The 72,089-nt window shown below is 49.3% G+C and overlaps 1 protein-coding gene and 1 pseudogene across 2 annotated transcripts; both read right to left on the bottom strand.

Annotated features, from left to right (window-relative positions):
• Nucleotides 1-1,094: 1,094 nt before the first annotated feature.
• On the bottom strand, nucleotides 1,095-3,790 carry LOC147689554 (zinc finger BED domain-containing protein 6-like; annotated as a pseudogene).
• Nucleotides 3,791-27,872: 24,082 nt separating this feature from the next.
• On the bottom strand, nucleotides 27,873-47,944 carry EGLN3 (egl-9 family hypoxia inducible factor 3). Of its 2 annotated transcripts, none has more exons than XM_086936950.1 (6): nucleotides 47,786-47,944; nucleotides 45,716-47,689; nucleotides 33,410-33,529; nucleotides 31,887-32,023; nucleotides 31,079-31,152; nucleotides 27,873-29,538 (listed from the first exon to the last, which is right to left on the bottom strand). In XM_086936950.1, the coding sequence occupies exons 2-6, from the start codon at nucleotides 46,199-46,201 to the stop codon at nucleotides 29,492-29,494; spliced, it is 864 nt and encodes a 287-aa protein (XP_086793076.1). In that variant the 5' UTR covers nucleotides 46,202-47,689; nucleotides 47,786-47,944; the 3' UTR covers nucleotides 27,873-29,491. The 2 variants fall into 2 exon arrangements, with proteins under 2 accessions (XP_086793076.1, XP_086793075.1); XM_086936949.1 differs by having other exon boundaries at nucleotides 45,716-47,442; nucleotides 47,738-47,895.
• Nucleotides 47,945-72,089: the final 24,145 nt, after the last annotated feature.

Raw genomic sequence — 72,089 nt, 5'->3', positions numbered from 1 at the left:
GATAGAGCGCTACATTTTATTGACAATACATAGCTTATATACTTAATTCACATCATAAGCAACAGTGCAGGAGGCGTAACAGTTGAGAGAAGATAAGATAACAGTATACACGTGGTACTAGTACGTAATCAAGAGGCGTGAACTGGAGGTGTGTGCTAGAAACGTCACTGATCGGAAGCTTGAATGCGCGCGCAGCTGCATGACGTGTGATTGACGTGAAACTGGAGGGTGCAGGGGACTTGACATTTACACTGACGGAAAGAGACAGAAGTCTGGCATGTCAGATCAACTTGTACTTCTATCATATCTGATATCTGATGTTTAGGAACCATCTTATCTGGGCGGAAAGGTCTCTAGGGCAGAAGCTATTCTATGCTAGCTGTGGATACGCGTATAAGCGCCTAAGTGTCTGCATGAGAAGCGTAGGGGGCACGGGGCCTTCCATGGAAGCATGGTAACAGAAGCTATGAATTACTTGTACTGAGACGGGTCGGCCCTTTGGCTCTGCAGCTGGGGAGGATGTTTACTGAAGCTGGTAGGCAGGAATGCCTGAGAGAGACTGTGGGAGTAGTAGAAAAGTACAGTACAGAAGAAGACTGCCAAACAAACAATATTGCAACTGCTAAAGTAAAAGAAAACATAATACTGGCGGGAACAGCCTAGTACAAGAAGTTAAGAAGTTAAACTGTAGTTGTGTCGAAGGAGTGACTTAACACAAACGTAATTTGTAAACTTTACTGTTGTAAATCCAATCAATGCTGACAATTAATTATGATGTATTAGGTGGGTCCCTTTGGAAAACAAATTGGCTTGTACATAGACTGAGCATGGGTAGGCAAGCAGAAGAATATCCTCGCCCTGCCTTGAAATTGAATTAGTGTTGCTTTCACCACATCTGCCCCAGCAAGCGTGTGATCAATTGTTAGTGTACATTTAATGTAGTCACATCATACCTCAATATAAAATCACACAGCACGGGCGAAGCGGGTTAGGGTTTGATGAATGGATGGGAAGGGGGGTTTGGGGAAAGGTTTGACAAAGAAAAATAGTACGCATGGACGCAACAAAAGTAAAGCAATCTTTGAAGATGATGATCATCCACTATCCAATAAATCTATAAAGGGAGAAAAAGGAAATGCATGCATGATGAAGATAACTTGATGGTTAAGGAGTAGTACTTAACTACTACTACACAATTAGACAGTACAGGGAAGTAGTATTATATGAAATTTGCCTTGCCTGTATGCCCTCAGAGAAACCCTAATTACCTGCTTTACCGGGCTGAAAGCTAGCAAAGAAAATTAAAAAATAGTTGCAGGGGATCAATTAGCAAACAAACAACAATACAACAACACACAGTCGTAAAATGATTAAAGAGAAAAAAGGAAACAAATTATTTAAAAGACGAATGATGAATATGATACTAAAGTTACTGTATTTTCCAGGTCCAATTGTGGAGTTGTATCTCGTCATTCATCTTGGTCATTCCTTCCATTAACACTCTGCACATCATTCTTGGGTGCCACTGGCTGGCTGATGCTTATTGGTAAGGTAAGTGTGAGTTGTTGCTCCAAGTATAATAGCACTGGGTAAAGGCCGGCCTGCAAGTGTAGATGGAAAAACAAAAGGGGTATTGAAAAATAAATTGATTTAAAAAAGCATCAATTACCTTGTAGTGCAAGAAGACAAGACTCTTGAGCGAGAACACTTTCAGACTGAGGCAGCTTGGATACAATGTTTGTACTCTAGTATTGACACAGCATTAATCGAAAAAGAACAACTGGGCAGGAGCCAGCACAGAACAGGCCCACGGCACAGGGCCGTGACCAAAACTCAATTTTCCTTCAATTTTGACGGAGCCAGACAAAAGGCATATGCAGCAACCTAGCATTTTCCAAATCAAGTGACTAAATCAATGCGCCACTGTCAGTCATCATACCACTATTCGACTCCACCACTGTACGGACATGTAGCCTAGGTCTGCTGTGGTTCTTGTTGAATTGTTGTGTTTAACTTTTATGCCAGTTCATGAAACGCAGGTATTCCATCAATCATCTCAGATCCAACTCACTGACTGCGTGCAAAGATAGTATGGTCATCATCATGGTGTGGTACGTGTACGTGTTGTCCAACACCAACTGAGTCTGTAGTGGGTGACTCCGATTAAGTAAGTCCAGACTGCACCTGCTGTAGTAGGAGTACAATGTGGTTATTAAACAACAAGGAAAAATTGACTGTTACTTGAGTCACTTTTACTTTGAATATTAACTACTAGTATAGTTCGACTTCATGCACATTCACTCAGAGTCAGCCAGCATCCAATGCACTGCATCGCATCATTCATTAATCAAATACCTGTCTTGCTCTTCTCTTTGGCTGTCAGATCAGAGATGCCAAGCCTTCTGAAGTGATGACAAGTTTTTCTTTACTTTTGGATGCCTGCGCAAGTTCTGACAGTGAAGAGTTGTGGATGCCTGCAGACAGAGGCGGTAGCCTTAAGACAGTGATGAGTTTCGGCTTGGAAACAAAACAGAAGATGGCTATAGTCACGTACGTTTAACTTGTTATGGAAGGACTGTTAGAGGCTACATTCTTGTACTATTCTCCATCTCCATCCAATGTCTGGCTTGATCGAAATGTATTTAGGGCAAGTCAGGAAGATGGAGCAGGACTCTGATGAGTGGAGTGGACAGTTAAATGCACAGACGTACAACTCCAATAGGTAAAAAAAAAAATAGGAGATGATGGTGAAGGATTTGTTGTGGTTTGATTTGAACCAGAAAGACAGATACACACACAAATAAAGGAAGGAAGAAAGTAACAATTTGAAAGCATAGTTGTCAGGGAAGAGGAGCTCATCCTCAAACTCTGGTGGTTCGGACAGAAGTAGGTCATGTAACCCACTACTTATGTCTTCGGAGTCGCTCTCCTCTTCCTGCTGTGATTCACGTATTTTGTAGTTCGGTGTTATGAAGTGCTGATTCATTTTGATCATGTTTAACCTCTCCACGCTTTTGGGTGAGAGACTGGTCCTTGTCACAGTAACAATGGCACCAGCAGCACTGAAAAAACGCTCAGAAGAGACACTTGTGACAGGGCAAGCCAGATACTTTATCGCCAGCCTGCTGAGCACTGGCCATTGGCTTCTTTTCCCATACCAATACACCAATGGGCTTTGCTAGATGAAGACCTCTGTTGTGCCATCCAGATAGGCCTGGACCATCCGCTCAATGTTCAGGGGTGCTCTGATTTGCTTTGCCTCTTTTGACTTTGCATCAGCAACGGACTTACCTATCCCGTTCCGTAGAAACCAATCAGTTATCATTTGGTTTGCTGTGTCTGATGAATCTGATCCTGTTGGTGCTGTTGTTGATGTTATTATTGGTAGTGTTGGTGACTGCTGGGAAGCAAACGCACTGCTCTCATGCTCTGAAGTAGAACTTGACTCTGGATGCCCAGGAGTACTTGCTCTGACCTGGGGTGGCACTGGCTGGCCTCTAATTAAGAGCCGTTCACTTTCTAAATCAGTGGCTTCCTCAGCTAATAAAGTTTTGTACTTGGCAACATCCACTTCTGAAAAAGGAATTACTGCATTACTGTTCAGAAATAATTTGTACCGTGGATCCAAAATTGTGGCAGTAATGTAATGTCGATGTGACACAATCTTATTTTGAATCCTTGTATTTTCAGATAAGCGAACGGCTAAGGTGTTCGCCAAATAACATGCGTCTACTTTGCCTTCCATACTTTCATACGTTTCAGACACTTCCTTCAGCTGTTGCTCTAGCATGTACAACAATGGGATAGCTTGGCACATAGTACAGCCTCCCTGCTGACTGCACGTGTGAAGACCTCAAAAGGAAGTAGCATCTCTGTCAGGCATTTAACAAGGTCCCATTGCCCCATCTCAACGGTCATGGCTTTCACAGAAGGATCCCCTAATCTTCTTGTCATGACATAAGCATTAAGTGGTATGTACTGCTCAAACAGACGATAAAGCATGTAATAAGATGAGTTCCAACGTGTTGGCACCTCCTGGATGAGTGTTTTGACTGGCATTTTATGCTCACGTTGAATGACTCTTAGCTGCTTCTGGGCTTTAAAAGAATGGTTGAAATTTGTGCATATTCTTCTGCAGGTGGTCAGTAAGTAGCTGATTTTGCTTTCATTTTTCAGAAAGTCTTGAACAACAATGTTAATGCAGTGTGCCAAACACAGGACCCTGAAATAGCCACCATCTTTCATGGCCTTAACTACATTACTGCCATTGTCTGTGGCAACAAAACCAATGTTAAGCCCTCTTGGTCGCAGCCACTCATCCAAAATGTTTCCAGCAGTATGAGATTTCTCCATAGCAAACATGGCTACAGTTGCATATTTGCGAGTGTCATGAAAAATCTCAGCAGTGTCAACGCCTGCAGATAGCTTTTCTCTAACATCCGAAAAAGAGATCCAGTGTGCAGTGATGTACATGTAATCAGTGGCTTGGCAACTGATCCACATGTCTGTTGTCAGGTGGATACTCTGAACAGCACTCTGTTTTAAGGTTTTTCCAAGCAATTCCAGCACGTTGTGAAGATGTAGTGCTAGAACAGCGACTCTGGCGAAATAGTAGCAGCTGGGAACCTTCCATTTTGGGAAGATGGTTGTCACAAACTCCAGAAAATCCACCCCTTCAACAAAAGAAAAAGGGAGAAGGTCCAGTGCTAACATTTTAGCCAGCTTCCCATTATACAAACGTGCTATTGGGTGGTTGCATTCGTACTGTCCCTCCTGCCTAGTAAACATGCTATGAATGGTATGCTGCATGGTATTCCTTTCTGTCCGGCTCAACGCAGCACTTTTTTTGCATCGCTGTACTCCTTGGTGTCTCAAGCTGACTCTTGTGCCACTGAAATGTTGCTGATGCTGAGGATGTGGGGGGTACCACTGCAGTGCTGGGGACAGAGCTACTCTGTGTACAACTACCAGAGAGAATGTATCCCTCTTCTTCTTCTTCCTGTTCCTGTTCCACCGTGAGCGGACCTTCTACTCCTTTATCCACACCAACAGCAATGGTTCCAGTTTTTATGCAACGAAGGTGGTCCTCCCAGGTGATTGAGTGGTGTTTTTTCAGATGGGTCATTTGGCCTCCGGTACCATAGTTTATACCAAGCTTACCGTGACTAACAGAGGTATGACAAATGGAGCATATAGCACTGTTCTCTTCCTTTACGCTAACCGTAAAGAAGTCCCACACTGAGGAGCTTAACTTTTGTCTCCTGCTACAGGTGCCACTTCCAATGCCGGATGAGCTGGAGGGTGTGTGTTGAATGTGACTCTGTGGCTGTGTAGTACCACTACCTACTTCTGCTGAAGTGGTGCTTGTGCTGGATATTGGACACTGCCGGCCTTTTTCTAATGTAAATATGGAAGCTGGAGGTCGTGTTGGTGTTGCCTGTGTTGGAGGTATGTGTGCTACATCCCTAGTCGCAGCCATTCTGGATAGGGTAATGATATTGGTCTCCATGTCTTTGGGGCCGGGAGTGTTCTTCATGATAACTAGCTCTTCATCAGCATTATCCTGCTGTTCTACATCGTCCTCCATAAGTCTAAGGCTTTCTGGAACCGTCCTTTTCCCTAGCCTGGTCTTGGGATGAATCTCCCTCTCATGCTCAGGTTGTTGTGGCTCCCAAGTGAGATCTAGATCATCAGAAGGGCTGCTTGGCGGAGAACTCAATGGACTAACCCTCCTTTTTCTTGCTGGGGATTTGGGAGACAATAGATCCTCAGAATGAGTGGCTTCCTCTTCTTCTTCCTCTGCATGAGGCTCAATTTCCTGAACTGCCCCTACTTCGGGAGGAACAACAACTACTATTGTGGGCGGTGGTTGCAGTTGTTGTTGTTCACCACTTATCTGCTGTGTTCCCTCATGCGTTGATTGTGTTCTACTTTCAGATAGGTCAGGCTCAGCATCACTGCTTTCCACCATTAGGTTGGCTACCTCTTCCACACTGATCTGCGTGGACCTGGTTTGGTGGGTTGGGCCCACTGATGTGGAGGTGCTGCCCCCAGCTTGCCCCCCAGACACCGCTGCTGCAGGCGTACTTTTTGGTTTCCCAAAAAAGGTTTTGGGGTCAACACCAGACTTAAGTGGCACTTCCTTCTTCTGTTCTTCCTTCTTCTTCTCAGCAACTTTCTTGGTCTTGGAGGACCTGGTACCTGCTTTCTTTGGGCCCATCTTCTGCAGATGTCAGCAGCACTCAGTTGCACAAGTTGCAGAGATGTCTGGTCAGGTCACACCACACGTCACGTACAACAGCAGAATGTCTGTCTGGCAGTACAACTGGCAATGATGACAGAAACCTCCTCCTCAGTCTTTTGTGCACCTACAAGCAAAGAAGGCAGAAGAACATCAGTCAAATGTGGAATTTGTTGTGCTTTAATTTTAATTACTACTAGTGTACACTCAGTAAGAGTAAGAACAGCAAAGAACTAAAATACAAATGTAGTGGAAGTAGAACATGTTTGTCCATAATTTGTGCATCATGTGGGATGGATTCAGCATCAGGGACCTGCAGCTAGCAATGGGGATGGAAGCAGTAGGCCAAGAGGAACAATGGAAAGACCCACAGGCCTATGTGACAAAAACAAAACAGCACACTGCTACTACCACCACAAAATGGCCCCTAGCCACATGGTCACTCATCACAGGCACAAGGGTAAGGCCGGGAAAACAATGAACTCAAGCAGGCCTATATCCCTATACGGCCAGACAAAGGAGGATTCCTGTTACACATCACAGCTTTAATGCAAAAAAGAAAATCCGCATGGCTAAAAAGGTTGGACAGTTACACAACAACAACACATACATATGCAACAAAAGCATTTATTAACACACATCCAAACAGTTAACTGCACCCCAAAAACTACATTTTGGAATTCAATTCAGTGCCATCCATGCCCTAAATGATGTTTAAATTCAACAGACAACATAGAAACAGTTACATCAAGCACCCCCGATGAGTACCTCTGGGAGTCTAGGCCTACTGGCAGAATAGGCCACGAGTTTGGAAGCCTATGGCAAAAGCACAATGGAAGGTCGAACAAAATGGCCGCCACCACATGGCCTGGCCACCCACAACAACATGAAAAGAAAGAGAAGACAGACAATGCAGGCCTATGGGAAAAGCACAATGCTTGGCTTCACAAAATGGCCGCCACCCACATGGTCAGCCCACCCAAAACAAGAAAGTACATACAAAGGCAGGAATAGGAAGTTGGAGTCTCTGGGGAACTTCCTTCCTCTTTAAAAAAAAATTAAAAAAAACAGAAGAATGACTCCATGCTCCAAAAACTACAAGCAAATGACAACCTGAGGAGTTTTTTTAGCAAAATGAATAAAATCATCCTTTTCGAGAAGGTTTTATGGAGCTCGAGACATATTGCTCGCCAGATTGCAAATTTGGCGTGTTCAGCATTGCGAACTGTACAAAAATTTGTTATCGCGTGCGTGAACACGCAGATTGAGCGTGCGAAGAAGACAAAAACTGTAAGTTTGCGTTGTCGCGCTGTGCAAAGTTACCAAAACTACGTGAGCTGAACTCCTAGGGCTACCTACTGGCAGAAAAGCCCTATTTATTATACCACATTCAAAAATTGAAATTCCACCCCAAAAAACACATTTTGCAAATCAATCCAAAGCCATCCATGCCATACATGATGTTAAAATTCAACAGACAACACAAAAATAGTTGTTTAACTTTCATGCACCCATGATGACTGATGATGAGTAGTACCTCTCGGCCTACTGGCAGAGTAGGCCACAAGCTTGGAGGCCTATGGCAAAAGCACAGTGGCTGGTCCCACAAAATGGCCGCCACCACAAGGCAAGGCCACCCACAGAAAGTGCATACAATGAGCTCAAGCAGGCCTACACAAACTATATAAACTCCTAGGGTTACATATTGGCTGAAAAGCCCCTATTTAATTACCAAACACCCAAAAACTGAAATTCCACTCCAAAAAACACAGTTTGCAATTCAATCCAATGCCATCCATGATGTTTAAAAACTTGAAATTCAACAGACACCACAGAAACATGGTTGGTCCCATGGGTACCTCTGGGCCTACTGGCTGAAATTTCAAAGAAATACAACTCAGCCCCTCATGAAGGTACAGGCCTCCCACAACAATAATTTTTAAAAAGGATGAAAAGCCCAGAAAACTAGGTTAAAAAACATCCAATCAAACAAACATGTACACGAATTCTCCAACTTACTTGTAAAATAAAATTTCAAATCCCAAAGTTCTTAATAAATCCAATCCAATGATATGATGCAGCTGACATACACAAAAAGTGATTCTTCCAGCTCCAAATCCAAATGAAAGTGAACAGCACATGGACAAAGCACTGGGAGGAGCCTGCTGGACAGGAACAGGAAGTTGGAGACTCAGGTGCACTTCCTTCCTCTTGAAAAGAAGAGTAGAAAAAAAGAGGACTCCTTGCACAAAAGACTACAGACAAATCATAATCTGAAGGGTTTTTCTGAGCAAAATGATCATTTTCGAGAAGGTTTATCGTGCTCGAGAGATATTCTGTGCCAGATTGTAGTTTCTGTGTGTTCGGGAACGCAATCTTACCAACACTGCGCCGGAAAGAAGATAGCGCGTCTGAATGATGTGTTTGCACGTCCGAATGATGTGTTTGCGTTCCCACAGTCTCGCGGGATTGTGCAGACGGATTCCAAACCTCTTGGCGCAGGCGACCGGGAGAGAAAAACGAGTTGGCGAGCGCAGAATCACGGTAAGTTGTTACCGCGCACGCAAGAACGCATATTGAGAGCGCGAGGAAGAAAAACAACGACGCTACGCTACAGATTGCGAAGTATTTGACAACTTCGCGCTCTACGCATAGCACAAACTTACCGAAACTTCGCAAACTCCGCGAGCCGAGCGTAGTTCACCACCCAGGGTTAATAATGAGCATCGCCGAACGGATGAATACCACCTGCTGAAGCTCAACAAAGACAAGATGGAAGTGCTGATCTCCGGAAACACCTCTCCATAGAACAACACCTGGTGGCCCTCCGAGCTCGGGTCCACACTGACAGACCACGCCTGCAATCTTGGCATCATCCTGGACTACAAACTCACCATGAAAATCTAGATCAACTCAGTCACCGCTACTTGCTTTCACATCCTTCACAACACCTTGAGATGGCTCTCCGTCGACACCAGGAAAACCACCACCCAAGCCCTAGTCACCAGCCGACTTGACTACAGCAACGTGCTCAACACAGAAATCTCCAACCAACTCTTGAAGAGACTCTAGATGATACAGAAATCGGCTGCCAGACTAATCCTCAACCTCTCTAAACGGACCCTTCATCACCAACCACCACAGGCATCTCCACTAGCTCCCCATCCAGAAAAGATGCCAGTTCAACATACTGATATACACCTATAAGGCCCTACACGGCCAAGGAGCAGCATGCATCAACCACCATCGGAACTACCACTAACCCTCCAGACACCTGCGCTCTGCCTCCCTCGCTCACACTGCCCGGATTCGTCGAACCTACAGTGGGGGACGCTCCTTCTCTTTACTTTGCCACCAAATCCTGAAATTACTTTCTACCTCCAAATAGCAACCTCTTTCCTGTAATTCAGAAAAGGACTCAAGACGCAGCTCTTCGACTGAACGCAGGATCCTAGTGCCTGGATATCCTCACGGGTGATTAGCCTCGCTCTACAAATCCTGAATGACCTCCGTAGGCCCAGTATTGGCCCAAGTATCTCGTCTGGTTTTGGTACCGGAAAGTAAATGGTCTCAACCCTTAAATGTTTTTCTGCTGGTGGTACTGTATCAATGGCCCTTTTCTGAAGCATGTCTGCGCTTGTTGCAGGTGGATGTTTACCTGCTTGCTGCAGGTCTTTGCCTTTGGCCTGATCATTGCAGGTTTAATTAATAGGTTTCTTCAATAGACATGTTGGATGATGTTCAAGATCCGGTTGTCGGAGGTGATGGCTCTCCAGTCCTGGAGGAACCCAACCGGGAGGTCAGAGGAACCAGACTATCCTCACCTCCACTGCTGTATGTGTTAGGGGGGCGGGAGGAGTCACTTGCTTGTTGAGCCCGATCTCAGGCCCTCCCTTGAAAGGGATGCTTTGGTATGCTGGGGTACTGGCCTGTGCTGTGAATGTGGTGTGAGAGGTCGTAGTATGTGCTCTCTTTGCTCGAATCCTGGTCCACAGAATAGTTACACCTTTGGACAGCAGTGCACACATGGACTTAGCTGTGTCACTGTCCACCTTCATTCTCAGTAGAGAACTGTCCACTGTGTTCCCAAAAAGTTTCCCCTCTCAAAGGCATATTGACTACTGTAGCCTGTACTTCCTGCTTGAAACCAGACGCCCTTAGCCAAATGTGTCTTCTTAAGGTGGCGCTTGACCATAGCTGCCTGTTGACCATGTTTGCTGCATCCAGTGCTGATTTGAGGCATGTGTTTTTACAAACGGTAAACCCCACAGATAAAATCTGAAGTGATTCATCACCCAGAAGCAATCTAAAGCTTCTCTTTCAGTAAAGGAGCATGACCTCTCAGCATCTTGTAATCTTCTGGATGCGAACCCCACAATCCGCTCTTCACCATTTGATATTTGCGATAGCATGGCTCCAATACCCACCCCGCTAGCATCAGTGGTAAGGTAGGTTTTCCCATTAATCTCAAATCGCCCTAAAGTGGGTGCATCAGAAATAGCATTCTTGATGCATTCAAACGCTCCTTTCCATCCATCGTCCCACACAAACCGGACATCTTTTTTCATTATAACTCTCAGAGGTTCAACAATCTCTGAAAAACTTCTCACATACTTAGCACAATATTCGGCCAAACTTAAAAAAGACCGAAGTTCATCTTTGTTGGGTGGTTCAGGTGCCATAGTCACAGCTTTCACAATGTCCTTCTTAGGCCTTATACCTTCTGAGCTTATTTCATGCCCCAAATAATTCACTAGTTTTTTCTTTAACTGACACTTTTCCTTTTTTATGGTTAAATTGTACTTTTTTAATTTCTTCATTACTTCCTCAAACAGACTATCATGATCATGTGTGTTCTTTCTGGCAATCAGAATATCGTCTTGGAAACACCAGACTTGCTTCATATCACCAAAGATATTCTCCATGGCTCTCTGAAAAACGGCAGAGGCCGAGGCCAACCCGAAAACCATCCTTTTATATCTGAATGCCCCCAGCGCTGTGGCAAACGAAGTAAGATGTTTAGATGAATAATGGAGTTTAAATTGGTGATACTCAGCAGACATATCTAATACTGTAAAAATACATGCTTCACTCATGGTAGATAACATTTCCCCTTTATTTGGTAGGGGTTGTCTATCTATCCAAATATTTGTGCTCAAATCATGTAAGTCTATGCAGAGACGGATCTTCCTACCCTCCTTGGGGGCTATAACAATAGGTTCAATAATATCTTGCCACCGGTATTAGCATTCGGCCAACTTTTTAAAAATGATTCATGAAAGATAAGAGTACATAAGCGGAATCTGCTAAAACTTCTATCTTCTTTTCATTGAAAGATATACTACAACGTGGTTTCTCTAACTTATCAGTACTTTCTAATTTTACATTTGGTCACCCCCTGAATTATTCACATTGACCGCATCCAAATCTTTTTGATCATCGTCACAAACACCTTCCATTTCATGTACTTAGTTTTTTTCAAAAATGTTAGTTCAACACATCTTGGCAAAATGCCCTCTCCTCCCACAGCTCCTGCACAGAACACCACTAGCCATACATCTCAGACTGGAAGCAATATGCCCAGGAGAACCACAGCAAAAACATTTAACATCTCTAGCAGAAAAATCTTTTGTTTCAAATTGCGGTTTTGTAAACGACAGCGGAGACAGCCGCTGACTGTGTAGGTACACGGAGGGGAGCCGCGGTCGTTGAAAGAAACGCCGCGTGAAGATACCCCACGCTGTCGTTTCCGTAGGGGCGTAACCATGTCCCTCAGGAAGTCATTTTATACATCCCTACCAATTGTGTAGTGGGGAATTGACGGAAATTATCCGTTCATTTTCACTGTAAATATTTATTTTTCACACTTTGAGCCTCTCGGGAGGGTGCGCCTTAGCGCGCGCACACCACCGGAGGACTTTTGATATAGGTCCTGAAGAAAGCTGAGCTAAACGCAATCAAACAGCTGAAATATGTCGACCAACTTCTGTCTTTAATTTAGGATTCCGGTTCCTTAATTAAGAACCTGGGGAGTCCGCTCACTTTGTTTTCAACTAATGCAGGCTGGCCATTATTAAAAAAATTCTAAAGGCACAACCTTTGCATTTTTTAACATTTAACACATTTGCACAATCACATTTAGTCACCTCCTAATTTGGGCACTGTTGCACTCACCACATCCTGCTCCGCTGTAACCAGGCGTCGTAGCACGCTGGGGAGACATTCGGTCACCCCAGCGGGGACCCGATGATGAAGCATGTCACCAACTAGTGGTGAGAGAGGGTCCTTCAAAGAAGTAAGGTATATGTTATTAGGTCAGTGTTAGAAATGGGGGTCTCTAGTTGGCAGTGGCTGGCCACAGTCCAAGTAGGGACCCTTCTTCCTAAGTCAGAGTAAGGGGACTACACCCTTTGATAACCCCTGCTCAACCCTGTGGTAACGTTGCACGAGCAGCTAGGCTTATCTCAGAGGCAGTGTGTAAAGCATTTATGATCATACACAGTAACACAGTGAAGGACGCTACAATCGCAGTCGACTTTCTTTAGTAGACATACAGTTAATTTGTGTTTATCAGTGTGTGTATGTACTACTCTGGGAATCTCTGTCAATTCTGATGTAAAACAGTACCCAGTTTGCTCACTTCTCCTTGCCTGAAGTAAACTTTTCTTTCTATTATACCTTTCCTTTAATCTTTTCTCACGTTCAAGTACGGCACAGGATTGTGCTCTACTGCAGACAAAAATGTTTGTTGTGAAAATGCATTTCAAGTTCTCAACACTTGTTACATTTTATAAATAAATCCCTTGCCCGGCTGGGCAAAGGAAAAGTATATAGCAGCCTATTGTGGTCTATATAACATTGGTATGAAATATTGTTCTAGTCTTAGGACCTTTGTTCTCATAAAGGACACTACAAAGGGACACCACACAAGTAGTTATAAAAAATAAGCATCTTTATATATAGACTTAACACAAGACCAATAACGGTAAAAAGCCACAATACTGGGAAAGGGGGGTACTCTTGAAAAGCTGGAAAAAGAGTTCAAAGTGTTCAAAAAGGGGTTCAGTTCAAAGCAGGGGTCTCTGCGACCCTTTTACTTACAAAGTATCTAGATTTCGGAACAAAACCAACAAAATGTCGCAAAGGAGCTGTAGCAATTATCTTCCCCACACTAGGCTGGTGATGCGTTGAATCCTTGCCGCAAGGGACGATGATGCGCCGGACTGCGGGTGCGTACGGGACAAAGCAAGAGATTTCTTCATGCTAGGCCAGCGATGCATTGAATCCTTGCCGCGAGGGAGGATTATGCTCTGATCCTGTTGCGTGTGCGATCTTGTTCCGATGAAAGAAAATGGTGCTCAGCGAGGGAGCGACGATCCGGGTGCGATGCGAAGAAAATGGCGGACGCTCGGCGTCCGCACTGCGATGATCTCGATGCAATGATCCGGAGTCAGCGAGCCTTTGAAAAGCCTGCAAACGTGTGATGCGATGATCTCTGGGGTAAGCAAGCACTTTGGGGCCCGCAAGCGTGCAATGATCTTTGGTTTGCGAGTACTCTGCGGCAGCAGCGCGTGGATTTTTCTTACGCTCTTCAGCTGCCGCGGCTCGCAAACGGTGTTAGCAACCATTTCCATCTTTCTCTTCTCTGTAGTAGAACTAGATCCCCCGGAACTCACAGGGGCCTCACCTGCAGTTAGAAATCCTCGCTGGTAGGAATCAGGAGGCTGGTGGGGGGAGTCAGATATGCCTGTGACTACAGCAGGAGGCTAGCTCTCTTCTAGCCCTTGGGTGATTGCTTAGTAAAAATAAAAGTCTCTCAAGAGTCCCTTTCACTCTTCTTCCAAGTCCAAGGGGAAGTACTGTAGGCCAATCCAAGAAACAGCACACAAGCACAAGGACAGTCCTCCCTGCAGATTCCTTCAGTAACACGGACAGAGGTTCCTCTTGGCATCCAGGAGCAATGCAAAAATCAGGGGTTTGGGAACAGATATTTATACCCCAAAAGTCTTTGTTCTCAGAAGTCTCTAGTCACTGAACCCAGCCAGAACCATTTCTGTTCAGGCCTGGAGCACTTTGTTTACCAGGCTGCATCCTTCCTTTCAGAAAAAGGGGGTCTGCCATCAGACACACAGTAGGAGGTGGAGCCAGCATTCACCTTGCCAGGCACTGCCCTATTCAGGACAAGGAGCTACCCCTCCCCAGTACTCAATGCAGATTCCTCAATTCAACCCAGGTTTTACTAAGCCTGCCTTGCCCCTCTAAACCCAGACAGCCAATAAACATAACAGCAGAGCACACTGGAGGCTTAGGCAAGAACATACCTACTTCCTAAAAGTGGCATTTTCAAACACAGAATATTAAAACCAACTTCACTAAAAGATGTATTTTATTATTCTGAGCTCAGGCGTACTAAACTCTAATTTCTACCATGTTCCCTGAGTCAGATAGGACTATAAGATGTAATAGCCAGTCTGCCTATTCTAGCCTATGGAGAACAGGTAGCCTTGCAACAGTGAAAAACAAAATGGAGGGTGATTCACTACCAGGACATGCTACACATATCAAGCCATGTCCTACCTTACACACAGAATGCACCTACCATAGGGGTGACTGACATGATGCTAAGGGAAGGGTCAGGGGCTGGAAAGTGTGGGCACTTCCCAGCCAAGATGGCAGTCCTGGACTGCACGCAGATACTGCACTGGCAGGTCTGAGGTACACTTTACAAGCTACTTCTTTGGGTGGCGCAAACCAGCGCTGCAGGCCCACCAGCAGCATTTGGGTTACCAGCCCTAAACACACAGGCCACACTACTAGGGACTAACAGGTAAACCAAATAAGCCAATCAGGGATATACCAATTCACAGTCATATTTACACAGGGCGCATCTAATACCAGCAAAAACAGAGGCGACAACAGTGAAAAATGGAAGGGTGACACACGCCAATGGTGCCAGGTCTAACACGTGTCCCCCCGAGCTGAAATGTGGGGAGAACTACCCATCTCCTTGGGGGTTCTCTTCACTAAGGCAGAAAAATCTGGACAGACAATCAGCATTGGCGTGTTCTGTGCCAGGGCGGTGTTCCACCGTGAAATACATACCCTTTAGGGAAATGGACCATCTCAACAACTTGGGATTCTCACCCCTCATCTGCATCAGCCATCTGAGGGGCCTCTGGTCTGTCTGACCCGGAAGTGAGTCCCAAACAGGTATGGTCTTAGCTTCTTCCGTGCTCAGACCACAGCAAATGCCTCATGCTCAATTGCACTCCACCTCTGTTCCCGGGGAAGTAACCTCCTACCGATGAAGGCTACAGGTTGGTCTTGTCCCTCCTCATTAATCTGTGGCAGAACAGCCCCCACCCCATGCTCTGAAGCGTCTGTCTGGACAAGAAATTCCTTAGCAAAATTGGGTGCCTGGAGGACAGGTGCTGTACATATGGCAGTCTTGAGGGCATCAAAAGCTTTCTGGCAGGTGTCAGTCCAAATCACAATCTTTGGCTGATTCTTGGAAGTCAGCCCAGTCAAAGGGGCAACAATGTTGCCATACCCCTTGACACACCTAGTGTAATAACCCGTGAGACTTAGGAAGGCTCTCACCTGGGTTTGGGTCCTGGGGGGCTCCCTTGCCAGGATGGTTTCAATCTTAGGCTGTAGGGGTGCCACCTGGCCACTCCCTACCTGGTGTCCCAAATACACCACAGAACCCTACCCAATCTGGCACTTACTGGCCTTGATTGTGAGGCCTGCTCTGCGCAGCGCCATCAACACTTCCCAGAGGTGGCGCAAGTGGTCCTCCCAGGAGGAACTAAACACTGCAATGTCATACAGGTAGGCGGCACTGAAATCCTCCAGCCCAGCCAACACCTGGTTGACCAACCTCTGGAAGGTGGCAGGGGCATTCTTTATTGCAAAGGGCATCACATGGAACTGGTAGTGCCCATCTGGTGTGGAGAATGCTGACGTCTCCTTGGCCCCATCAGTTAAGGCGATCTGCCAGTACCCAGACGTTAAATCAAACGTGCTGAGGTACCGGACAGCCCCCAACCGATCTATGAGCTCATCAGCTCTGGGGTTGAGCTGCGCGTCGGTATTCGTGACCGAATTGAGACCTCGGTAGTCCACACAGAGTCAGTGTGGTGGAGAGGACCACACCCTCCATTGACCCATCCTTCTCTCCTGCACACAGGAGGTCAGGAAGAGATTCCCTCTCCTCCTCCATTCCAGCATCTGTGGCAAGAAGCATGCCCACTTCAGACTTCGCAAAGTGGGGCTTCAGGCGGTTCACATGCAGGACCCCCAAGGGGTTTCTGGGAGACTGAAAGTCCACCAAGTAGGTAACTGGACGTTTGCGCTTCACCACCTCAAAGGGACCGGTCCACTTATCTTGGAGTGCACCAGGCTCCACTGCGGCCAGTACCCAAACCTTCTGACCAGGTTAAAACTCAACCAGAGTGGTGTTCTGGTCGTGCCAGCATTTCATTTCCTCCTGGCTGGCTTCCAGATTTGCTTCAGCAATTTTTCTGAAACGCCGAGTCTGATTCCTGAAGGCCAAGATGCAGTTGAATACACCTTGGGGAGGTTTCCTGGGAGATTGCTCACAGCCTTCCTTGACCAGACTCAGAGGCCCTCCTACCGGATGGCCATAGAGCAATTCAAAGGGACTGAATCCTAAGGACTTCTGTGGCACTTCGCGGTAGACAAACAACAAGCATGGCAAGAGGACGTCCCACTTACGCCTCAGGGGCTCCTCTAGGCCCATAATCATGCCCTTCAAGGTCCGGTTGAACCTTTCAACCAGACCATTTCCTTGGGGGTGGTAAGGAGTAGTGAACTTATAAGTTACCCCACACTCCCTCCACAGAGACTTCATGTACTGGGAGATCAAGTTGGCCCCTCTGTCAGACACCACCTCTCTGGGGAACCCCACGCGGGAGAAAATCCCCACCAGTGCACGTCCCACCATGGGGGCCGTCACTGTCCTGAGTGGGATGGCTTCAGGGTACCGGATGGCATGGTCCACCAGGACCAGGGTAAACCTGTTGCCCATGCTGTCCTGGAAGGAATCCAGAGGCCCCACAATGTCAATGCCCACTCGCTCGAATGGGGTACTAACAACTGGAAAGGGCTGGAGTGGGGCCTTGATCTTACCCCCACTCTTCCCACTTGCCTGGAATGTCTCACATGTCCTGCAATGAGTGTCTGAACTCTTGTGCATCTGGGTCCAATAAAAGTGGGTGACCAGCCTCTCAAAGGTCTTAGTCTGCCCCAGATGTCCTGCCAATGGAATGTCATGAGCCAATCCCAGTAGGAAGGCTCTGAAGCATGTGGGCACCACTGGGCTGACCCCAGCTCAGCAGCCTTAGGCTCGCTATACAGGAGACCGTTCTCCCAATAAATCAGATGTGAACCAGACAGGTCACCTGCTGCCTGGGCTGCAGCCTGTTGCCGCATACCCTCAAGAGAAGGGCACACTCTTTGCTGCTCACAAAACTCCACCCTGGTAGACCCTCCTTCCTGCTGCCAATGGGTCAGCTCAGATAGGTCCCCCAGGTTGGCACTCTGTTCCCCGGTAGGCTCTAGGGCATCCCCCTCAGGGTCTGCTCCCTCTTGGGCCGTGGGAACCAACGGGGCCGGCTTCCCGTGCCCCCTGCCCCTTCTCTCTAAGGCATGGGTCTGGGCCATACTCTCAGGTCCCAGATCCTTCTCAACGCCCCCATTGGCTGCCATGGACCTAGTGGTAGCACACACCCACTCAGGCAGACCCAACATTTGTAAGTGAGCTCTCCTCTCCACCGTAGCCCACGGGAAGTTCTCTAAATCATTGCCCAGCAGACAGTCTACAGGCATGGCGGGCCTCACTGCTACCTGAAGAGTTCCTGAGACACCCCCCCACTCAAAGGTAACATGAGCCACCTCACATTGGCTCTCTGAGTTGTCTGCTGACACTGTAGGATAGAATGCATGAGGGACAACCTGCTCTTTGGACACCAACCGGGAGCTGACAGCAGTTACACTGGCTCCTGTGTCTCTCAGAGCCTCCACTCTATGGCCATTGATGGTCACCCACTGCCTGTACTTCTTAGTGTTTTCACAGGCAGTGCAGGTTTAGAGACCAGCTCAAAGTCTCCTAATAAAACAAGGGTCAATTCTATGGGGTCCCACCCTTCTGGGGCGCCCATCTCTTCCTCTCCCAGGGCTACACTAGCAAGCTGGTGGGGTGGTGCACGGGTTGGTGCAGGGTGGTCCCTCTGGGGACACTGGGGATCAAAATACTAGTGGCCCTCTTGGCCACACTTATAACAAGAAAGGGGCCCCCTCTGAACAGACCTGCATGTCGGGGGCACTGACCTCTGTTCTTGGGAGGCTAGGATACCACTGCTTGGTTCTCTTGGGAATTACTTTGTGGCCCTCTTGGAAACTCCTTGGTTTACCCCTGTCCCCCCCACTTCTCTGCTGGGGACCCTGCCCACCTTTGGCGAAGTCTCCCATTGGACCCTTGCGAACCCGGGTGCTCCCCAGCGGTCCACCTCCTTAGTTAGCTTACAATCAATCAGGTGCTGGCGTAGCTCAGGAAAACAGTTACTAGATAAACGCCCCCATGCAATCAAATCATGCAGTTGCTCAAAAGTTTCTACTTTGCTACCTTTAACCCAGCGCTCCATTGCTCTGCAAAAAAAAGACACATATTCAACCCACGTGGTACCCTCTAACTTCTTGCAGGTCCTAAAACTCTGCCTATACATCTCAGGGGTTAAACCATAGTGGGTCATCAAAGCTTCCTTCATGTGGGCATAAACCATTCTACTTTCCTGGGGCAGGTCCAACAAGGTATCCCTCCCCTCACTAACAAAGCGCCCCCACAACCCAGCTCCCCAATTCTTCTCAGGGACCCGGTGGGACACCATGGCTAATTCGTATGCTGCAAACCACTGTTCATTATCTTCACTTTTGTGGAAATCCTTAATAACTTCTTTGGGTATATACACTCTACTCTCAGTATGCACTACGGGTATTCTGCCACCAGAGGGGGAGATCTCTACACTCTTTGCCTTAATCTCCAACTCCCTCAATACTCTCTCATGTTCAAATTTCATCTTCATTATCTCAAACTCTAACTTCTTGTTCTCCAGGTCCCTCTGACCCTCCATCTTGAGCCTAGCCCTCTCCGTGGTATGCCGCCTATCTCTCTCCCTGTCCCCCATCTCTTCTGGAGACAGGCCCCTTGAGGACACACTAGTGCCTGGCTGGAAAGCACTTTACTACCTACCAAATCTACTACTTCCACCTGCTGCTCGCCTGTATGCTCTCCCTCCTCCCCAGGCTCTCCCCCATTCTTAGGGGCATCCCTGGCTTCTAGCCAGGCCTTCGGTGCTTTGTAAAACTCCTCCCTCTTAGTGAGGCCTGTGAACTTTTTGCAAGAGAACTTGAGCTGCTTGGCATTGTAGGTATCTATTCTCTCTTCTTCCCAGGAGAGATCCTCCAAGGCATTGGATCTGGGCTTGCCCATCGTAGAAATAACTAGCGATATCAATCAAAAATAGAATCAAAAATCTCAAAAATGTATGTGGTTGCATTATGGTCTGCACTCACTAGTAGTGTACTCTAGAATTACTGTATGTGGTCACACATGCAAGTCCAGATCCTCACTGCTGACCACCAATGTTAGCAATGGGGGTCTCTAGTTGGCAGTGGCTGGCCACAGTTCAAGTAGAGACCCTTCTTCCTAAGTCAGAGTAAGGGGGCTACACCCTTTGATAACCCCTGCTCAACCCTGTGGTAACGAAGCACGAGCAGTTAGGCTTATCTCAGAGGCAGTGTGTAAAGCATTTATGATCATACACAGTAACACAGTAAAGGACACTACAAAGGGACACCACACAAGTAGTTATAAAAAATAAGCATCTTTATATATAGACTTAACACAAGGCCAATAACGGTAAAAAGCCACAATACTGGAAATGCGGGGTACTCTTGAAAAGCTGGAAAAAGAGTTCAAAGTGGTCAAATAGGGGTTCAGTTCAAAGCAGTGGTCTCTGCGACCTTTTTACTTACAAAGTATCTGGATTTCGTAGCAAAACCAACAAAATGTTGCAAAGGAGCTGTAGTAATGATTTTCCCCACGCTAGGCCGGCGATGCGTTGAATCCTTGCCGCAAGGGAGGATGATGCGCCGGGCTGTGGGTGCGTGCGGGACAAAGCGACAGATTTCTTCACACTAGGCCAGCGATGCGTTGAATCCTTGCCACGAGGGAGGATGATGCGCTTCTCCTGTTGCGTGTGCTATCTTGTTGCAATGAAAGAAAATGGCGCTCCGTGAGGGAGCGAAGATCCGGGTGCGATGCGAGGAAAATGGCGGATGCTCACCGTCCACCCTGCAATGATCTCAATGCAATGATCCAGGGTCAGCGAGCCTTCGAAAAGCCCGCAAACATTCGATGCGATGATCTCTGGGGTTAGCGAGCACTTTGGGGCCTGCAAGCGTGCGATGCGATGATCTTTGGTCTGCGAGCGCTCGGCGGAAGCAGCGCGTGGATTTTTCTTACATTCTTCAGCTGCGGCGGCTCGCAAACGGCGTTAGTGATGATTTTCAGCTCTCTCTTCTCTGTAGTAGAACTAGAGGCCCTGGAACTCACAGGGGCCTCACCTGCGTATAGAAATCCCGGCTGGAAGGAATCAGGAGGCTGGTGGGGGTAGTCAGAGGGGGTAGTCAGATGTGCCTGTGACTCCAGCAGGAGGCTTGCTCTCTTCTAGCCCTTGGATGATTGCTTAGCAAAAATAAAAGTCTCTCAAGAGTCCCTTTCGCTCTTCTTCCAAGTCCAAGGGGAAGTACTGTAGGCCAATCCAAGAAACAGATCACAAGCACAAGGACAGTCCTCTCCTGTAGATTCCTTCAGTAACCCGGACAGAGGTTCCTCTTGAAATCCAGGAGCAATGCAAAAATCAGGGGTTTGGGCATAGCTATTTATACCCCAAAAGTCTTTGTTCTAAGAAGTCTCTAGTCACTGAACCCAGCCAGGACCAGTTCTGCTCAGGCCTGGAGCACTTTGTTTACCAAGCTGCATCCTTCCTTTCAGAAAGAGGGGGTCTGCCATCAGACACACAGTAGGAGGTGGAGCCAACATTCACCTTGCCATGCACAGCCCTATTCAAGACAAGGAGCTACCCCTCCCCAGTACTCATTGCAGATTCCTCTATTCAACCCAGGTCTGACTTAGCCTGCCTTGCCCCTCTAAACCCAGACAGCCAATACACATAACAGCAAAGCACACTGGAGGCTTAGGCAAGAAAATACCTACTTCTTGAAAGTGGTATTTTCAAACACAGAATATTAAAACCAACTTCACTAAAAGGTGTACTTTATTTATTCTGATCTCATGCATACTAAACTCTAATTTCTACCATGTGCCTCGAGTCAGATAAGACTATAAGATGTAATAGCCAATCTGCCCATTCTAGCCTATGGAGAACAGGTAGCCTTGCAGCAGTGAAAAAGAAAATGGAGGGCGATTCCCTACCAGGACATGCTATACATATCAACCAATGTCCTACCTTAGACACACAATGCACCTACCATAGGGGTGACTGACATAAGGCTAAGGGAAGGGTCAGGGGCTGGGAAGTGTGGGCACTTCACAGCCAAGATGGCAGTTCTGGACTGCACGCAGACACTGCAGTGGCAGGTCTGAGGTACACTTTACAAGCTGCTTCTGTGGGTGGCGCAAACCAACACTGCAGGCCCACCAGCAACATTTGGGTTACCAGCCCTGGGCACACACACGCCACACTACTAGGGACTAACAGGTAAACCAAATAAGCCAATCAGGGATATACCAATTCACAGTCATATTTACACAGGGAGCATTTGCGCTGTGGCACTGAATGGCAGTGGCACAGCGCCCAGAGTATCTGATACCAGCAAAAACAGAGGAGACAACAGCGAAAAATGGAAGGGAGACCCACGCCAATGGTGCCAGGTCTAACAGTCATCCGTCACCCATTCCTAAGGATATCTCAGGTATTTCCTCATAAATCCTTCTATCCTCAACTCCCAAATGATGTAAAAGTATAGCCTGGCGTTTAATAGGCCCATATTTATCACCCCCAATAGCTAATAAATAAGTTATAAACATGTTTTTCCATTGTTTCCAGGGAATGATTGGTTCCCCAGGTGTAGACAGGGAAGGAGGTGAGGAAGACATTGCTTGATCAGACATGGTACCTGAAATTAAAATTTAGAATAACAATGTAATATAATAAATTAAAATAAAGAACTAAAATAACTAATAATCATCAAGTTTGAAATTCAGATCCCTTCCTTTTATCTCGCAGTCTTTCTTCTCCTTGGTTGGCTTGACATCGTAGTCCATCCTTTAGCTTTAGTGTTGCCTGTAGGATGTAGTCCCTTGTTTCTTTCAAAATATTAAAATGAGTCTGTAGGCACTGAAAAAAGGATTCAAACGTCCACGAAGGTAACGATCATATAGCTTTCCAACTTCGGTATAATGCCTTAATATTTTTTCAGTCTGTGTAAAACCCTTGCAATGTTCATTTAAAATGGTGCAGTGAGTACTTCCCGATGAAATTCACCATATAATTTTCTTTATCAGAGCGCTTCCGACAATATGTGGTCAAAGCGTATTATTGCCGGCTTATCATCGAGACAAATGTCATAGGGAAAGCGGCACAAGTGCGTGATTATAAAAATCAATTTCAAACATGGTAGACACAGCCAGACAGTCACAAGATGGGGACGAGGCACACAGAGTAGCCTTTTTTAAATGAAACAATTCATGAGGTCACTCACGAGATAAGCACAAGGCCTGTGTCTCAGCAGTTTGCAATCCAACGTTGAACTCGTTGCTAGGCAACACAACGAGTACGGAGATCTCAAAGAATTTCTCCCTTCAATAGCACACTCAATTTGAAACAAAATCAATAGATTAAATAACATGCCGCATCAAAATGTCACCAAGTACTCACTGGCTGTAGATTATTTTCTTGTCTAATCACCAATTTTCTTTTACTTTTTTGTCTTGATATTCCTTAATATCACTAGAATATTATTCCAGGGGTGGAATGCTCGTACCTGTCCCCGCACAGGTCCCCAACTCATTGCCATGAAAAGATGAGTCCTGAAGGTTATGAAAGGAAAATGCTACTTACCAGTATGTATCTGTTCTTGGCATGTAGAGGTGCGGATTCACACACTTCATAGATCGCCATCTGGTGTTGGGCCCGGAGGTTTGCACTTGTTTTTGTCTTGGAAAAGTCTTTGGAGGTCACGGCATAGGTAACTCATCCTTTGGATCACAGTGCGCATGGGCATCAGCTCCATCTTCAGGTTGTTTTTCCTCCGCAGGGAAATGATAGAGTTTTGTGAGAAACAGAAAAGATGTCAATGTAAGCTGTATCTAAATAAGATAGTACTGGAACAGATAAAGGTAGCCGGGGAGGTGGGTGGGCGTGTGTGTATCTGCAGCTCTACATGCCAAGAACAAATGCATACTGGTAAGTAGCATTTTCCGTTCGAGGCATATGAGCTGCAGATCACACACTGTGCATAGATTGCATAGCAGTGCCCCTCCTTAGCGGCGACCACCAGTATCTGTTGCAGTCGTTTGAAATAGTGTTTTGAGAACAGCCTGGCCCACATTAGCTTGTTTTGTTTGCACATCTACACAATAGTGTTTTGTGACTGTGTGCGGTGTAGACCATGTAGCTGCTCTGCAGATGTCATCTAGGGGAATTTTCCATCGAAAAGCCATTGAGGCCCCTATCTTTCGAGTATAGTGGGCTTTAGGAGGAATGGATAATGTACGCTTTGCCTTGTGATAGCAAATTTGTTTGCATTTGACAATCCACCTTGCAATTCCAGATTTTGATATGGGGTTGCCTTTATGTGGTGGTGAAAAAGACACAAAAAGTTGTTTTGTTTTGTGAAAAAGTTTTGTTCTTTCGATGTAATAATGGAGTGCTCGTTTTACGTCGAGAGTATGAAGAGCTCTTTCTACGACTGTGGTTGCAAGAAGAACACTGGGAACTTCCCAGACTGATTGAGGTGAAAGGGAGAAATAACCTTAGGGAGCAATTTTGGATTGGTTTTGAGAACCACTTGGTTATGATGGAGCTATAAAAATGGTTCTTGAATAGGGACTGCTTGAAGCTCACTGACTCTTCTAAGGGAATGAATGGCCACAAGGAAAGAGACTTTCCATGTAAGAAAGTGTAACTTATTTATGCAGAGGTTCGAATGGAGGGTCCATTAGTCTTGTAAGAACAATGTTCAAATTCCACACAGGTGAGGGTGGTACCCTGGGAGGAATTATTCTTTTGAGACCTTCCATGAATGCTTTGATGGCAGGTACTCTGGATTGCGATAAATGTGCACCACCAGTAGAGTGAGTGGGAGAGGCGGAAAAGCGTACGCAAATCTGCCTGCCCAATTCATTCTTATCGCATTGCCTTTGGACAGTGGGTGTGGATATCTGGCGTTGAAGCTTGGGCATTTGGCGTTTTCGTGTGTGGCAAAGAGATCTATATGTGGTTGTCCCCACCTGTGAAAAAAAGGTTGAAGAACTTGCAGAGAAAGTTCCCACTCATGAATCTGTTGCGTCTGATGACTTGCTATGTTGTTCTGGACTCCTGGAACGTGTTGGGCTAGAAGAAAAATGTTCTGGGGAATGGCCCATCTCCATATGCTGTGTGCTAGTTGAGAGAGCTGTAGGGAGTACGTCCCGCCTTGTTTCTGTATGTAGTACATTGCTGTCATGTTGTAGGTGCAGACTAGGACAGCTTTGCCTGATATTGGTCTCTGGAATTACTTTAACGCCAGAAATATGGCTAGTAACTCCAGGTGATTGATGTGGAGTAACGTTTGTTGAGGCATCCACCTGCCCTGCATGGTGTGATGTAATAGATGAGCTCCCCAGCCGGGGAGCGATGCGTCCGCTGTTATCACAATCTGTGGAACGGGATCGATGAACGGTCGCCCCTTGGAAAGGTTTTGGGTGTTCCACCATTGCAGAGAATGATGTGTGCGGCCATCCACCAACACCAGATCTGTAAGCTGACATTGACCCTGGGTCTACTGACGTGCTAAGCATTCCTGTAGAGGACGCATGTAGAGTCTTGCGTAAGGTGTATAAATATGCAAGAGGCCATCATCCCTATTAACTGCATGAATACTTGAACTGAAAGAGAGTATTGCGGTTGAAATTTTGTTATGAGGCTTTGTATGCTTGCTATCCTGGGAGGACTGGGATATGCAAGTGCTTTTGAAGTGTTTATGACGGTTGTAGGTGGGACTTTGCAAGGTTTATGGCAAACCCTAAGTCGTGTAGTAGTTGGATTGCATCGCAAGTGTGATATACACAATGGCTGTATGAGTTGGCTTTTATGAGGCAGTCGTCTAGGTATGGGAAGACATGAATTTGCTGTCTTCTTAGGTGAGCTGCAACCACCGCCAGACATTTGGTGAACACTCTGGGCGCTGTGGTGACTCCGAATGGGAGAACCTTGAATTGATAATGCTGACCGTCCACTACAAACCGGACATATTTCCTGTGAGAGGTGTGAATGGGAATATGGAAGTAGGCGTCCTTGAGATCTAGAGTGGTAAGGAAGTTGCCTTGTGGGAGAAGAGGAAGGACTTGTTGAACATGGTCTGAGTGTATGTACAGATTTAAGGGTCTGAGGTCTAGGATAGGTCTCAGAGATCCGTCCTTTTTTGGGGGAAAAAAAATTCTGAAGATGCCCATGCACACTATAATCCAAAGGAGGAGTCACCTCTCGTGACTTCCAAAGACTTTTCCAAGACAAAAACAGGTGCAAACATACTGACCCAACACCAGGTGGCGAACTATGCATAGTGTGTGATCTGCAGCTCATATGCCTCGAACATGACTATTTTCCATAGCATCCCAGCATGGAGCAGCATCTACAACCTTCAGCTCTCCTTCAACTGTCCATAGAAAGAATTCTCACACTAAGAATTCTAATAATAACTAAGCAACATGACATCACTAGATCTGTACACAGAGGTTGCAGACTTCATGGCTATGTTTTTGAATGAACTCGTGGTAGTACTTCAGACAGAATTTAAAGTGGATGCGCTGAATCCCTGTTTTTCTTTCCACATCCCACAGGGTTGATATTTTTTCTGAAAAGAAAAGTTTTGAATTTGGCGTTTTTCAGTGGAAACATGTTTCCCTCGACATTGGTAGACGCCTGTACCGGCCTTTTCTGTTATCAAGTGGCTTTTCAGCTTTTTTCTAAAATAATACCTTTGCTGCCTTCTTCTTCTTCTGCTCAGAGCTCTCTGTTGCGTTTCCAGACCCAACAGCAGAAGAAAGAATCTGAAGATGGTGCACTTGCTCAGGAGCTTCCGGGGCCTATGTCGGACATCATCCAAGGGGGGACACATCGAAAAATGGTCTCGAAGACACCCACCAAGAAAAGACTACAAGAAGCAATTCTGGACCAAATCACTGGATGATGTAATAGTGCACAGCATGTGAATCCAAAAAGAATCATGCGGTAAAATTGTATTTAAAGCCCCTAATTCTTGATGGGTTGCCTTTTTTAATGGCCCTTTCCCCTCATCCCAAATGTCAAAGTTTGAGAAGGTTTGACTTGTCATGATCTATCAGGCAGAAAACTGTGATGGCGTGATGATTATCACACAACTCAGAATTCAGATTCCTCTGCCAAGTGGGGAGAACAATCAAGGCGAAGGATTAGGCTTTGCGAAGGAACAACAAGAGAATGGCCTCCTTTGATGCCCGTAGCCACTAAGCATTCAGCATCACTTCCCATACCTACACTGCTGAAAGCCCACCCTCCCTGTGTGTTGAGTGAGCTGTATCCCATGCTGATCTGGCCTATGAAGGGACTACTGCAAACTGAACTGCTTGTGAAGCACCTGCCATATTTCTCCTCCTCCTCCAAACCTCCAATCCCCCACACCCTCTCAGATTCATGGGCTTGACTATAAGCTCTTTATTTCAGCCAGCACTTATGTTGCCTTTGCCGGACAATGGAAAAATTGATTTTGGCCACAATGATGATTCATGAGTTTTGAAACCAACTTTTTATGTTCTACATTTTTCCATATAAATATATTTCATTTTGTTGAAATATAAAAATACAAAGTGTTACTTTGCCACTGTTGTTTAACAGTTGGATGAATATATTTCTCTATCTTGAAAAAGTCCTCTGGGATCCTTTTCACACTTAGAAGTGTTAGAATCTTGATGAATATTAATGAAACGCTTTCGACAACCCGCGTGAAGTCTCTACACAGTACTCCCATTCGAAACACGGACAAGCTTTATGCTATGGAAATACTGGTAATAAGATGACGCAAAACTAAAAGTCACTAATAATTTGAAGAAAATTAAATATTCCCATATGACCCTGTCGTGCAATTAGACAGCACAAAAAGGCCCATAGGATAGATGAATGTCTGCTCTGTGTCGAGACTCACCTGTGTCTTGCATCCTACTATCGAACTCCATGGCAAACAAAGGCCAAAGCCCTCGCGGATATGACGTGGTGCAACATGCAAGATCCTTCAATATTTGAAGGAGTTTAGTTACAGACATGGGCAGTCAGAGGCGAAAGACATCAAATACAAATCAAGGCATTGTGTGTTTATTTTACAACATTCATTTCACAAAAAATAATAGAAACATTTGCAAATAGTATAAAAATATTCAAGTAAAAAACAATTATTATCATAGAAGGTATTGGCTGGAAGGAAAATTGGCACGAGAGGCAGTGATGCAAACCGAAACCCCAGAGGAAGATTTAGGAAATGCTGAGGTGCACTGCCACGGCAGGGCGCGTAAACTGTGGGCGAGGCAGATGCTGTCGCACTGAGATGACGAGTGAGGTGCCCTGAAGATGGGGTCTGCTGAGATGATGAGTGAGGTACCCTGAAGATGGGCTCTCACTGAGATGACAAGTGTGGTACCCTGAAGATGGGGGGTCTGCTGAGATCGGTGCTCTCCCTTACTGCACTGGCAGCCTTTGGTGGGGGGGGCTAGGAGGTTTGCCAATGCTGTCTTCCATAAGGAAGGAATATCCCAGTCTATGCCAGTGGGAGGAACCCCTTGCATACTGTCTCCAGGGGTATGTAAGGGTGGCAGTGTGCAAGAAGCTGAAAGTGAGTTTCGTGGGGTGCTGAATACAGCTATCTGCCTGCCCAAGTGTACGCGGAGACCCTGCTGTGTGTCCGTCCCCCCCCCCAGTCAAAGATCTAGGGTAAATTCATTGTTTTTTTCCCCTCACCGTACCACCCCAGTTTGGACCCAGCCATATGCAAATCAATCCAGAACCTGCTCTCCATGGAAACAGTCCGGACTGAATTAAGAGGACAGGTCGTCTCTGGACTGGAAAACAAGCATCCAGGGACCGGGTATGCACCTAAATGGCCAGGAGGTTCCTCCCACTGACAGTCTGTACCTTGGATTATGTCAAGTCTGGGGCTACAGGGTTCTTGCAAACCTTCCGATAGCTTCTGCATCAACTCATGGAGTTGTTACAGGCGGTGCCTCCTTTGAGGTTGTACCGATCAGTGCCACCTACTGCTGATCCCCTGTGGTTGGCTCAAACTGCTCAGGTTTTTACATCCTGTACCTGTGAGTGTTTGCAGTACTTCTGGGTGAAGCAGCTCAGGTTTTGGCAACCCTTGTATTATACAACAGACTCTGCCCGGGAAATGATGAGGTCTTCTGTGGACAGCAAGCTTGGACCAGGCAAGAGAACTGCTGTAGTGTACCGACGCCAACTCCCTCTGCCAAGGCAGCGGTGTACATCATCTTGAAATCACACTTTAAAACCCAAACCGCTTGTAGGGACTGCCTTGTACTTTGGACATCTATTTCCCGTTAAGGCACCAGTCCTGCAAACGACCAAAGCTCCTTTTCCACGATATGTCAATGCTTGGCTCTAGAATGTGCCATTTTTCTCCACAGCTGTAAAGTGCTCAGTGAACTGTCTCTTGGAGAAGGCGCTCACATCTTACCGAAAGACTGTGTCAAGCTCTTGAAAAAGAGCTCTTCTCCAGACTCATTATTAGAAAGAAACGTGCAAGGTGCAGATGGGCCTTCAGTCATGGTCAGTGTCGTTACTCCAAGCCAGTCCTCATACAGGAAAGTCCCAAACTTGCTCATGAGCGAGTTGACACCAGGCAACTCCAGTGCGTTGCAAGACTGGCCCTCTGGAAGCAAGACCGATTGCAGAGTGGTCAACTTGAGCCATCTTCTCCTAGAGGCTTGGCCTTCGTCCCAGATGCTGCGGTAAAGGAAAAAGAAACAGGTGGTTATACAAGAGTACTGAAGTCCTGAGTGCCAGCTGTGGACATGAAGGGGTGAAATAAATCAGACAGAGAATAAATACAACACAATCACTAACGGACCAGCTAGTGAGGACAAATGAAGTGTTTTTCAACTGCCACTACACTGCTTTCTGGGAAAGCGGGTCAGACAATCCTCCTTAAAGTGAAGGTAAAGCCTGCCAAATTGTGATGCAATCTACTCACTTTTTTCCCTTGTATTTTTTGGCAAAGGGAATTGATATCGATTAATTTTCTAAGATATGAAATAAAGAAAACATGCCTTAATATACCGTGAAAAGTTCTCTTTAGGGTGTGTTCCATGAAGGAGGAGGCATTAACCGCTAGTGCATACAATTAACGCATCCATGAAGAAGAGCTGTGATTAAGAGTGGTTCCACAAGGGGCTTGTACGTTTTGCAACAGGGGCTGTTCCACAAGAGTCACTAGAGAGTTGTTACCTTACCTTGTGACTCGAAAGACTTCTTCGAAGAAAAGCAACTTGCAAACATCCGGACCCAACACAAGATGGCAGGAGTATGCAAAGCATGAGTATCTACAACAAACATGCCTTGAACAGGGGTGTTACAACTCTGGCTATACCAGAGACACACAGGTCCTGAGGTTCAGCTCCGGACATTCAGGGTTGCGTAACAAGTGTGACCACGCCTCCAAAAGCACTGAATCCCAGGGTCATTGTGCAGTTACATCCTGCGTAGCAGAGGTGGTTGTACAAAGGTAAGAGGATGAACCACCCATGGTGCTGGGCCACGTGGACTATCAGTAGGTCATTCTTTTATAGGTCAGTGGCTCTCTGGAACCGCGGCACACCACACTCAAGTGGTCAAAGACCCACGAAATAAGGGCCTACTCTCAAAGGTCGACTTCACAACCTTTCCCGGTGATGGCTCCTGGTAAGACCTGAGGGCCCGATTCACAAAACTAACTTAAAACAAAATCCTAAACGTACTACCATTTTGGTATTCACAGAAGGCATTTACTCATTTCGGTATTCACAGAAGTTAGGACTTCTAACTTTCCTACTCCTAAACTGAGAAAAATCCTAACTTTAAGACTTTCGGTATTCAAGGAAGGCATTTAGGAGACCTAAAGTTAGGACTCCTAACTTCTGTGAATACCAAAATGAGTAAGTGCCTTCTGTGAATACCAAAATGGTAGTAAGTTTAGGATTTTGCGTTAAGTTAGTTCTGTGAATCAAGCCCTGAGAGTTGGTCCACCTTCTTTATTTTTATTACTGCATCATCAAGATGCCGGAATGAGAAGCCGCCATGGACTCTTGGACACCAGATCATCTAGGATTCTTCGAAACGACTCCTTTGGAGTCGATTCTTATTTCTGTGCTTTTCCTTTCTCTTCATCCTCATTAGTGCCACGATGCTTCTGGGCACTTGGTGCGCTTAGGATCATTTCATTGATTTGCGTATATGGGACGAACGGGGGCATGCAGTCACTTCGAGGGATGGGATGAAAGATTCTCACCATTTAAGTTCTTGAACTTCTCTTTCGCTTCAGCTCGCTCTTCAGCATCGAAGTACCAGACCGTCATGGCGTATCTGGGGGCAGAAAGAAGACCAGGAGATTACAGAAAGATCTACTGCAGAGAAGGCAGGGAAGCAGTGTGGTGTTGAAAGCAACCAATCAGAGAGCACTCTACTCAAAGTCCAACATTCATCAAATCCATTGAGTCCAATTTACAGAAGATATAGTGAAGCAATCCTTTTTTAGTTAGAATTAGAAACCCATAGAGCCAAATTGTGTTGTTCAAAGGTATTTCTTCAGGGCAATAAATGAACAGCCTAATTCATGTATTACAAACAATTTGCCAAGTCAGATTGAATAAGTAATCGTATGAATGGTTGCTTGTACCCGTTGTGTCCGTAACAAACACAGCATTGTTAGTGTTCAAAACATGGGTGCAACTAAAACGTGAGGGGGTGAGTGTGTGCACTGGCAGACCTGTCAGTCAACCTAGTACTCGAAGGGGATAATGCCTGTGAGGGAGAGATGGACTGTGAGAACAGTCTGTGAACCCAATGTTGGAATATCAGGGGGGACTGTGGGTGGGACGTTAGGGCACTGCAAAAGCTGTACATCAATCTATACTAAAAACTTAGGGGGTGCTGTGGGTGGGACAGAGCTGCTCCAGAGCAGGTTCTGATGGGTCCCAGTACTGGAAGAGCAGGGGGTGCAGCTGACAGAGGCGCACTAGCTGAGCTGCGATCCTGGTACTGGAGAAGCAGACAGTGCTGCGAGCCGGACAGAGGGGAACTGGCTGAGCTGCACTCACCTGGTGGAGTAGGAAGGCTGCACCTCATGCGGATTCCGTCGGTCGGACCAAAAGAGGAGCAGCCGGTCAAACAGCGGCTCGATGTCCACCACGTAGGACTTTCCTTCGGGGAATATTCGCAGCACTCCACCGTCAACCTGCGTGGAACAAAGGGCTGGGTTACAACATGTCCTGGGGGAGCAACAACAGATGGGTGCATATCTCAGAGTTCTGTGTGTTGGGGATCTCTATGGTACCCGAAAGTCTCATGTAATACAGGAGTGTCCGTCATTCCCCGAGAAGGGTCATGTGTACATGGGGTACCTTGTCTCACCAATGGCCCCTACTCACTGTGTCTCACCTAAGCTCTCATGGGTGGGTAGCCTGCAGCCTGTCTCATTCAAGGACGCCTGGCTGTGTCTCAGAGGCCCAGAGACTTTCAGGGGTGCATGCTCTAGTCAGTGTTCCTGGTTATCAGGGATGTCACTGGGCCCTACGAGCCCTATGCCTCAGGGATGCTTGTATTGTGTCACAGATGTTTCTTGCGTCTCTCACCCAGAGTCTCTGGAGCACTTGCCTTGTGTTGTTTATGCCTTCATCTTCCATCTCTGGGACCCCTGTGTCTGTAGGCCCCCCGCTTTTGTCCCAGGTCACCCCTTGACCTGCACCCTGCGTCGCTGGGACTCACCCTCTGCTGTGTCGCCTCCCATCAAACACACAAAAGGTGGCGACAAAAATGCTTGCAATAAGCCTAACCTCTGCAATCGCTCGGGTAGCATTCTAACCCACAGTTACATTGCTCATCACGCCACCTCAGCTTGGACCCAGCCAGATGCAAATCAGTCCTGACCCTGGTCCAATATGAACAGTCCAGCCCGAACTGCCAGGCCAGGTCCTCTCCGAACCGGAACACTAGCACGCCAGGACAGGTTTTTCCCTGATTGGGGTTAGTCAGTCGGGTGTATATTGGTACCAGTGCACAGTGAGCACGGGACCCACGTCTGGGCATACCCATGCCACTTAGGGCGGTGCATCAGATACACAGAAGGTGATGGAAGGAATACTTGCAATAAGTCTAACCACTGGCAATTCCTCGGGTGGCATTCTAACCCACTGTTCTTCTGTCCACCATGCCACCTCGGTCTGGACTCTGCCACATTCAAATCAGCATTAACCATGGCCCAATGGGAACAGTCCAGCCCAAACTGCCAGCTCGTCCCGGAACTGAAACAAAAGCAACCTAAGACTTGCTGTGGCCTGATTGGGGCTCATCAGTCGGGTGTAGCTTGATTCCAGTGGCACGCCAGGGCATATCCCTGCCACTCAGGGCGGTACATCAAACAAACAGAAGATGATGGGTCAGAGCTTGTGATAACTCTAAGCACTGGTAATCGCTCAAGGTAGCATCCCAACCCGTCGTTCCTCCCACCCATCTTGTGCCCCTGGGCCACACCCTGTGTAACTTGGACCCCGCACACTTGGTCTCTGGTCCCTATACTCTGTACCTCGGACCTGTACCCTGCGGCCCAAGACCTACGCCATACCTTCGAGTCCCAGTGCTTGTTGAGGTAGTATATGCAGGTGACACAGCGCCCGTCCCCATTCGGGTTGTCCACGTGCCGCACGTACCCGGCTCCATTGCCGGGGTAACAGGCCACCATCGCCTACAGAGGGGGAAAGAAAGGGCTAGGATTAGCCAAATTGAGGCATGTAAAGTACAATTGTATTGATGTATTTAATTTGCAAGGTCGGAGCCTTTAGAGCGCTTTACAAAACAATAAGTATTATATAAAGAATCACAATCGTCAGGCGAGGGGCATCACTTGATGGACAGACGAGGGGCAGCATGTCACAACAGGCGAGGGGCAGCATGTCACGACAGGCGAGGGGCGGCATGTCACGACAGGCGAGGGGCGGCATGTCACGACAGGCGAGGGGCGGCATGCCACGACAGGCGAGGGGCGGCATGCCACGACAGGCGAGGGGCGGCATGTCACGACAGGCGAGGGGCGGCATGTCACGACAGGCGAGGGGCGGCATGTCACGACAGGCGAGGGGCGGCATGTCACGACAGGAAAGGGGCAGCATGTCACGACAGGCGAGGGGCAGCGTGTCACGACAGGCGAGGGGCAGCGTGTCACGACAGGCGAGGGGCAGCGTGTCACGACAGGCGAGGGGCAGCGTGTCACGACAGGCGAGGGGCAGCGTGTCACGACAGGCGAGGGGCAGCGTGTCACGACAGGCGAGGGGCAGCGTGTCACGACAGGCGAGGGGCAGCGTGTCACGACAGGCGAGGGGCAGCATGTCACGACAGGCGAAGGGCAGCATGTCACGACAGGCAAGGGGCAGCATGTCAGGACAGGCAAGGGGCAGCATGTCAGGACAGGCAAGGGGCAGCATGTCAGGACAAGCAAGACACAGCATGTCAGGACAAGTGAGACGCAGCATGTCAGGACAGGCGAGATGCAGCATGTCAGGACAAGCGACAGGATTCATGTAAGGACAGGTGCATCATGTCAGGACAGGCGAGGGGCATCATGTGAGGCGAGGGGCATCATGTGAGGCGAGGTGCATCATGTGAGGACAGGCGAGGTGCATAAGGACAGGTGAAGGAATCATGTCAGGACAGACGAGGGGCATTAGGACAGACGAGGGGCATCAGGACAGGCGAGGAGTATCATGTCAGGACAGATGAGGAGCATTATGCATGATGCTACTGCACGAGGGGGCTCGCCTTCAGGACAGAAACCTGTAGAGCGACCCTCAGCGGGGGGCTGAAATGGAGGCACAGAGACCGAAATATTCTGGGGATACACGAGGGGTAGGGGTAATATACTGTAAGTAGCCTTATAAACTGGTGTGCGTTTCCATCTGCGAAGTTACCAACTATGGGGATCCCAGTTGTGTAAAAGCATTTTGTTTGCAGGATTTCACATAATGCAACTGGTACACACAAGAGCTCAGGATTAAGAAATGCAACTGCAAACGTCTAAAAGACGATGGTGCACCAGCAAAGACCCTACAGACCGGCCCACCTTCAAATCAGCCCACAACAACTACCATCAACGGGTAAAAGGCACGTAGAAACATGCCCTGGCAGACCGCATTGAAGCCTCGTCCAACCACAGCAAAGATCTCTTCAACATCGTCAGAGTTCTCCCACCAGTCAACCACAGAGAACACTATCCCCATCCCAGGAACTCTACTTCCACAACAAGATCTCCCCCCATCTACTGTAACTTCGAACCCCAACCCACCGGCCTCTACAGCCTCTTCACGTCGATTGACTCCACCCATAATCCTCTGCTCACGCTTGAGAACAGCTCACCACACAGAGCACCATGGCCATCATGAATTCCTTCCACTCTGGAGCACCCACGGACCCCTGCGTCCACCACTTCTTCAACCTCGGAAGAAAGGAAATCAGCAGCAAACTCACCTCCATCCTCAACGCCTCCAGCCTCAACACCTGCATCCTCAACACCTCTAGCCTCAACACCTCCAGCCTCAACACCTCCAGCCTCAACACCTCCATCCTCAACACCTCCATCCTCAACACCTCCAGCCTCAACGCATCCATCACAACGGCCACCTGCCCTCATCAATGGAAACAAGTAGAGTTCAGACCCCTCCCAAGAAACCCTCCGCCAACCCCAACAAACTCAAGAACTGCCGCCCCATCTCTCTGATCAATTTATCCCACCAAAGTCCTCGAAAAGGCCATCATGTATGTATGTATGTATTTGAGCATATATAGCGCACAGCTACCCGCAGTGGGTTTCCCGGCGCTTGCTTAGGGAACCCGTCCTGGTATTCCTCTGTGAGATAACCCCGGCAGGGTATCCCCAAGGTGAAAGCCAGGCATCCCGCCGCGAGGGGCCGTAGTGGAGATTAAGCAAGCTATTGCCCAGAGTCGCAGAGTGTGAACCCGTGAGTCGAGTAGGCACCGGAGCGAGAATTATCGAGTCCGTGGAATTTTTGAGCCCAAGACCCGCCGAGGCGGGGAATTGAACCCTGGTCCACGGCCGATCTCAGCTTCCGGGTCTGCCGCCTCTTACTTGTAAAAAAAGGTTCCACGCTGCTACTTACTACCCACTTGGTATATGTGTAAACCATATGAACAGCGCTGGGACCTCCCGGCGCTATATGACTTCAGTGCTACCCAAATCACTGCTGCTCATTTTATGGACCCTGGAAGGATGAGCGGCTGATAGGCCCCGCCAGCATTTCAATGCCCGGTGGATGCATTGGTCCACTGAGCCCCCCCCCCCCCCCCTAGATGAAGGCACGTGCACTGGTCCCCGGCTCGGGTTCCTAAAGGCGGGCGGGTTGGGTTCCGTGAACTAACAGTGAGTTCCGGCCCTGAGCCGGGGCTCTTCGCGCGCCTGGGCCCGGAGCCAAAGGGGTGGGGGGCGGAAGAGGAGGGGAGCCCCCCTCCCCCCTCCTCATCGTCCGAGCCAACAACAACACACAGTGTCACTCCCGGGCTAAGAGCGGTCACGAACAGCACGCGCACACGTGCCCCGCACAGCACGTGCACACGCACACCCCGCGCGGGAACTAGGGGAGCCCAGATTAAAAGAGGGGGCGGGGGCCCTTCACAATTTGGGTTTAGGAACCTTCCAGTGAAAGTATGCTTTGATGTTTAATAAGTACACATGTTCGCACCGTAGAATTGGATGAAAACGTGCGTTCGTAGTAGAAGCCCAGGCTTCTTCACGCGGGGGGGGGGGGGGGGCACAGCAGGTGGGAGCCCCCCCCCCCCCCCTCATCTCAGACATAGCGCCTACGGAGGGGACTTCAAGGGGCTGTGCGGGGTCGTGCCCTGCTGGACATACTGCAAACAGTAAGGAGGGAGGCGCTGCTGTGCTTCTGTTATCACCCTCGGAAGGATGAAAGGCGGACCCTCGGGTCACACCGATAGATGTGTAAGTGTAGTGAGCACTCTCGCAGGATGCAGGCTCGCACGTGCGTGCACGCTCCCGCCGACACCCGTGCACGCGCTCTGAGCTCGTGCACCTGCCACTCATCTGAAGAGAGGTGCGTGAGGAGCTGGGGCCCCAGGGTGCTCTGGGCCCCACTCCTCCGCAAGGACACTTCGGGCCATTTCTTGCCATTTTAGGCACTTTGTGGCCAAGAGTGGTCGCCACGAGGCCGCTGCCTACAGTGTCCTGAGAACGTCTCATGGGTCATGTCACTAGCACCTGTGACTAACACACGCACACACTAAGAAATGGACTCACAAAAAAACTCACACACACTAAGACATAACTCACTCACTCACACAAACTCAGACACACACTACCACACACACTAAGACATACACTCACTCACACAAACTCAGACACACACTACCACACACACTAAGACATGCACTCACTCACACAAACTCAGACACACACTACCACACACACTAAGACATGCACTCACTCACACAAACTCAGACACACACTACCACACACACTAAGACATACACTCACTCACACAAACTCAGACACACACTACCACACACACTAAGACATACACTCACTCACACAAACTCAGACACACACTACCACACACACTAAGACATACACTCACTCACACAAACTCAGACACACACTACCACACACACTAAGACATGCACTCACTCACACAAACTCAGACACACACTACCACACACACTAAGACATGCACTCACTCACACAAACTCAGACACACACTACCACACACACTAAGACATACACTCACTCACACAAACTCAGACACACACTACCACACACACTAAGACATACACTCACTCACACAAACTCAGACACACACTACCACACACACTAAGAAATACACTCACACAAACTCAGACACACACTACCACACACACTAAGAAATACACTCACACAAACTCAGACACACACTACCACACACACTAAGACATAACTCACTCACACAAAGGTAGACACACACTAAGACATAACTCACTCACACAAAGGTAGACACACAACAGCACACACTAAGAAATACACTCACTCACAAACTCAGACACAGAACAAGAGTAACTGCAGTTCTTGGCTGGGGAATGACGAACCTTTTCTCCTTTACGACGTTTACAGAAGTCAATTAAACCTTAGAAAAGGTCACCGGCGTTTTCCCTTTGCACCTCCCGTGTGCACCTCCCGTGTGCAACGCCCGTGTGCAGTGTTAATGTTCGCACCGTCCGTGCCCAATGTCACTGACTGTGGCCAGGGGTTTATTTATTTAAGGGGATAAAAAAATGAGAGCCCGATAGGGACCCGGCTTAGCACCTGGTTTTTGGAACTGTTGGTGCCGAGCACCGACAGGACCCGGCCCACTTAAAGCCCTGCCCCACTCACCCCCTAGCACCACTACTTGCTGCTTCTCCCGCCCAGAGGTACATACGGGCACGTCCATGTGTCCTAGGGACAGACTCACACCCACCCCCTGCTGAGAGGATGCAGGAACCCTACTCAAGCAGCTGCTCCCCACATCTGGGGAGCACGAGGGTCCACTTGTCCAACACTCCTGCTGAGAGGAGGCAGGGGGCCCTCCTTCAGCAGCTGGTCCCCACATCCAGGAAGCACAAGGGGGCACAAGGGCCACGGCCCCACACATAGCCCCCCCCCTCCCTCCCTCAGCAGCTCCCCCGCCATGCACGGACGGGAGTGGGGCCACGGTCCCACGCAGAGGCCCTCAGCCCCGTAGAGGAGACAGAGCCCCCACCCCCTCTCCCTCAGCAGCTCCCCCTCCATGCACGGGGGTGGACAGGGGCCATGGCCCCACTCATAGCCCCCCCTCGTCAGCTCCCCCTCCATGCACGGGGGTGCACAGGGGCCACGGTGCCACGCAGAGGCCCCCCTCCCCTTAGAGGAGACAGACCCCTCCCTCAGCAGCTCCCCCTCCATGCACGGGAACACGTGGGTGCACAGGGGCCACGGCCCCACCCATAGCCCCCCCCTCAGCTGCTCCCCACCATGCACGTGGGTGCCCAGGGGCCACGGCCCCACTCATAGCCCCCCCCCCCCTCAGCAGCTCCCCCTCCATGCACGGGGGCCACTCATAGCCCCCCTCAGCTGCTCCCCACCTTGCACGGGGGTGCACAGGGGCCATGGTCCCACGCAGAGCCCCCCTTACAGGAGACAGCGCCCCCTCCATGCACGGGGGCACGTCCGCCTGGCGCTCCTCGCCTCTGCGGTCACACTGCTTCCGAGGCGTGGTGACCACGAGGAGGAAGAGCAGCCACAGCACAATGCATAAGTGTGTGCTCGGAGCACGCGAGGGCTCCCCGGGGAGGGCTCGGCCCACGAGACGTGCAAAGCTGCACGCGAGGGAGGGGGGCTGCGTGCACCAGCACGTGAGGACACAGGAGAGGCTGACTGACTGCACAGGGTGCCCTCTGTGCACTAGTGACAGGGTGCCCTCTGTGCACTAGTGAGAGGGTGACCTCTGTGCACTAGTGAGAGGGTGACCTCCGTGCACTAGTGACAGGGTGCCCCCCGTGCACTAGTGAGAGCCCCAAGGAGAGGCTGGCTGACTGCACAGGGTGCCCTCTGAGCACTAGTGACAGGGTGCCCCCCGTGCACTAGTGAGAGCCCCAAGGAGAGGCTGGCTGACTGCACAGGGTGCCCTCTGTGCACTAGTGACAGGGTTCCCTCCGTGCACTAGTGACAGGGTGCCCTCCGTGCACTAGTGACAGGGTGCCCTCCGTGCACTGGTGACAGGCTCAAGGAGAGGATGGCTGGTTGCACCGGGCGCCCGCCCTGCCCTAGGGACAGGTTCAAGGAGACGCTGACTGCACCTGCACCGGCCGTGCACTAGTGTCAGGTTCAAGGAGAGGCTGGCTGGCTGCACCTGCGCCGACCGTGCACTAGTGTCAGGTTCGAGGAGAGGATGGCTGGCTGCACCGGGGCACCTGCAGTGCACTAGTGTCAGGTTCGAGGAGAGGGTGGCTGGTTGCTCCGGGCGTGGATTAGTGACAGGTTCAAGGAGAGGCCGGCTGCACCGGGGCACCTGCAGTGCACTAGTGTCAGGTTCGAGGAGAGGCTGGCTGGCTGCACCGGGGCGCCCGCCCTGCCCTAGGGACAGGTTCAAGGAGAGGCTGGCTGCATCTGTGCTTCTGTACAAGGCTCCGAGTCTAAGTGGCTAGGGTAGATTCTGGTCAAACCAGATTACTCTCATGCAATGGTACCAGGCTGCGAGGGGCCTACCACTGCCCTCACCGGCCCACTTGTGGCTCCTGGCTGTGTGGTCTCCCTCTACACTACAGGATAGGCCCCAATGTGGCAGTAATGGGCCCATGCACACCCACTCGCTAAGGGATGGAAGATTCAGGGGGCCAGGGCTGGGTGGCAGGGGTCTCACAAAGCACTGGTTCTAGGGAGTGCCCTAGGAATTGAGGATGGCGTTGTGGGGGTCCTGGCCAACCGTTTGCTGGTTCCAGCCTCCATAATTCAGTGAGCAAATAAGGGGGGGGGGGGGCTCCATGTAGAAGGCCCTGCCTGGCTTGTAGCCGGCCCGGTCCTGGTTTCAGCCTCCATTCTCCGGTGAGGGCCTCTGGGGGAGAGGGTGTGGGAGGGATGGGACAGTCTGTCTGGACCTGGCCTGGCTTGTAGCCGGCCCGGTCCTGGTTTCAGCCTCCATACTCCGGTGGGGGCCTCTGGGGGAGAGGGTGTGGGAGGGATGGGACAGTCTTTCTGGACCTGGCCTGGCTTGTAGCCGGCCCGGTCCCCTGGTTTCAGCCTCCATACTCCGGTGGGGGCCCTGGGGGAGAGGGTGTGGGAGGGATGGGACAGTCTGTCTGGATCTGGCCTGGCTTGTAGCCGGCCCGGTCCCCTGGTTTCAGCCTCCATACTCCGGTGAAGGCCTCTGGGGGAGAGGGTGTGGGAGGGATGGGACAGTCTGTCTGGACCTGGCCTGGCTTGTAGCCGGCCCGGTCCTGGTTTCAGCCTCCATACTCTGGTGAGGGCCTCTGGGGGAGAGGGTGTGGGAGGGATGGGACAGTCTGTCTGGACCTGGCCTGGCTTGTAGCCGGCCCGGTCCTGGTTTCAGCCTCCATACTCCGGTGGGGGCCTCTGGGGGAGAGGGTGTGGGAGGGATGGGACAGTCTGTCTGGACCTGGCCTGGCTTGTAGCCGGCCCGGTCCTGGTTTCAGCCTCCATACTCCGGTCAGGTTCTCTGGGGGAGGAAGGGAGGTGGGGGCAGCTGGGAGCCCCTGGCTGCCTGGCTGTGCTGCATGCATAGCGTGAGAGTGCCCAGAGTAAAGCACACAGCTGCACGCCACGCTCCGACCAGGGGCTGGGTGGAGAAGGAAATCCGGCTTTTCCACTTCCACACAACCCCTGGTTTTTATCAGGAAATAAAGTTATATGACGAAAAATATATAAACATAGGAACACCCGGCCCGTGGAGGAAGTAACCTGCTCAGGGACAACACACAACCCCTGGGCACTTCACCACTTAAAACACACAACTACACAAGTTCAGGGGCTCCACCACCAACGATACAACCCAGGGAAGATGACAACTAACCACACAATTCAGACAAGGCAACCACACAATCCATGAACCTCTACCACCAATACTATCCAGGAAAAACAACTACTAGACATACAACCCAGGACTCACAATCACTAACCACACAATCCAGGAAAAATACAACAACTAACCACACAAACCATGAACCTCTACCACCAATACAACCCAAGGAAGACAACCGTCCACCAACCACACAAACCATGAACCTTTACCACCAATACAACCCAAGGAAGACAACCTCCAACCACACAAACCATGAACCTCTATCACCAATACAATCCAACGAAGAGAACAACTAACCACACAACCCTAGGTGTTAAACGATGACTGCAGGGCCCTCCAGCAGGTCTGACAGGAGGGTGTGTTGTGTGGGGGGCACGGGGTCATGGCTGCAGGCCCCCCCACCAGGTCTGACCCGAGGGGCTGTGTGACCAGCATGAGCCATGTCTTTGAGATTCCAGATGTTATTCACTGGCCGGGCGCCATCCCCCCGACAGAGGGGGGGTATACCCGTTCGTTCGCTCTCGGGGCCGCACGGATCCCTGGCCCTGGCCTCAAACTTTGTACTCAGAAGTAAAGAACAGAGTCTTAGTGAGGAGAAAGGAGTGTCCCCGGGTTGAGCCCTCTGTGGCACAGCCTTTCGGTTCACTTGTCCTCATGATTTTAAAACACACCCGGCCCACGAGACGCAGCACTGCTCCGACTTCACTTATTGTTGGTCTTTTAAGCTAAATGTTATCAACTTAACACTATTTGACACATTAGCAGAAGCACGTGCTTATAAATATCGCTTTCTCGGCTTCTCCCTGTCCGCTGCACGTGACCCGCAGGGCCTCAGAAGTGACCTGACTGCAAACTCTCTTATGTCCCTCAAATAAAGGTCATTCCCACGGCGGAGAAGCCGAGTCCATGGGAGCGGGTTAAAGGTCCAATGCCAATGACGTCTTGTGCTCCTTAGCTGGCATGGAGGGCGCAACGCTGTGCCCCCCTGCCCCCACCACCCGACATCCGCTTGACCGGGGTGTGTGGCAGGCGGGCGGGGAGGGTTCCCCACTTTGCAAGAGGTCTAGACCCGCTTTTAGACGGTGTCAGAATCAGCAAAGAAACCCTGGAACCTGCACAGGCCCGGAGCGCTAAATACTGTGCACCTCAAAACACTGTGCACCTCAAAAACACTGTGCACCTCAAAAACACAGTGCACCTCAAAAACACTGTGCACCTCAAAAACACTGTGCACCTCAAAAACACGGAGCACCTCAAAAACACAGTGCACCTCAAAAACACAGTGCACCTCAAAAACACGGAGCACCTCAAAAACACGGTGCACCTCAAAAACACAGAGCACCTCAAAACACTGTGCACCTGAAAACACTGTACACCTCAAAACACTGTACACCTCAAAACACGGCGCACCTCAAAACACGGCGCACCTCAAAACACAGTGCACCCCAAAACACTGTGCACCTCAAAACACTGTGCACCTCAAAAACACGGGGCACCTCAAAAACAACACCCTACGCCGCAAACACTCTACGCCGCAAACACCCTATGCCGCAAACACCCTATGCCGCAAACACCCTACACCGCAAACACCCTACACCGCAAACACCCTACGCCGCAAACACCCTACGCCGCAAACACCCTACGCCGCAAACACCCTACGCCGCAAACACCCTACGCCGCAAACACCCTACGCCGCAAACACCATACTCCGCAAACACCATACTCCGCAAACACCATACTCCGCAAACACCACACTCCGCAAACACCCTACGCCGCAAACACCCTACGCCGCAAACACCCTACGCCGCAAACACCACACTCCGCAAACACCATACTCCGCAAACACCCTACGCCGCAAACACCCTACGCCGCAAACACCCTACGCCGCAAACACCCTACGCCGCAAACACCCTACGCCGCAAACACCCTACGCCGCAAACACCATACTCCGCAAACACCATACTCCGCAAACACCATACTCCGCAAACACCCTACACCGCAAACACCCTACACCACAACCATCTCATCAGAAGGCTTCAAAACTGGACCAACTGAGGGGTCAGTAACAAGAGGTGCAGAGGCTTCCAAGGAGTAGGGGGGGGGGGCTTCTGCTGAGACAAGGGCTAGAGCAGGGTCATCTGATGGCACAGACAGCGGCTGGAAGCTCCCCAAAACTACCAAGCAAAAGAACGACCGTGTTTAGACAAGACATCCAGTATTTAAACCAGGAGCCTGCCAATCTGATCTGAACCCTGAGAATTTTGGCATTTACACATATACGATTCTAACCTTGTTAGTACTCTGCAAAGGAATTGAGCGTAGAGATGTAGCTGAGAGTGAAAACATACTCCAGTAGGAGCAGGCTCTGCCTCCGAGTCTGGATATGATCTTTAGGGGTGAGCGCTTCTAAGCATCTGGGGCTTCTTGTGGAAACTTGTCATTCTTTCCTACATACCCACCTCTGGAAGTTACTATATTATTGTTGTGTGGTCCTGAAGAAGGTGATATAATATACCACGCCGAAACATACGTGACCTCTTGTTGGAAAACAGATCCCACAACACCACAGCGGATAATAATCCAACCTGTTTTTGTGCTTTTGCTTGCGCTCATATGTGTTTTTTGCTGAGGCGTTTGTATAATTGTTTAGGATGGTAGTGTTTGAGTCTGAATGGATGTTCGAGTCAGAGAATCGGTTATAAAAGTAGTTCTTTTGCAATGGTGATACTTTGCTTTTATAGAAATGGAACAATCTCTTTCTTTGACATAAGTCATGTCACAATACATAGAAAGAACTTTTGAAATGTATTTGTAGACTGTTCAAATATGTATGCTGTTTTTCAACTAACAAATATGGAATATGAGATATTTTGGAAAACGAATATAATAAATCTATCTGATCTTATGAAAAACTTTGTATAAGTGATAGTTTACTACAAATGTAACAGAACAAATAGTATTCAGTAAGTATAGCAGAACAAATGCAGGTCAAGTGTGTGTTCCCTTCTCTTCTTTAGAAGCCACCATTAATGCAGGACATCTAGAACAAGGGGCTATCTCTGCGGAGGATCTAGAGTAGGGGGCTACCACTGACAGAAGTGCTAAAGTAAAGGGCTACAACTGACAGAAGATCTAGAGTGAGGGGCTGGGACAGAAGATCTAGAGTAAGGAGCTAGGGCGGAAGGTCAAGAGTAGGGGGCTACCACTGACAGAAGAGCTAAAGAAAGGGGCTACAACTGACAGAAGATCTAGAGTGATGGGCTACTGCTGACAAGATCTAGAGTAAGGAGCTAGGACACAAGATTTAGAGTATGGGGCTACCACTGACAGAAGATCCAGAATAGGGGGCTACAACTGACAGAAGACCTAGCGTGAGGGGCAACTGCTAAAAAGATCTGGAGTATGGAGCTAGGACAGAAGATCCAGAGTAAGGGACTACCACTGACAGAAGATCTAGAGTAGGGGGCTACCACAACACAAGATTAAGAGCATAGGGCTACCTCTGACAGAAGATTTAGAGTAGGGGGCTACAACTGACCGAAGATCTAGAGTAAGGGAGCTACAACCGACAGAAGATCTAGAATAAGGGACTACCACCACCACAAGATCTAGAGTAAGAGGCTACCAACAACACAAGATCTGGAGTAAGGGGCTACCACCAGCAGAAGATCTAGAGAAGGGGCTAGAACAGAAGATCTAGCGTAAGGGATTACCACCAACAGAAGATCTAGAGTGAGGGACTATCACCAACAGAAGATCTATTCTAGAGCGAGGGACTACCAACAACAGAAGAACTAGAGTGAGGGACTACCACCAACAGACGATCTAGAGTGAGGGACTACCACAGACACAGAAGGTCTAAAAACAGGATCTAGAGTAAGGGGCTTGAGCTGACAGAAGATGGTGTTTGCATTGATGCAGGACATCTAAAGGAGGGTGGCTTCAGCTGGAAGATGAGCTTGGCTGGGGCATCCTTCCATACATGATTAGAAGGGGGCCTCAAATGACACAAAGATAGAGTGAGTATGAGTATTTTGTGGACATCATCTAGACAGGAGACTTTAATTGACATGGACGAGCTAGAGCTGTAGACGTTTCATGGCCTAGAGCGAGCTAGTGTAGGGGGTTCTTCTTAACAGGACCTGGAGTTAGGTCCACCTTTCACCAAGAGCTAAAGCAGGAGAATTTGTAACACAGAGGCTAGATGAGGGACCCCCTGACACAAATAAGCCAGGCCGCGAGTCTTCTACTGACAGTAAAGCCAGATTTGGGGTTTCCAGTGGCAGGAGCTACAGCAGACCGAATACTTTGACACTTACCTTGGATCGCTCCTTGACGTAGTACCTTTCCAGGCGGTTTCCGCACAGTACGATGAGGCGATCTATGACAGACAGAAGGTAGCCCATGGCCTCGCACCCTTCCTCAGTACCGGTGACCCAAGCTATCTGGTCCCCACGGAGATGGCTCCGGACAGTGCCCTGGTGTTGGCCGGCTAGCTGCCCATTCTTCAACGCCCCACCGCTGTGCATGCGCTTCACCTGCTCCAGGACACAGTCCCCAACCAATTCACCCAAGAAGTGGTCCAGGTAGCAGAAGCCAACATCGTGCAGGCGGGGAACAATGTGCTCGAGGGCCAAGTGCTCGAGGTCTAGCGTGGAGATATGTCGCAGAGGCATGCTTGGGGCAATCTGACCTGGTGTGGAAAGGAAACCCCAGGAAGGACTGAAGGGAGTCAGAAGACTGTGGAATGATGGACTTGGGCCAAAGGATGGGATGAAGTGACAGGCCCTTGGGCGGACAACCATGGGCAAGAGGCCGGCCTGGAGGGGCCTGCGCCTACACTGAGTGGTCTGCAGATGATCTATGCTGCTGCCTCGCCCCTCTGCTGGCTCTGTTGGTGCTCACAGATGCCCCCTGTGCACTTGCATCTCACTGCAGTCTCTGCTGATGGAGAGTTCTCCTCTGTGGACTACACCTTTCGTGATTTTGCTGATGGAGGTCTCCCCTCTGCCTCTCTCTCTGCAGTCTCTACTGCTTCTAAGGGAGATCTCCTGTCAGTAATGGTCCTGTCTGCGCTGCTGGGTCTCTCTCTTGTAATGCTGGCCTTTTCACTCTCTGCAACGTACCCTCTTGTGTGTGCCACCCTTCATGTAGGATGGCCTCTCTCTTGTAGTTCCTCTACTGTGGGCTGTTCTCTCAGTAATGGATCTCACCTTCTGTGATCTGTCCTCTCTGAGGAGCTGCTGCTGTCTCCGCTGGTGAGCTGGCCTCTCTCTGTGCTCCTTGATGTCTCCCCCCTCGTGCTGACCTCTCTCTTGCAGCCTCGCTGCTCTAAGGAGGTGGTCTCTCACCTTCTGCAGTATTTGCAGTCTGTGGTCCTGACCAGCTCTCCTTTGAGTGTTTGCCTCTCCTCTGCTCTCTCTCTTGCCTGTGTACTGGGAGGTCTCCACTCAGTGACGGTCTCTCTAGTCTGTGCTGCTGGATGTCTCTTCCCCGTGTTCAAGCCTCTCTTGCAGCCTCACTGCTCCTGGCAGTTGGTGGCTCAGAAATGGATCTCACCTTCTGCAGTCTCAGCTGCAGGACCTCTTGTTTTCGTGCTGTCTCCCTCTTGCAGTCTCTGTTGCCTGTGAGCTGGGAGGTCTCCACTCAGTGACAGTCTGAACAGTTTGTGCTAAAAGTCAGTCTGTGCAGCTGGTTGTCTCTCTAGTGCTGGTCTCCCTCTTGCAGTCTCTCTTGCCTGTGAGGTCTGCACTCAGGGATGATGGTCTCTGCTGTCTGTGCTGCTGGGTGTCTCTCTGCTGCACTCTATGTTGCATCGGAGCTGGGAGGTCTCCACTCAGGGAGAGTCTCTACCGTCTGTGCAGCTGGTTGTCTCTCTAGGGATGGTCTCCCTCTTGCAGTCTCTGTTGCATCAGAGCTGGGAGGTTGCACTCAGTGGCAGTCTCTCCTATCAATGCTGCTGGATGTCTCTTTCCCTTGCACTCTCTCTTGCCCTGAGAGGTCTGCACTCAGTGAATTCTGTGCTGGTGGATGTCTCTTTTGAGTGCTGGTCTCCCTCCTACAGTCTCTGTTGCATCAGAGCTGGGAGGTTGCACTCAGTGGCAGTCTCTTCTGTCTGTGCTGCTGGATGTCTCTTTTGAAGTTGCACTCAGTGGCAGTCTCTCCTGTCTGTGCTGCTGGATGTCTCTTTTGAGTGCTGTCTCTGTTGCACCTGAGTTGGGAGGTTGCACTCAGTGGCAGTCTCTCCTGTCTGTGCTGCTGGATGTCTCTTTTGAGTGCTGTCTCTGTTGCACCTGAGTTGGGAGGTTGCACTAAGTGGCAGTCTCTCCTGTCTGTGCTGCTGGATGTCTCTTTTGAGTGCTGTCTCTGTTGCTCTCCCTCTGCGCTGCTGTCTCTGCGGGGCTGTGCAGTTGCACCTGTGTTTGCTCCGGCCCCAGTTCCCCTCGGTGCTCCGTGCCTCCGCCGGTGCTCCCCCGCTCTTTAATACCCCCGGTGCTACGTGCATTATGTGCTTCCCTCTGACAGGGAACACCGCAGGGCGGAACCCCGCGGGACCAGGGCAGCCAATCAGCGGCCTGCGGAGGCGGGGTCTCGCCTGGATGCGCCACTCCATCCAGAAACTCTGCCAGATGCGCACGTGCAAGCGTACACACCCAGAGCAGTGCCCATTGGACGACGTGTGGTTGCCAGGTTACCGCGTCGCGAGGGCGTGGACTCCGCCATTGAACGCTGCTCTCGCCGCATGTCCGCACAGGGGAGTGTAAACAGAGGAGCGTCGACATAGACGACGGGCTAACCCCGGGCAGGACAGGCTGTAAAGAGAGGAGTATCGCCATAGAAGAGGGACTGACCTGGGTAAGGACAGGCTGCAAACAGAGGAGTGTCGACATAGAAGAGGGACTGACCTTGGGCAGGGCAGGCATATACTGCCCTAGGAAGCACAGAGGCAGCTGGGGCAGCACAAACAACGCAGGCCAGGGTGTAAACAGAGGAGAATGGGCATAGAAGAGGGACTGACCTGGGGCAGGACAGGCAGCAGAGGAGGCACTGGCAGGGCAGAACATGCATTTACTGCCCTGGGAAGCACAGAGGCTGCTGGGGCAGCCAATTCTATTTCAGGACAGGAGGCTCCGATTAAGCTAGTCTCATTTCTTTATTGAAATGCCCAGCAGCCAAGTAAAAAAACACATTACCCAGAAACACTTGGGTGATAACCATAGAGTCTTGCACTATAAATGGACATGTAGACAATCCCACTTCCTCTTTCTTTGCTGCTCTGTGTAGTGAGGGTGTGTGGGTAGGCCTACGCGACCAGCATGGCCACGTGCGCAGGGGTGGAAGCGCAGAGCATCAGCCAGTAAACCACACACTCGTCTCATTCGGAAGTGACGTGCCCGAGCGCGCGTCCTTCTTTTATTGGACCCCGCAGGCCACGCCTGGCCTGCGGATGCGTGGATGCGTATGTGCGTCTGCTAGAGTGCTAACCGCACTACATCTCTATCCAACTTTCAACAATTTCAAAATGTTCAATAAACTGTTCATGAAATGAAACATACAATGATGACAGGTACTTGCGTGCTCCTCGGCTGCAGAGTTCAGGAGCTCAGGTGGCAGACATAGTCATTGAGTTTCTGGTTGGGGCGGGGGTTGGGCCTCAGACTGTAACGAGGCGTGCGGCCTGAGCCTCGATCCCTGTGGTGGGCCTGGCTCCGGACGGGGGTGGAGGGTATTGGCGCTTCAGGTTCTGGTGTGAGGCCCCCGCCGTCTGCTGCAGAGCCACTCACCACTTCTGGTGCTGTCGCTCCGGGCGTTTCGGGGGTGTCCTCCTGTGTTTCAGCACTTGCACTGCCGGCTGGAGTGATTACCTTGAACCATGATGAGTTCCTTGATACTTCTTCTCCCTCCTTGTTGGCGGTCACCATGGTGCCCTTCGTGTTAGTGACCGTCCACGGTCCTGGTTCATAGAAAGTCCGAAACTTCCCCCCGGGTCGTCGATTCTTGATGATGACCCTGTCCCCTCGATGTAGCTGCCTTGGGGTAGCCCTGCGGCGGCTGCTCGCCCGCATGTTGTTCCTGCGTCGGCGTCTTTGTGCAAGTTCCTGCATCTCATCCGGTTCCTTATCTTCCCGCCTTTGCCCCGGCGGTACAGGGAGGAGGTCCCTACGTTGGCCTTGAAACATCAGCGACCACGGGCTTCTCAGCGTGGTGCAGTGGGGCGTTCCACGGTACTCCCTCAGGAATTCGTGCAGTCTCTGCTCGGGGTCGGCCTCTTCGACCACTGCGATCCTGAACATTTTTTTAAGTGTACGCATAAACCGCTCCACCTCCCCGTTGGCTTGTGGCCACTGGGGAGTGATGCGCCGGTGGGTGATGCCTCGCGTCGCCATGAAGGTGGCAAACTCCGCCCCCTGGAAGGGAGGGCCATTGTCGCTTTTAAGTTCACCGGGCAGGCCGAATAGGGAGAACATCTTCTCAAGTGCTGGCCCCACATGGGCAAAAGCCGTGGATGGCACTTTCTCTACAAGGGGATATTTGGAATAAGAGTCTATGACCACTAGAGTGTGTCCCTCACCGGGGAAGCTTCCAAAATCCACACTGACCTTTTCCCATGGAGTGGTGCAGGCATCCTCCGTGATGACGGGGACTGGTCGTTCCGGATCGCTGGTTAACTGGCAGGGCATGCAGTTCTTGACATATTCGTCCACGGTGCTTTCTAGTGCGGGGAACCACACCTTCTCGCGCATGCGCGCCTTCATCTTGGTGACCCCTTGGTGGCCTCCATGTGCCAGTTGGGTGGCCCGATGTCTGAGTTGCCTTGGTATCACGAGGCGCGTCCCCCTAAGTAGTGTGCCCTCCTCTGTGGCACTGAGTTCATGGCGGATCTGCCAATACTTGGTGAGGGTTTCCTTGTCTGCCGCCGACCAGCTCGGGGGAGGCCTGAGATAATCCGTCCAGGACCCCTCTTGCACCGCCTGGAGTGACCGCATGTAGGGGAGGTCTTCTGTGGCTGCCTCCTTGATTTCATCTAGAGTCATACACTGGGGGCATGATGTGAGAGCCACCCACTGAACATAGCCATCACACTCCTCGTCAGTGGTTGCCAGTTCTCGCGGCAGCGGGTGCCGTGACAAGTAGTCGGCTGGATTTTTGGCTCCGGGCCTGTAGATGACCTCCATGTCGTAGGTCTGGAGCTGTATCACCCATCTCTCGATTCGTGGCGGTGGATGGGGGGCAGTGCCTTTGAAGAGTGGCACCAACGGTTGATGATCTGTGACCATGACGAATGCTTGTCCGTGTAGGTAAAGGTGGAAGTGTCCACAGGCCCACTTGATAGCTAGCGCTTCGCGCTCAATCTGGGCATATCGGGCCTCGGTGGGTGTTAGGGCTTTGCTTGCGAATGCTAGGGCGGTCCATTTTCCTGGTTCATGTTCTTGTGTCAAGACTGCCCCAAGCCCCACGGGGCTGGCATCCACGATTACCTCAGTCCGCTTGGTCGGGTCGAAGTATGAGAGGGTGGCGTTCTCTAGAAGCGCTTCTTTTATGCTCTGGAATGCTTCTTGTTCTCTGGGGCCCCAGGTCCATGCGGCATCTGCCTTCGTCAACGCTCGGAGAGGCTCACTGCGTGTGGCCAGTCCTGGGATGAAACGGCCGCAGTAGGTGGCCATTCCGAGGAAGCTCCTCACTTCTGTGGGCGACTGGGGTGCTGGGGCGTCCTTGATGGACTTTGACTTTCGTGGGTCAATCTGGACTCCCTCCTGGTTGAACACGTAGCCAAAGAACTCGATCGAGGGCTGGAAGAATTGGCATTTCTCCTTGTGGAGTGTCGCTCCATGTGTGCTGAGTCTCTTCAACACATCCCGCAAGTGTTTGTAATGTTCGGAGGCCGTGGCTGAGTGTATGAGGATGTCGTCACTCACATTGATGACTCCTGGCAGTCCTGAGAGCAGCTCCCTGATGGTGTTTTGAAACACCTCGGCGGCCGAGGATATTCCGAAGTTGAGTCGCTTGTACCTCCGGAGGCCCAGGTGGGTGCTGAATGTGGTTATGAAACGGCACTCTTCAGCGAGTGGCAGTTGATGGTATCCTGCATTAAGGTCGATTTTGGAAAACCACTTCGAGCCATTCACGTCGGCTATGATGTCATCCATCGTCGGGGTCAGGTGTCTTTCCCGCTTGATTGCCGCGTTCGGTAGTCTCATATCTATGCATAGCCGGACCTCGCCCGGCTGCTTGGGTTTTTCGACGATGACCATGGGCGACACCCACGGGGTGGGCCCGGTTACCTTTTCAATGACCCCCAATTTCTCGAGTTTCACCAGTTCTTTCTCCACCAATGGCCGCAGGTGGAATGGGATTCTCCGATGGCGGAGAGCGGTGGGGGTGACGGTCTTGTCGATGTGCAACTTGATCGGTGCACATTTGATGCACCCAAGGCCTTTGAACAGCTCGGGGAAGCGTTCCAGAAGTTCTTCTACCTGGTGGTTCCGTATGTGGTTGGCGAAAGCAATGAGCTTTAGGTCCTCCGCCGTGTGGCTGCTTATTAGGGTGTCGGCCTCTCGATCAATGATGTGGATCGTTGCGGTTACTTCCACGTCGTCAGCCCGTATTGGTGTGATTATTTTCCCTTTTAGGGGAAGTGGGGTGTCGGCGCCATACGCAAAAATCTTGGTCTTGGAGTTTAAGACTTCCGGGCGAGGGCGCAGCTTGTTGAATTCTTGTAGGCCCATGACATTGACGGTGGCCCCTGTATCAATGACGGCCTTCACTTCGCTCTCACCCACGTGGATCACACATGTTGGCTGCGGCCTTCGTCTGATTTTCAGTTCCCTGGTGAAAGAGACCACATACGCCTCCTCCTCGTCCTCGGAGTCTGATTCAACCTGCGACGTTGGTAGGAATTTGTCTGTCCTCCCCGGGGGTGATTCTGCTATAGATAGTTGGCGGACCGCTTTGGCGGTTGTCCATGATTTCTGTGAGTTTGGAGGTTTGTTCCTCCGGCGGCAAACCGCTGCGAAATGATTTGGGATTCCGCAGTTCCCGCAGACTTGGCCTTGGGCAGGACAGTCTCTGGCCGCATGGGGTTCGTGTCCACAATATCCGCACCGGCCCTGTGGTGCATCTCGCCGGGCTCCTTTTCTTCCTGGGCCACGTGGTCGTGCCCGTACTGCGTCAGCCCGCTCACTCTTGGTCGTTTCCGGTTTGGCGGGAACTTTATGCAGCGCTTGTTCCATGGCCGTGGCCCTGGCATCTGACAGTTCATGGGCTCTGGCCAAGACAAGGATGTCTTCGAGCGAGATCCCGGGTTTTCTTAGGATGTGGCCCCTTAGCGTTTTGTCCCGACACCCTTGTATTAGTTGGCGCCTGATGGCCTTGGGTTGGTCTTCGTCCGTGGAACTGGCCAGTTCCCGGACCCGAGTGTGGAATTGATCCATCGATTCACCTTCTCGTTGGCGGGCTTGTCCCAGTTTAAAGACTTCGAAGTCTACGTTCAGTTGTGGGTCAAAGTGGTTGTTCAGTGCGGTGACCGCAGCAGCATACGTGGTTACTCCTGCCGAATTGGGTAGGTGTTTGAAGAGTCGGAACACCTCGTCCCCCGCGTAGTGAAGGAGCAGCGATCGTTTCACCGCGTCGTCCGTTTCTCTGGTGACCACGAAGTAATTTTCGAGTCTCTCTAGCCACACCTTCCACCGGGGTGATGCTGTGGATGAGTCACTCGCTTCGCTGAACGGCGGCAGCACTCCAGCAGCAGCATGCTGGAACGGGATGTTGATGACTGGTGCCGCTACCTCGTCCACCATGGCGGTTGTGCTCGAATGTTAGTGGGTCGACAAAACCTGTGGTGTTGCCTCGGTGTGAGTCAGGCAATCTCGGGTCACTGGGGCGGACCCGCCAGAATGAGGGTACGTTGGTCTCCTCGCGGTAGGCACTGCGGGTTGGTGTCGATGGTACTGAGGAAAATTAAATTTTGGCCATGTTGTGTTCCCTAGCGCGTACCCCACCGACTCCATGTACCAGCTTAAAGTGCATGTAACTTCCCTCCTGTGCCAGCTATGAAGACGCAAATACATTTGCGTCCACCGTTAACTTGTCCTCTTTCAGATCCACCATGAATGGATTATGTAGTCCGTTCCTAAGTATGCTATGTCACCGTCTTTTTGTAGTACACTTCTCATATTCTTCCTGCTCTAGCAAGAGTAGGCCCTGAATTCCTGCCATCTGAACCTCTTTTGTGGCTCCTGACTCTGCCCAGGCTACCTCTGTACCCGTGAACTCTGTCCTACTTTCAGCGCGGCCCCTCGCGCTCAGCTCAGCCTGCTTTCTGCCAAGACTGACTATAACCTTCGAGTTATCTGTTCCGCTCCCCGAGAATACATTCCTGCCTACTAGATCCTGTAAACATCCTCCCCAGCTGCAGAGCCAAAGGGCCGACCTGTCTTAATGCAAGTAATTCATAGCCTCTGTTGCCATGCTTCCATGGAAGGCCCCGTGCCCCACGCTTCACATGTAGACACTCAGGCGCTTATACACGCATCCACAGTTAGCATAGAATAGCTTCTGCCCTAGAGACCTTTCCGCCCAGATAGTATAAGTTCCTAAACATCAGATATCAGATATGATAGAAGTACAAGTTGATCTGACATGCCAGACTTCTGTCTCTTTCCGTCAGTGTAAATGTCAAGTCCCCTGCACCCCGTCAATCACACGTCATGCAGCTGCGCGCGCATCCAAGCTTCCGATTTCTGCTGACATTGCAACATTCTGTTAGCACCACCCCTTGGTGCCACCCACTTGCGTCACTTATCAGTGACGTTTCTAGCACACACCTCTGGTTCACGCCTAGTTTACGCCTCTTGATGATGTACTAGTACCACGTGTATACTGTTATCTTGTCTTCTCTCAGCTGTTACGCCTCTTACATTATTCTTTATGGTATAAATCAAGTATATAAGCTATGTACTGTTATTAAACGAGAGCGCTCTATCCCTTCTGACACCCCTGTGGTGGCTAGAACATGATATCCTGATTCCTTTATGAGGAATAAAACCCTTAGAAACTCTAACACCACGGACTCTGTCTTTTTCATTCCGATTGAGTTATTATTGATTAAGTACTTACCTGCATAGAAATTAAGAGAGTAAATTAATTATTTACGTCATTTTGGCGCCCGAATAGGGACCCCTCCCCCACCTCACGCGCCGGTTGGTGCGTTGCAAGCTGTGTCCCCTGCCATCAGTTAGATGGAACACACGTGTACTGGCAGGATTTCCTGCATCTCCCTCTGACCCACGGAGGTGACGAAGACTGCGATCAGTGCCCAGACGAGGCGGTGAGGAGTGCGGAGGATCCCGACCAGAGCCTAGCCGAAAGAAGCAAGGTCCGAGGTGTGAAGAGGCCCACCAGTTTTCCGAAGTTTTCCGAAGTTTTCCGAAATTTTCCGAAGTTTTCCGAAGTTCCGAGTCGAGTCCAGTCGAAGTTTTCCGAGGCCTTCTGTTTCCGTGCTTCCCGGTGAGTACCATTGCTGGGTCGTATCTAGACGGGTTTGGGTACGCAAGTCCGGTCTGCACTGTTTTTAGGCAGTGTATCTGTACTGTTTAGCAGTATATCAAGTATTCCGAATTTCTGCACTGTTTTTAGGCAGTGTAACTGTACTGTTTAGCAGTATATCTAGCATTCCGAATTTCTGCACTGTTACACCAGTGTATCCGTACTGTTAAGCAGAACATCCAGTATAGGGGGGTAGTCATCTATGTCTTCAATGTTTTTATGTGATTAATGTTGTGGTATGAATGTGACTGTTTAAACGTGTATTATTGTGCTTCTCGTATAATCTAGCTGTCAAGAGTATTAAGGAATAAGGATCTAGCCTTCAGTAATAAGTAAGCAAGATGCCGTTTTTCAACAAGTTAAAACAGATAGGAACTAGGAAGGGGTTACTGGAGGAAGAAATTCCTATTCCCCCTAGGGACACTCCAGGCAATTTTATGTACCAGAAGCATGGCATAGATGCCATATTATATCTAGATTTATGGGCCGATTACACCAAACACCTAGACGAAAGACACAGATGGCCTGTCACCGGAACATGGGATGCCGAGTGCATCATGAGGGTAGAAGAAGCATTATGGAAAAAGAAAGCTAGACAATCTCAGAAGGACGCCATAGAATTTTGGCGTAAGGAATCACGTAAGCGTGCTGACAAAGCACTCCGTAGAGAAGACAGACTTAAAGAATCAGAGAAAGACCAAGAAAACGAATTAGTTACTGAAGGGATCCGAGTAAAAACAGAACAAATAGACCGTGCCCGAAATAATCTTGTAAACGGTATGTATCTTGCAGCAGATGGCACATCTGAAGCCCAATCAGAAACACCGAAAAACTTACCGACATCATTAGTTCCAACTAAAGTAATGCATAAAACTACTAAAGACATATTCCTAAATTCATATCTAGAGGATGTAGCACCAGCTTACACCAATCTGCCTGTTCGTGCCCTGCCTACAGACAGGGATGGGGGTGGCACTGTGCCCCCAGATAATGTTCCGCCAGTATCACGACAGACCTCCCCTGTTCCGCCAGCTCCGCCACTTCCCGCACTCAAAACAGACCTACCGAAACCAGTCCTACCTGATCTCACTAAACGACAAATTCAGACTCAGATCCAGACTCCGCGGAGAGATAATGCTCAAGCATCCGCCTCAGGAGGTGCGACAGCGGGTCTACAGACCCCGCCACCGACACACAGATTGCATTTAAGGGACACGCAGAATCCTTTCCAGTCTCCCCACTTTTCCCGGCTTGACGCATTTAAAGAGAAGATGTCAGTTTGCAGATATGATCCAGTACCCGGAAAAGACGATTTAATGATATTAGCATCACTACGATTAAGATCTGCCACCGATAGCTTGCTATGCTATGTAGGAATGCAGGAACGCCTCGACAGACTATATGAGTTTATACAGACAGGGAAAGACCCTGACAGTGTCAAAGATGCCATGCATAAACAGAAAGTTGACATTCAAGCACAGATATTACGATTTTTCATAAATTGTGTAATAAGAGAACGAGACAGGCCCGAGACAGACCAAAGTGAACTAGACGCATTAAACAAGTGGGGTCAAAATATAGCCGAAGGAAAGCATGATAGAGGGAATTGCATAGCCAGTATGTCCCAGAAAATTAGAAAGGCAGTATTGACTGCACACCAGGAAGGGAATGATAAAGCTTCCTCCGAGGAGGAAGAAGACCATGAAGCACCAGGAAGGTCTACAGATACTATAGCGTACGTAGGTAAGGGAAATTACCTTAGGAAAGGCATCCGTCCGGAAAGCAAGAGAGTTCTTTTCTCTGCTTTAACAAATCCGAATTCTTCTGAACATCAGTTCCAGGAAACTGATAAAAGGCTTCGAGACCGAGTGGGGTACCATGTACTCAATTCTATGGATGAACAAGAACTAGCCCGGTCAGCCGTGTTATGGGCCGAAAACGCAGACATGTATAATGATGACACATTAGTACAGACATTCTTGAACCTTTCCCCGGAAGAGCAGAAAATAGCAGGTGTATACATGATTCAGCACCTCCTCATCAAGTTCAGAAACCATCATTCTGATCCAGGTCCCTTACACGAGACATTGGAAGCACTACTCATGGATAGATGGAGAGGTTTTAGTACCAAATTAATACAAATAATTCTAGAACAACGATGTAAGTATAACACCTTCATAAACTCTGAATATGTTCCCGCCCCGCCTCCAGAAAGGAAAACGTACCACATGCAATGCGGTGGTGGCATTGAAAGTCAGAACCCCTTACGAGAAGTACACCCAGTTATGGGTACGGACCAACGCTTGAAGCGTGTGTATGTTCACACACCACTGACTAAGTTAGAACTGTTAGAAATGAAGAAATTAGTTCCGTGCCATGATAAAGACCCTGCAGGTTTTCACAGAGAGCTTAAAGACATGTTACTGATGGGAGATTACACGTATGATGATATAATGAAAATGTTAAAAGTACTGTTGCCCACGGGCATTTACGAGAAATTAAAGGAAAAGGATTGGGAGGTGGGAGAGTCAAAGATAGCATGGGCAGAAATAGAAGACGAAGAAAGCAAACGAGTCCCAGGGGTAGGCCTTGGGGACAAGACTAAAGCATTACCAGGTTTAATAGTACAGGTTTTGCCAAGATTATTGACAACTAGAAAGGAAGATTGGGACGCAATCTCGTCCTGTAAACAGAAACAAGATGAAGATACTAGTGACTTTTATTCAAGATTCGAGAAATGTTTCATCATAAATAGCGGCCTAAAGGTTAGCAGTGAGTCATATCCACACCTTTTTGTAACGAAATTAGTAGAGAATGCCCTACCATTAGTCAAAAATAGAGTGTACAAAGTTGAAAGTACTTGGCAAGCAAATACGCCATCCCAAATGTTACAAATGTTACAATACCACCAGAACAGAATTAGGGAAGAACAAGATCAGGAACAGAAACGTATGAAAGACACGAAAATGAAAATGTTAGTAGCTCAGACGATCCCAGCCGACGGTCATAGGAAAGGTGGGGCCCAGACCAATCATTCTGCCGCTCCCGTTAAAGGGACATGTAATTATTGCAAGCAGCCAGGTCACTACGTACATGAATGTCCAGTCCTGAAACATAACATCGAGACAGGTAAAACTAAAGAAAGACCGCGTCCGCCTAGACATGAACAGGGTCATCAACAGACCTCACAGAACGAACAGCCAGTGCAGAATACACAGCCCATGCATGATCAGTCCCACACAGTACAGACAGTAGCAGTATCGCAGCCACAACATGCCCAGACACAGCCCATTGCCGCAACTCGGCAAGTATCACAACAGATGTACCAGTATGCCCAGTCGGCATATCCAGATTATCCCCGTTATACATGAAACAGCCTAGGGAGGGAAAGTGATTTGCCTCTTATTGAAATTCCTGTAGATCAAGAAGGTCCTTATGTACACAGTCACGTATTGGGAAAAGACAGAAAGTTTTTAATTGACACAGGGGCAAGTCGCACTACTATCAGTCACAATGAAGTCCCAGGGGCACCCCTCTCAGGCTCACAGAATGTTTCCCTTGGTTTTTCAGGACAGCCTATTGTAAATGAAGTATCAGAACCAGTACCATTAGCTGTAGGTCCATTATCTCGAGTTACAGATTTGTTACTTACGAAATCATGTCCAGAAAATCTGTTAGGAATTAAAACACTGAAGGCTCTAGGAGCTATAATATGCTGTTCCCCGGAGGGAGTCAGACTCTTTCTACGGGATTTCAAGGGTCATTATGTTTTACGTGATTTTGATGACAGATTGAAAAATGTACCAGATCACTTATGGGCAAAAGGCCCAGCTGATGTAGGTTGTATGCATATCACTCCATACCGTGTTACACTCAAGACAGGAGTTGTCCTACCCAGAATCAGACAATACAAGTTACCACCCGATGCTGTAGTGGCTTTACTGAAAATCATTGAAGAGCTTATAGCCCAGGGGGTGGTCGTAGAGACCGACTCCAATATCTGTAATTCACCCATCATTCCAATTCTTAAACGTACAGACCGCAATGCACCGCCAGTATATCGGCTGGTGATTGATCTTCGAGAACTGAACAAATGTATTGTACCACAGTATCCTGTGGTCCCCGATATCTCTTCCCTATTGACTGCTATTGATTCAGAAGCAACGTTCTTTACTGTAATTGATCTCAAGAACGCTTTCTTCAGTGTACCTATTGACCCGGAGAGCCAATATCTCTTCGGATTCAGTTTAAATGGACGAAGTTTCAAATTTTCCCGCGCACCTCAAGGATTCACAGAAAGCCCCAGCATCTATAGTCAAGCACTGAAAAGACAACTAGATTGTATCCAAATGCCAGTTAATACAGCTTTACTACAATACGTCGATGATCTACTGATCACCGCACGAAGTGAGCCCGAATGTGAACAAGCATCGTTAACAGTTTTGCATTTCCTGGCCGACAAGGGACACAAGGTGTCTCCTTCGAAGCTACAATTCTGTGTTCAGCAAGTTGTGTACTTGGGTCACTTGCTGTCCAAAGTGGGGAGACAGCTCACTCCCGATCGCATCCAGTTAATTGTAAATATGCCACGACCCCAGACACAAAAGGAAGTGCGGGCCTTCATAGGCCTCACCTCGTACTGCAGACAATGGATTCCTCAATATGCATTTCTAGCTAAACCACTCATTCAGTTAACGACGCAGGAGGCAGCAACTTCCATTGCCCTCCCTTGGACTCAGGAACACACACAAGCCTTTGAGGAATTAAAGAAAGCTTTATGCCAAGCACCAGTTTTAGCGACACCATGTTACAGCAAACCGTTTACACTTTTCGTTACAGAACGTGATGGTACAGCGTTGTCTGTCCTCACCCAAGATCAAGCAGGTTCACATAAGCCTTGCGCTTATTTTTCAAGTACATTGGATTCAGTAGCCCAGGCACTCCCTGCATGTTTAAAGTCAGTAGCAGCGACAGCGTTAGCAATCAGACAGAGCGACTCAATTGTTTTAGGTCATCAGTTAACAGTACAAGTTCCACACTCTGTAGAGGTTCTGTTAAACAGAACCCAGACTCAGCACTTGACTATAGCACGACTCACAGGTTACGAATTGACATTATTCCAGCCACACATAGAAATCAGACGCTGCAGTATCCTGAACCCAGCAACACTGTTACCTACAGTTATGACAGATCCAGCTCCACATGATTGTATAGAGTTCATTAATGCAGTAACAAAGCCCAGACGAGATTTAACAGATGTTCCATTGACAAATCCAGACCTGACACTTTATGTGGATGGTTCATGCATGAGAACAAGTACAGGAGAGTTAGTGGCCGCGTATGCTGTGACCACTGAAACTGAAGTTAAAGAAACTCATCGTATTGATACACTGTCTGCTCAAGCAGCAGAGCTCATCGCTCTGACCCGAGCCTGTATTCTAGCCAAGAACAGAAATGTTAACATATACACAGATTCCCGCTATGCGTTCGGAGTCGTACACGACTTCGGCATGCTGTGGCAAGAACGAGGTTTTCTGACCTCTCATGGTACAAAGATCCAACATGGTCCTCTCATTCAAGCACTATTAGAAGCAATACATCTGCCTTCAGCCATATCCGTCATGAAGTGTAAAGCACATACTAAAGCCACAGATTCTGTTTCCCAGGGTAACGACCTGGCAGATCAGACAGCAAAACATACAGCACTGACCGACACTCAGATAAATGATACGACAAAAATAACAGATCCGACAAACTGTATGACAGTCAGGGATCCCACACTAGATGTTATCGACATTCAGACACATGCTACTCCAGAAGAAATAAGGAAATGGATTGAACTAGGAGGGATCCAGACAGATCAAGGTTGGATGACGAAGGGAAAATCGACATGGTTTCTCCCTGACTCTATGGTTCAAGTCATGATAAATACAGCACATAGTCCTGCACATCTAGGAGAGAAAGCAATGCTAGACAGTTTGCAAAATCTCTGGAACAATAAACACTTACGAGCAGCAGCAAAACAGAAAGTGCGTACTTGCATGATCTGTTGTCAGTTCAATCCAGGTAAAAGCGTCCCTGTAGAGCAAGGTGGATTTCATCCTCCCGATCACCCTTTTGAAGTCCTCCAGATGGATTATATCCAGATGGACCGTTGTCGAGGTTTTAAATATGTTCTCGTAGTTGTCTGTGCTCTGTCCCGCTGGACCGAAGCATACCCAGTCTCAGATTACACTGCTCCGACCACTGCCAAGCAGTTGGTTCGTGAATTCTTCCCACGATACGGCCTGCCTCGTGTCGTGTACTCAGATAACGGTCAGCCATTCTCGTCTGCCTTAATGAAAGAAGTTTCCTTATTACTAGGATACCAGTGGAAGTTCCATTGTGTCCGACACCCAGAAGCCGCAGGCCTTGTTGAGAGGCATAACCAGACACTAAAGATCCGCCTTGCCAAAATATGTCAGGAAAAAGGGGTCGACTGGATAGTCACCCTGCCAGTGGCACTATTCTATATGAGAATGGTCGCCCATTCGAGATCAGGGCTATCTCCGTACGAGGTGGTCTTTGGAAGACCACCGAATATGTGGGGGACGCCCATTCCCAAAAAGATTACTGATGTTGATTCTAATATGTTGACAGATTACCTTGCCTCCTTGATGTCTGCACTCCAATCATGTCGTTCACAGGTTGCCGCAGCCTTCCCTGACAACACTGATGTAAAGCCACATGACGTCCGTCCCGGTGATACTGTCCTCGTCCGCAACTTCGACAGGAAAAGTCCGTTGGAGCCCCGCTGGAAGTCTCCGAAGACCGTTCTTCTAACAACAAGGACGGCGGTGAAAATCGAGGGAAGAAAGGGGTGGGTACACACGAGCCATATCAAGAAATTCGCTGGACTGAAACCTGACCCAGACTCGTCCACCCCCACCAAAGACTGTGTTACCAAAGACTTTACCGAATCGCAACGAGAAAAGACTCCTCAAGAACAATATCGCATGAAATTACGATCTAGCAAGTCAGACAGTTTAATTGTTTAAGTCCTCCCCTAGGTGAATCGGTTAAATAGTTTCTGACATGTATCCCCTAGATCGAGATAGAGAGAGAGAAGCAAAGAAACGTACATATTGCAAATCACTTCGTAGTCACTGCATAGGGACACTAATAATTATGTTTATTATCAGCATTTTAATTATTATTGCTAGCATCTTGTTACCTATCTATTATCCTATTTTCAAGCGTGAACAATCTGTTTACAATGTTTCTGCTGAACACACTTTTAGTGAGTTACCTCCTCATGAGCTTTCCTACAGACTTGCGCTGCGCAACAACACATTCATTAGTATGTTACATCATTCTCATCAAACTAACAATGCTACAAACTGCTGGATATGTGGCCGACTCCCTCCCTACCAGAATTACAAGGGAGCTCTGCCCCTCTTTCCGTACCCATTCTCTCACAATGGCTCCTGCGGAGCATGGTTCAGAATAATTAATTCTTTAGATCCCGATATTGCTGTTTTCGATGGGGGCTGGGTTTGGGGAAACTTGAACTTGGTCCTGCTCGACGTCTGTTACCCAGATAAGGAGGGACTTCCCACTAGAATAGGAACTGATCTAGAAAATGAAGTATATGGATTAGGTAATTACACAATCAGCCTTATGATTCTTACTGTCGAATCCGAAGCCACACCAGTTCTACCTATTATGTCAGTACTGCCAGTCACTGGTGAATTATGTATCAAGAAGAAAGGTTCAGTACACTTAGGTCATAGTAAATGCACTACTGTGGTCGAATTCAGTGATCATGGAAAATCGTCCTTTAAAGCTATCAGTCATTCTTACTTTGTTTGTGGTCATACCGCATACATACGTCTACCTCCAGATTGGGATGGTACCTGTTACATTGCATTCCTTCTGCCACCTGTTTTTCTAGCTCCTCCTGATTACCATAGAAATAGCAATCTAGTAAAGAATAGACCCAGAAGAGATGTCCCACTTGTCGACTACACAGAAACGGCATGGGAACAGTACACCGATTTTAATAAAGGATTCTTTTTCTTTTTAGGACCTGTCCAGAATAGTAAATTAATACGCAGATTAACTAGAACACTTGAAGCAGTAATAAATGAAACTGCCTCCGCCTTAGGTAACTTAACAGAAGAGCAGTCCGCTATGCGGGTTGTAGTCCTTCAGAATCGTCTTGTAATTGACGTCATCTTGGCAGATCGAGGTGGAGCCTGTAAGGTCATCGGGTCAAGTTGCTGTGTTTTCATTCCACAAAACGCACCATCAGTATATCAAGCTATCACCCGTCTTCATAATATTGCAAATCAGATACATCAGAATCCAGGCACCTGGACTTGGTCCGGTTGGTTCTGGACAACGTTAACAGCTTGGGGATGGAAGATCCTATCCTTCCTAGGCATTGGCCTAGTCCTAGTATTCAGTTGCTGCCTGTGCCTACAATGTGGGCCAGCGATTTGTGGACTGTGTGCCACTTCTTGTATTGAACATTCCAGTTTTCATTCAAAACGTAACCGAAAGAAAGAAGAACAAATGATGTTACAAGAACAGGCTGATCGATTCATGAGGATCGATATTTCATGAAGGGTCCGTAGGGAACAAGGAGGGAATGAGGAAAATTAAATTTTGGCCATGTTGTGTTCCCTAGCGCGTACCCCACCGACTCCATGTACCAGCTTAAAGTGCATGTAACTTCCCTCCTGTGCCAGCTATGAAGACGCAAATACATTTGCGTCCACCGTTAACTTGTCCTCTTTCAGATCCACCATGAATGGATTATGTAGTCCGTTCCTAAGTATGCTATGTCACCGTCTTTTTGTAGTACACTTCTCATATTCTTCCTGCTCTAGCAAGAGTAGGCCCTGAATTCCTGCCATCTGAACCTCTTTTGTGGCTCCTGACTCTGCCCAGGCTACCTCTGTACCCGTGAACTCTGTCCTACTTTCAGCGCGGCCCCTCGCGCTCAGCTCAGCCTGCTTTCTGCCAAGACTGACTATAACCTTCGAGTTATCTGTTCCGCTCCCCGAGAATACATTCCTGCCTACTAGATCCTGTAAACATCCTCCCCAGCTGCAGAGCCAAAGGGCCGACCTGTCTTAATGCAAGTAATTCATAGCCTCTGTTGCCATGCTTCCATGGAAGGCCCCGTGCCCCACGCTTCACATGTAGACACTCAGGCGCTTATACACGCATCCACAGTTAGCATAGAATAGCTTCTGCCCTAGAGACCTTTCCGCCCAGATAGTATAAGTTCCTAAACATCAGATATCAGATATGATAGAAGTACAAGTTGATCTGACATGCCAGACTTCTGTCTCTTTCCGTCAGTGTAAATGTCAAGTCCCCTGCACCCCGTCAATCACACGTCATGCAGCTGCGCGCGCATCCAAGCTTCCGATTTCTGCTGACATTGCAACATTCTGTTAGCACCACCCCTTGGTGCCACCCACTTGCGTCACTTATCAGTGACGTTTCTAGCACACACCTCTGGTTCACGCCTAGTTTACGCCTCTTGATGATGTACTAGTACCACGTGTATACTGTTATCTTGTCTTCTCTCAGCTGTTACGCCTCTTACATTATTCTTTATGGTATAAATCAAGTATATAAGCTATGTACTGTTATTAAACGAGAGCGCTCTATCCCTTCTGACACCCCTGTGGTGGTCAGAACATGATATCCTGATTCCTTTATGAGGAATAAAACCCTTAGAAACTCTAACACCACGGACTCTGTCTTTTTCATTCCGATTGAGTTATTATTGATTAAGTACTTACCTGCATAGAAATTAAGAGAGTAAATTAATTATTTACGTCAGTACCACCCGATGAAGGGAGCGAGGGTTGGTATCCCGCCCTCGTCGCCAATGTAGTGAGGGTGTGTGGGTAGGCCTACGCGACCAGCATGGCCACGTGCGCAGGGGTGGAAGCGCGGAGCATCAGCCAGTAAACCACACACTCGTCTCATTCGGAAGTGACGTGCCCGAGCGCGCGTCCTTCTTTTATTGGACCCCGCAGGCCACGCCTGGCCTGCGGATGCGTGGATGCGTACGTGCGTCTGCTAGAGTGCTAACCGCACTACACTCTGCAGCCAGTTAAGTGTTTTCTTACCTTACTGTTGATATTGCTGATATTGCGCTTCATATTGATTGAATTGCTTGTATTATTGCTTGAATTGCCGCATTGTTTGTGCCTTTACTCGCGCGCTGCTTGCGCTCTCTCGCCGCGTTCCGCTTTGTTGTTCCCGTTTTACGTTTTCGTTGCGGCGCGGTCGGGTGCGAGGCTTCTCCACCCTGAGGTCGGGCGCTTTGTGCCCGTGCTCTCTATCGTTTGTGGAGTGTAGTTTGGGTCTGAGCAGCCTCGCGCTGTTCGCGCGAGCTGCTCTTCTCCCTGGTAGGCGGCCGGTTTAACGCGCATGCGCGTTTTGCTGTTTCCGCCGCTCCGTGTCTCTTCCCTCACCGGAGCTTCTCTGAAGGACGTCCCTTGCGGCGTTACCGCCCATAGCCTCCGGGATTGACCCTTTGACGCCAGTGTCTGTGAAAAGGCTCTGGCTGTAACAATTTGCATAGGCTTTGCCTAGAGTGACGTTTTTTGTGGTAGTGAGCCCTCCCTCCACTCTTTATTTATATTTGTCTGTAGTTTTTCTGCAGTTTGGCTTACTGTGAGGGTTTTTTCACTCCCCTTTGAATTTGCCTTTGGCTTATATTTATTTTTCCTTCCTCACTTGTGGGCTTAATTTTCACGAACCTCGTGCATCATGAGTGAATACTATTATGAGGAAGAGGAAGAGTTTGATGAGGAGGCTCCTGACACCATGGAGCAGAATCTTGTGCAGGCTTTAGACCGAGGAGTCCAGCACTCCATGAATAAGGCTCTTGTGCGTGCTATCACACCTCTAAAGCGGCACTTGACTAAGTATGCCCGACAGCAAGGTTGGGTCCCTACGGCCAAGAAGTCTTCTTCCTCTTCTCCTGGTAATCCGCATGCTTCGGACTTCAGGAAGTTGGCGCAGTCCTTGTCCTCTGCCAAGCCTGCCACTATTGTGGAAGATGACGAGAGTGAGGACCTGCAATCCTCTTCGTCCTCGGACCCCGCTCCTCCCCCTCCCAAGAAGAAAAAATGTAAGGAGCATTTTGTCGATGCATCAACACACCCTCCAGTGCTTACTTTTGAGCCGGCGGACATTGTCCATCCCCAGTCCACGGCTTGGCTTCCGTCCCCGGCTGTGACGGAGTACGTCCAACAACACATACTTCAGCCATTCGAGAAGGAGGTACGTGCCCGCCTCCATTCCGAATGCCCACGACCCGATTTGGCTGACCACCTGGCGGAGACCCCTGAGGTGGACCCCACCATGACAACGTATTTGCGCAAATTCGCGAAGGATCCGAAAAAGGGTCTCGACAGGTCTTGGCGGGCTTGCCAAGACAAGGTTTTAGATCTATTGGGGCCCCTCACCAAGATGTTAGACCTTGGCTTTCTGGCGAAGAGTACGAACAGGATGGTTGACCCTGATGAACTCATTCAATGGGCTCAACGCGCCATTTGCCAGTTGGGTAATGCCAACTGTGCGCTCTCTAGCGAGCGGCGCCGCTCCATCTTACTTAAGCTAGACCCTAAGCTGGCAGAATTGGCGACTTCTGAGTCTGGCCCTGCGGCTCAGGGTCTGCTTTTCGGACATCCATTTTTAAAAGAATTGACCAACTTCGTCAATACCTTCAGTGGCCTGGATAAGGCACAGGCATCTCTGCGCCGGACCTTTCGTCCGGTTTTCAACAGGGCCGGAAGAAGTAGGGGACGTTCCTCCGGCCGTGGTCAACAACAGCCCTCCCAGAGGGGGTATCAGTCCCAGCGTGGAGGCCAGCAAGATTCGGGCTATACCCAACGCTCCAACTTCTACCCATCACGAAAAGGCCGTGGCCAATATAAAAAAGGACGTGCTGGTGGCTCCGCCGGAGGATATCACGATTCCGCCACTTCAAGTGAGAATTCTTCTTGCATGCAGTGTTGTTCTGGGGGGCAGGATTCGCCTTTTTCTAGAGAACTGGCGATCAATCTCCAGCGATGCATGGGTGCTGGAGACGGTTCAGGGTTTCAAACTAGAGTTTTATCAGCCTGTTTGTCAGTCCCATCCTCCCTTTCCTCTCCATTTCTCAAAGCAAAGTCATGAGTTCATCACAGAGGAACTCAAATCTCTGGAGCAGAAAGGGGCGATTGTGCCGACAGTACGCCACCCTCGGGGCTTTGCCAGCTCAATCTTCCTGGTGGAGAAGAAGGGAGGGGGATCGAGGTTGGTCCTCAATCTGAAAGAGTTCAATGCGGGAGTGGTTTACCGCCACTTCAAGATGGAGGGCATCCATCTGTTGAGGGATCTCCTGAGGGAACGAGATTGGATGGTCCGTCTGGACCTCAAAGATGCTTACCTCTCTTCCGATTTTTCCGCCCCATTGCCTCTTTCTTCAGTTCCAGTGGCTGGGGATTTGGTATCAATATCGGGTTCTGCCCTTCGGCCTTTCGTCGGCACCATGGTGCTTCACAAAACTGTTGCGTCCAGTTGTGGAGTCCCTCCGCTGTCGCGGAGTCCGCTTGATCATCTATTTGGACGATATCCTCCTGCTGGCGGATTGTCTAGTCAAGCTTATGACTCATCTGACGTGGACCGTCGACCTTCTTCAGTCTCTGGGGTTTTTGGTGAATGTTCCCAAATCTGTGCTTCATCCTACTCAGGTGATAGATTTCTTGGGGTTCCAAATCAATTCCCTCTATTGCCAACTTCTGTTACCTCGTCAGAAGATTCGATACATCAAGCGGGAATTGAGTTCCGTTATCTCGAGTCCGACAGTGTCATTGAGATCATTAGCACGAGTTGTCGGTCTTTTAGCGTCTTCCCTGCAGGCGATATTTCCGGCTCTGCTGCATTACCGAGCATTGCAGCGCCTGAAGATTCAACATCTTCAGAAGGGCCTTCGTTACTCCGACCACATTCCTCTGTCGGAGGAAGCGAAGTCGGAAATGACGTGGTGGTTGAATCACATGGAGGCCTGGAACGGCAGGGCCCTCTTCGGATCCTCTCCGGAGATTGTGATCGAGTCGGATGCCAGTCGGTGGGGCTGGGGAGCCCGCTGCGGCTCGGTCATGACAGGGGGGCGGTGGTCCCCACAGGAACTTTCTCTCCACATCAATTGTTTGGAGTTACTGGCGGGATCGTTCGTGATCAAATGTCTGTCTCCTCTTCAGTCCCGCTGCTGCATACTTCTCCGGATGGACAATGTATCAGCAGTCCGTTACATCAACAAGCTCGGAGGGACTCGTTCGAGGTTGTTGGCCTAGATAGCCAAAGAGTTTTGGCATTATTGTCTTCACAACAAGATCACAGTTATTGCGGAATACCTTCCGGGTTGTCGCAATGTTGTGGCGGATTGGAACTCCAGGTATCTGAGGGATTTCAGCGACTGGAGACTCCATCCGCGGGTGTTTCGACAACTTCTACGGACTTGGGGCCCTTGTCAGATCGACCTCTTTGCGTCCCGGCTCAACGCCCAACTTCCCCGGTTCTTCAGTTGGAGACCGGATCCGGAGGCTCTGGCAACGGATGCTTTCCTTCAACCGTGGCCGTCCTCCCTATGCTATGCGTTTCCCCCATTTATGATGATCCCCAGGGTTCTGGCTTATGTGACACGTTTTCAGGCGGAGTTGATTCTGATCACTCCTCTGTGGCGGGCTCAACCGTGGTTCCCTGTTCTCCTGGAAATGGCTTGCGCATTGCCATTTCTTCTGCCTCAGAAGCGGAATCTCCTGTTAGATCCGCTTCAGAATCCGCATCCCCTGGTTCAGTCAGGCTCTCTCCTTCTCCTGGCGTGGCGGATTTCGGGGAACGTTGGGCAGTGTCAGGCCTTTCTGCGGACGCTACCAGACTCCTCAGCAACGCCTGGGCCCCGGCTACTCACAAACGTTACAGAAGTTCATGGAAACGTTGGAGTGATTGGTGTGCTCAACGGCAAGTTGATCCGACATCAGCTGATGTCTCTTTAATTGTCAATTTTTTGGCTTCCCTGTCTTCAGCTTCTGATTTGGCGTACCGTACAGTCAACAATTTCCGTTCCGCTCTTTCGGCGGGCCATCTTCCTATTGATGGAAAACCTGTGGGGGAACATCCTCTGGTGTCTAAAATCCTTAAAGGTATTCGTATGGCTGTTCCTCCGCGTCCCAAATATGTTTCTTTATGGGACGTTTCGGTTGTCTTACGTTTTTTGGAAGCCTGGCCGATCAATTCCTTGCTGTCACGCAAACAACTCTCGGCCAAGCTTACTATGTTACTGTGTTTGCTTTCCTGCAAACGGATTTCAGATGTTCACGCATTAGATCTTGCTGGACGCAGTTTCACTCCTGAAGGGGTTACATTTCGCCTTTCCAGGCGCAACTAATACTGAGATTATTTCTTACCCTTCTTTTCCGGCTCGTCCCAACCTTTGTGTGGTCCAATGCCTTAAAGATTATGAGGTGAGTACTTCGCTTCTTCGCTCTGATATGCAAGGTCAATTGTTGATTGCATTGCTGAAGCCCTTCCGCCCCGTTACTCCTGCTACATTAGCTCGCTGGGTACGGTGGCTTATGGGAGAGGCGGGCATTGATGTTTCTGTATTTGGTGCTCATTCTGCTCGTGGGGCCATGGCCTCTAAGGCCTTTTCATTGGGAGTCACCTTGGGGGACATTATGAAAGCTGCTGATTGGTCAACAGATTCTGTGTTTAAGACTTTTTACTTTAAGCCTGTTGCTACCGTTGCTTCTGTGGTGTTGGATGAGCTTTGAACAAGCATAATCGGAGCCTCCTGTCCTGAAATAGAATTCAAAATTTGCAAACATTCGTGACAAGAATTTTCAATTCTATTAAGGACTAGGAGGCGAGGATTATCCCACCCGTGGTTTATACATTGTGTTTACTGACAAATGTTTATGCATTATTCTGTTACAACAGTATCTATTGCCTTGTCTTATTTCCCACCCTTGTTTCGACATGTTCCTGTTTATACTGGACGTGTATTACGGCTTTGTGTCTTTTTTCAGGCTCTGACCCCAAGTGATGTGTCTCCGGTGCAACATAGAAGTGCCTGTTTTCTTCTTTGAAGATGGTTCCTGTTTTTCTGCCTTAGGCTGTTGTGGCTTTGGACCTTCCGTCAATTTCCCTGGACTGGGGTTTGCTATTGCATTGACTCTCTTGAACTGTTTGCTGTTTCCTGGATTCTCCTCACCAAAGAAAGAGGAAGTGGGATTGTCTACATGTCCATTTATAGTGCAAGACTCTATGGTTATCACCCAAGTGTTTCTGGGTAATGTGGTTTTTTTACTTGTCTGCTGGGCATTTCAATAAAGAAATGAGACTAGCTTAATCCTCGCCTCCTAGTCCTTAACACCTTGGCTGCTGTGCATTTTCCCCACCTGTGCTGATATCCCTTGAATCCTCCTATTCATGACGAGCTCAGCTCGTCATCAGCACAGCTCAACTGTGCCTCATGACGAGCTGAGCTCGTCATGAGCATGGAAGTCAAGTCAAGTCAAGTCATAACATTTATATAGCGCACTACATACCCAGAGGGTTTCAAGGCGCTTAGGAAGGGGAGGAGGATTATTTGTCAAATATCCACGTTTTAAGCTGCTTTCTGAAGGCTAGGTGATTCTGGTTGAGGCGAAGGTAAGCGGGGAGTGAGTTCCATGTTTTGGCAGCCAGGTATGAGAAGGATCTGCCTCCCATGGTGGTCTTGTTGATGCGAGGTACAGTGGCGAAGGCTTGGCTGGAGGAGCGAAGTTGGCGGGAGGGGGTGTAGAAGGACAGTCGGGAGTTGAGGCAATCTGGTCCGATGTCGTAGAGTGATTTGTGTGCGTGGGTAAGTAGTCGGAAAGTAATCCTCTTATTAACGGGTAGCCAGTGGAGGTCTTTAAGGTGGCCAGAGATGTGTTCGTTGCGTGGGATGTCTAATATGAGCCTGGCTGAGGCGTTTTGGATTCGTTGTAGTTTCTTCTGGAGTTTAGCGGTGGTACCTGCGTAGAGGGTGTTTCCGTAGTCCAGTCGGCTCGTGACTAGAGCGTGGGTGACTGTTTTCCTTGTTTCGGTGGGGATCCAGCGAAATGTTTTTCTGAGCATGCGAAGAATGTTAAAGCAGGAGGAGGATACGGCGCTGACTTGTCTGTTCATTGAGAGTGAAGAATCCAGGATGACGCCAAGGTTCCGTGCGTGGTCTGTCGGGATGGGTGCATTTCCGAGGGCTTCCGGCCACCAGGAGTCGTCCCATGCAGAGGGGGATTTACCTAAGATGAGGACTTCTGTTTTGTCTGAGTTCAGTTTCAGACGGCTTTGTTTCATCCATTCGGCGACTTCTTTCATTCCTTCGTGTAGGTTAGTTTTGGCGGTGCTGGGGTCCTTGGTGAGAGATAGGATCAATTGAGTGTCATCCGCGTAAGAGATGATGTTGAGGTTGTGTTGGCGGGCAATGGCCGCGAGGGGGCTCATGTATACGTTGAAGAGGGTGGGACTGAGTGAGGATCCTTGTGGTACGCCGCAGATGATTTCAGAGGCCTCGGACTTGAATGGTGGGAGGCGGACTCTCTGGGTTCTTCCGGTGAGGAACGAGGTGATCCATTCCAGTGCCTTTCCTTGGATTCCGATGTTTCTGAGGCGTTGTAGAAGGGTGCTGTGGCAGACTGTGTCGAAGGCTGCAGAGAGGTCGAGGAGGATGAGGGCGACTGTGTCTCCATTGTCCAGTAGTGTTCGAATGTCGTCTGTTGCTGCGATGAGGGCGGTCTCAGTGCTGTGTTTGGCTCGGAAGCCAGATTGTGAGGGGTCGAGTGATTTGTTGGCTTCGAGGAAGGCGGCGAGCTGGTTGTTGACGGCTTTCTCGATGACTTTGGCCGGGAATGGAAGAAGCGAGATGGGGCGGTAGTTTTTGAGTTCGGTGGGGTCTGCTGTTGGTTTTTTCAGAAGGGCGGTGAGTTCAGCGTGTTTCCAGTCTTCTGGGAAGGTAGTGGAGTTGAAGGAGCAGTTGATGACGTCTCGGAGGTGCGGAGCTATGACGGAGTCTGCTTTGTTGAAGATGTGGTGAGGGCATGGGTCTGTGGGGGATCCAGAGTGGAT

Source organism: Lissotriton vulgaris, chromosome 9 (assembly GCF_964263255.1).
Source record: "Lissotriton vulgaris chromosome 9, aLisVul1.2, whole genome shotgun sequence".
NCBI classification, from domain to species: domain Eukaryota; kingdom Metazoa; phylum Chordata; class Amphibia; order Caudata; family Salamandridae; genus Lissotriton; species Lissotriton vulgaris.
The sequence above is the reverse complement of the archived record's forward strand: the minus strand, read 5'-3'. Positions and strand labels throughout refer to the sequence as shown.

Excerpts from the sequence above, each read along its gene's own strand:
- EGLN3 (XM_086936950.1), bottom strand. The coding sequence starts at position 46,201 with ATGGTTGTCCGCCCAAGGGCCTGTCACTTCATCCCATCCTTTGGCCCA. Across the intron at positions 32,024-33,409 it reads ACAAGCACTGGGACTCGAAG|GTTGACGGTGGAGTGCTGCG; the intron begins GTATGGCGTAGG and ends TGTTCCACGCAG. Across the intron at positions 31,153-31,886 it reads CAGCCTTCCTACTCCACCAG|ATACGCCATGACGGTCTGGT; the intron begins GTGAGTGCAGCT and ends TTCTGCCCCCAG.